At 44.0% G+C, this 53,364-nt stretch overlaps 1 protein-coding gene across 1 annotated transcript; it reads right to left on the reverse strand.

Annotated features, from left to right (window-relative positions):
* Nucleotides 1-15,442: 15,442 nt before the first annotated feature.
* On the reverse strand, nucleotides 15,443-52,876 carry LOC132780005 (actin-related protein 2/3 complex subunit 1A). The gene is made up of 10 exons (XM_067461982.1): nucleotides 52,768-52,876; nucleotides 51,010-51,114; nucleotides 48,784-48,888; nucleotides 43,736-43,958; nucleotides 41,728-41,835; nucleotides 29,097-29,309; nucleotides 26,033-26,108; nucleotides 24,821-25,014; nucleotides 20,107-20,197; nucleotides 15,443-15,835 (listed from the first exon to the last, which is right to left on the reverse strand). Exons 2-10 carry the CDS (start codon nucleotides 51,071-51,073, stop codon nucleotides 15,797-15,799), a joined length of 1,113 nt encoding a protein of 370 aa, XP_067318083.1. The 5' UTR covers nucleotides 51,074-51,114; nucleotides 52,768-52,876; the 3' UTR covers nucleotides 15,443-15,796.
* Between the last annotated feature and the right edge of the window lie 488 nt (nucleotides 52,877-53,364).

Consider the following 53,364-nt stretch of genomic DNA (forward strand, 5'->3'; position numbering starts at 1 on the left):
AGAGTGGGAAGGGAAGGAAAGAGGGAAGGGACTGGAAGATGGAAGGGAAGGAAAGAAGAGAGGGAAGAGAAGATGGAAGGAAAGGAAGGGAAGAAAAGAGAGAAGGGAGATGGAAGGGAAGAGAAGGAAAGAAGAGAGGAAAGGAAAGAGGGAAGGGAATGGAAGATGGAAGGGAAGGAAGGAAGAGAGGGAAGGGAAGAGGGAAGGGAAGCAGGGAGGGAAGAGAAGGAAAGATAAAAGCAAAGGGATGAAGGGAAGGGAGGAAAAGGATGGGAAGGGAAGAGAAAAGTGAAGCAAAGAGGGAAGAGAAGAGGGAAGGGGAGGAAAGAGAAAAGGGAATGAAAGAAGGGGGAAAGAAAAAGGGAATGGAAGGAAAGAGAAGAGAGAAGGGAATGGGAGATGGAAGGGCAGGGAAGAAGAGAGAAAAGGAAAGAGGGAAGGGAATGGAAGATGGAAGGGAAGGAAAGAAGAGAGGGAAGAGAAGATGGAAGGGAAGGGAAGAAAAGAGGGAAGAGAATGGGAGATGGAAGGGAAGGAAAGAAGAGAGGAAAAGAAAGAGGGAAGGGAATGGAAGATGGAAGGGAAGGGAAGAAGAGAGGGAAGGGAAGCAGGGAGGGAAGGGAAGAGAAAAGCGAAGGGATGAAGAGGAGGAAAGAAGGATGGGAAGGGAAGAGAAAAGTGAAGGAAAGAAGAGGGAAGGGGAGGAAAGAGAAAAGGGAAGGAAAGAAAGAAGGGAAGAGAAGAGGGAAGGAAGGAAAGAAGGGAGGGAAGGGAAGCAGGGAGGGAAGGGAAGAGAAGGAAAAAGGAAAGAGAAAAGCGAAGGGAAGAAGGGAGGGGAGGTAAAGACAGCAGGGAGGGAAAAGGGAAGGAAATGGGGATGGGAAGAGAAGGGAAGAGAAAAAGGAGGGGGAGGAAAGAGAAAAGAAAACGAAAGAAGGGAGGGAAGAGGGAAAGGTAGGAAAGTAAAGAGAAGAGGGAAGGGAAAAGAAGGAAAGAAGGGGGGGGGAAGAGGGAATGGTAGGTAAGAGGGAAGTGAGAAAGAAATGAAAGGAGAGAGAGAAGGGAAGGAAAAAGTGAAGACAGAAGGGAAGGGAAGAGGGAAGGGAAGGATAGAGAAAAGGGAAAGCAAGAGAAGGGAATGAAAGTAGAGAGTATAGGGAAGGAAAAAGGGAAGGGAAGAGAAGGAAGAGAAGGGAAGAAGAGGGAAGGGTAGGGAAGAAAAAAGGGAATGAAAGCAGAGAGTGAAGGGAAGAGAAGGAAAGAAGGAAGGGAAGGGAAGAGAAAAGGGAAGAGGTGTGAAGTGTGAATGTTGCAATTAGCAAGTTTGAATAGCTCTGAGTAGCTATGAAGCTGCAAAGTCAATCAGTGTGGGAATCTGCATAGAGGTAGCCTGGCCTTTGTTGCCTGGAGGCATCCTCTATTTGGGCGGTGTTAACTGGCATCTGGTTGTTTGCTGTCTGGAGTTCCCCTGTTTCTGAGTGGTGTCCTTTATTTACTATCTGCAGCTGCAAGGCTACTCAATGCTGTTTCAGCTTGCTAGTTGCAACCTTCACACTTGCTTCCAACAGATGAGGGTTCTTTCTCCCATCCAGGACATTATTCCACAGGTGTAGGTATCTATATACACATACACACACACACTCCACTTGCCTTGCTTCCAACAGACCTCTGAAGATGCCATTAGGCATAGATACAGGCAAAATGTCAGGAGAGAATGCTGCTGGAATAGGGCCATATAGTCCGAAAAACTCACAGCAACCCAGCTACTATATTCACAATTCATTACAGGCTTGCATAATGTTTATTTATGCTGCCCTTTGCACCAAAGGGTGTGGAACATCAATGTATGCAATCAGAGACAAGGGCAATAATACAGAAGGCTATGGGACCGAGTTTTCTCTCTCTCGGCCTCTTCGTTAGAGCATTGGACTTCCTGGGTTCTCTCCAAAAGCATACTGAAAGGGGCAAGGAGATAGGGGAACTGGCAATGGAACTGGCAACGTGTTCCTGTCAATGGCGTGGGAAGGAAAGAGGCATGAAATGGGTCGCGAAACAACGCCCAACACGGAAAGGAACATACGTATATGCATGTATGGATTTGAGAGCTGGCCAATGTAAAGCATTCCGGAGACATTCCTGTGACCATATGTACTTCTCCGGCAAGCTGGAACAGAGGCAGGCATGCACCTTAAAGCGGCCTGTGTTGACTTTGGGCAACCCCGTGCATTTCATAGGGTGTCGTTAAGCAAGACATCTGGTGAACTTTTGGATAAGAGGAAGTGTTGAGGAGAGGAGCGCCCTGGCTGTTTACATTTCCTCCCTGAATCCGCCTGCTTCTTGGTGGCTCCAGATCACAATGTTGGCAAAGGCAGGAAAAGCGATTGCACCTAATCAGGAGGAACTTCCTGACATTAGGAACTGTGTGACGAAAGAATATGCTGCCTCGCAATATGGTGGGGTCTCCTCTAAGAGTTTTCTGAGCCATCTGGATGGCCATCTGTCAGGAGGGCTTTATTGATTTATGTACAACATTTCTACCCGGCCCTTCTCAACCCACCGAGAGGGGACTCAGAGCATCTAACACTGGCAACCATTCGATGCCGCAACATCACAATATAAACAATATAAAACCATAAATATGCAGTAGATTAAAAACAATAACATTAATTATGCGGTCATGTAGCTGTTTCCTGTTGTAGTGGAGTCTGTTGGCAACACTACAACTGGTAGTAGGAGTGGTAGAGGAAGGAAACGAGGCGCCCAGGTGTTAGATGAGGAATAGCAAAGGAAGAGGATCCAGGAGATACTTATGTCACCCACTGATGAAGAATCCTTTGAAGGTTTCTCCGAGAGTGAAATGGATTTCCCCTCTCCACAATGGATAAGTACAACACACAAGAACAACCGGTTCCCCTTCCTTGGAGCTGCCCAGTTTGACATTTCATAGCAATCGGGAGCCGGAAGAGCCTGCAAGGGCCACCCAGTCCATGCAGGGAAAGACGGTGGTCCATACTCTGGCTACATCCTGGATAGATTACTGCAACACACTCTCCATGGGGTGGCCTTTGGAGACTGTTCAGAAACTTCAACTAGCCTCAATTGAAAGGAAAGTGGCCATCTCTCACCATTACCACTCAAGCAGGGAGCTTTGAGATGGTAGAACAGAAGCTCTCCGAAGCTCTAGGTGCTCTTACCGCCTACTACAGGGAAAACCAGCTGATTCCTAATCCATCTAAAACACAGACATGCGCTTTTCATCTCAAGAACAGACAAGCATCCCGAGCTCTGAGGATTACCTGGGAAGTAATCCCACTGGAGCATTGCAATGCACCCAAATACCTGGGAGTCACATTGGACCGTGCTCTGACCTACAAGAAGCACTGCCTGAACATCAAGCAAAAAGTGGGTGCTAGAAACAACATCATACCAAATCTGACTGGCACAACCTGAGGATCACAACCAGACACAGTGAAGACATCTGCCCTTGCGCTATGCTACTCTGCTGCTGAGTATGCATGCCCGGTGTGGAACACATCTCACCACGCTGAAACAGGCAGGCAGGCACTTTCGAGCGACCTGTGTTGACTTCGGGCAACCCCGTGCATTTCATAGGGTGACGTTAGGCAAGACATCGGGTGAACTTTTGGATAAGAGGAAGTGTTGAGGAGAGGAGCACCCTGGCTGTTTACATTTCCTCCCTGAATCAGCCTCCTTCTTGGTGGCTCCAGATCACAATGTTGGCAAAGGCAGGAAAAGCGATTCCACCTAAACAGGAGGAACTTCCTGACATTAGGAACTGAGTGACGAAAGAATATGCTGCCTCGCAATATGGTGGGGTCTCCTCTAAGGGTTTTCTGAGCAGGGGCCGGATGGCCATCTGTCGAGAGGGCTTAATTGATTTATGTACAACATTTCTGCCCGGCCCTTCTCAACCCACCAAGAGGGGATCAGAGCATCTAACACTGGCAACAATTCGATGCCACATCACAATATAAACAATATAAAACCATTAATATGAAATAGATTAAAAACAATAACATTAATTATGCGGTCATGTAGCTGTTTCCTGTTGTAGTAGAGGCTGTTGGCAACGCTGCAACTGGTAGTAGGAGTGGTAGAGCAGTGGTTCTCAACCTTCCTAATGCCGTGACCCCTTAATCCAGTCCCGCATGTGGTGGTGACCCCCAACCATAACATTGTTTTCGTTGCGACTTCATAACAGTCATTTTACTACTGTTATAAATCATAATGTAAATATCAGATATGCAAGATGTATTTTCATTCACTGGACCAAACTGGGCACAAATACCCAATGCACCAACATGTAAATGCTAGTGGGGTTGGGGGAGGATTGATTTAGTCATTTGGGAGTTGTAGTTGCTGGGATTTATAGTTCACCTATAATCAAAGAGCATTCTGAACTCCACCAGCGATGGATTTGAACCTAATTTGCCACACAGAACTCCCATGACCAACGGAAAACACTGGAAGGGTTTGGTGGGCATTGACCTTGAGTTTGGGAGTTGTAGTTCACCTATATCCAGAGAGCACTGTGGAGTCACGCAATGGTGGATCTGGACCAAACTTGGCACAAATACTCAATATGTGCAAATGTGAACACTGGTGGAGTCTGGGGAAAATAGACCTTGACTTTTGGGAGTTGTAGTTGCTGGGATTTATAGTTCACTACAATCAAAGAACATTCTGAACTCCACCAATGATAGAATTGGCTCAAACTTCCCACATGGAATCCCCATGACCATCAGAAAATACTGTGTTTTCAGATGGTCTTTGGCGACCCCTCTGACACCCCTTCGCGACCCCCTCAGGGGTCCCGACCCCAAGGTTGAGAAACACCAAGGGTCCCGACCCCCAGGAAGGAAACGAGGCGCCCAGGTGTTAGATGAGGAATAGCAAAGGAAGAGGATCCAGGAGATACTTATGTCACCCACTGATGAAGAATCCTTTGAAGGTTTCTCCGAGAGTGAAATGGATTTCCCCTCTCCACAATGGATAAGTACAACACACAAGAACAACCGGTTCCCCTTCCTTGGAGCTGCCCAGTTTGACATTTCATAGCAATCGGGAGCCGGAAGAGCCTGCAAGGACCACCCAGTCCATGCAGGGAAAGACGGTGGTCCATACTCTGGCTACATCCTGGATAGATTACTGCAACACACTCTCCATGGGGTGGCCTTTGGAGACTGTTCAGAAACTTCAACTAGCCTCAATTGAAAGGAAAGTGGCCATCTCTCACCATTACCACCCAAGCAGGGAGATTTGAGATGGTTGAACAGAAGCTCTCTGAAGCTCTAGGTGCTCTTACCGCCTACTACAGGAACAACCAGCTGATTCCTAATCCATCTAAAACACAGACATGCGCTTTTCATCTCAAGAACAGACAAGCATCCCGAGCTCTCAGGATTATTACTTGGGAAGGGATCCCACTGGAGCATTGCAGCGCACCCAAATACCTGGGAGTCACTCTGGACCGTGCTCTGACCTACAAGAAGCACTGCCTGAACATCAAGCAAAAAGTGGGTGCTAGAAACAACATCATACCAAAGCTGACTGGCACAACCTGAGGATCACAACCAGACACAGTGAAGACATCTGCCCCTGTGCTATGCTACTCTACATCTTACCACACTAAAACAGTAGATGTGGCTCTTAATGAGACATGCCGCATTATCACGGGGTGTCTGCACCCTACACCACTGGAGAAATTACACTGCTTAGCCGGTATTGCACCACCTGACATCAGCCAATAGTGAAAGGACCAAGGCAGAGACATCTCCAGCTCATCCCCTGTTTGGGTATCAGCCAGCACGTCAACGACTTAAATCAAGAAATAGTTTTCTTAGATTTACAGAGACACTCGCTGGAACCCCTCAGCAAGCGAGAGTCCAAAAGTGGCAGGCCCAAACCCAGCACCTCAATCCATGGGTGATACCAGATGAGAGACTCCCCCCTGGGCACACAGACGACTGGGCGACTTGGAAGGCAGTGAACAGACTGCGCTCTGGCACCACGAGATGCAGAGCCAATCTTAAGAAATGGGGCTACAGGGTGGAATCCTCGGCATGCGAGTGCGGAGAAGAGCAAACCACTGACCACCTGCTGCAATGCACCCTGAGCCCTGCCACATGCACAAGGGAGGACCTCCTTGCGGCAACACCAGAGGCACTCCAAGGGGCCAGATTCTGCTCAAAGGACATTTAATCAACTACCAAGTTTGCAAAATCTGTTTTTTTTCTCCTGTTTTCTTTTTAATCTGTGTGTTTGTTTTGTTCTGTTAGAATTGTAACACAATGGTATGGTTGCTGATGACACGATAAATAAATAAATGTAACCTTGAGAGAAGTGAGATAATGTTTCCTCTTGCTGGCAACAGAAGGGAGTGATCCACCCCAGCCAGAGAGAAGAGAGATAAGCAGATGTGCAGAGACTTTCGTTTTGACTAGTTCCTGATTGTAGCTCACTGTAGTAAGACGTGTAGTTTGAATGTGCTTAGTAAACTTAAGTTTCTTTTGTAACTGAAAGCTTGCAGAGTCCTTATTTTACAACACAGTGCCTGCTGATCTAGCAATCCTTCTGCTGCGCACCCCCAAACTCTGACTGTTCGGTTATAGGGAAGAGCATACTGACGAACCGACAAAATATTTTTCTTTCATGTCAGTGGTTCTAAACCAGTTATAGACAAAACCAGGCCTGGGGGCCAAATGTGGCCCCTTGGGCTCTTTTCTCAGGCCCTCCTCTCTCACCATCCTATCCTTCCTTATGTCTTTCCTTCCTCCTTTCTTCCCACTTTCTCCTTCCCTTCCACCCCTATGTCTTTCCTTCCTTCTCTCTTTCCTTCCTTCTCTCTTTCCGTCCTTCTCTCTTTCCTTCCTTCTCTCCTTCCTTCCTTCTCTCCTTCCTTCCATCCATCCATCCATCCTTCCCTTCCACCCTTTCATCCTTCCCTTTTGTCTTTCCTTCCTTCTCTCTTTCCTTCCACCTTTCTTCCCTCTTTCTCCTTCCCTTCCACCCTTTTGTCTTTCCTTCCTTCTCTCTTTCCTTCCTTCCTTCCATCCTTCCCTTCCACCCTTTCGTCCTTCCCTTTTGTCTTTCCTTCCTCCTTTCTTCCCTCTTTCTCCTTCCCTTCCACCCTTTTGTCTTTCCTTCCTTCTCTTTCTTTCCTTCCTTCCTTCCTTCCATCCTTCCCTTCCACTCTTTTGTCCTTTCCTTTTCTTTCTTTCCTTCCTTTTCTATTTCCTTCCTCCTTTCTTCCCGCTTTCTCCTTCCCTTCCACCCTTTTGTCTTTCCTTCCTTCCTTCCTTCCTTCCTTCCTTCCTTCCTTCCCTTTCACCCTTTCGTCCTTCCCTTTTGTCTTTCCTTCCTTCTCTTTCCTTCCTCCTGACCTCCCTCCCTTTCCTCCCTCTTTCTCCTTCCATCCTTCCCTTTCACCCTTTCGTCCTTCCTTCCCCTTTCCTCCATATCTCCTTCCTTCCCTCCCTTTTTCTCTTTCCTTCTTTTCTTTATCCTTCCCTTTCTTCCTGCCATCCTTCAGTACATCCCTTTCTTCCTTCTTTTTCTTTCTCCTTCCCCTCCTTCCTCCCTTTCCATCCTTCCCTTTTGTCTTTCCTTCCTTCCCCCTTTCTTCCCTCCTTCCCTCTCTCCCTCTTTCTCCTTCTATCCTTCCCTTCCACCTTTCATCCTTCCTTCTCTCTTTCCTTCCTTCCTCACTCTCTCCCTTTCTCCTTCTATCCTACCCTTCCACCCTTCATCCTTCTTTCCTTCTTTCCTCACTTTCTCCCTCTTTCTCTTTCCCTTTAGTCTTTCCTTCTCTTTCCTTTATTCTTTCCTTCCTTTTATCCTTCTCTTCATCCCTTTCTTCCTTTCTTCTCCTTTTTCATCCATCCTTCCCTTCCACCCTTCCTTCCTTCCCTTTTCTGTTTCCTTCCCTTCCTCTTCCCTCCCTCCTTCCCTCTCACTTTCTCCTTCCATCCTTCCCTTCCTCCCTTTCATCCTTCTCTCTTTCCTCCCTCCCTCCCTCCCTCCCTCCCTCCCATCCATCCATCCATCCATCCATCCATCCATCCTTCCCTTCCACCCTTTCGTCCTTCCCTTTTGTCTTTCCTTCCTTCTCTCTTTCCTTCCTCCTTACCTCCCTCCCTCCCTTTCCTTCCTCTTTCTCCTTCCATCCTTCCCTTTCACCCTTTCATCCTTCTTTCCTTCCCCTTTCCTCCATATCTCTCCTTCCTTCCTCCCTCCCTCCCCTTCCTTCCCTCCCTTTTTCTTTTTTTCCTTCTCTTTCCTTTATCCTCCCCTTTCTTCCTGACATCCTTCAATTCATCCCTTCCTTCCTTCTTTTTCTCTCCTTCCCTTCCTTCCTCCCCTTCCACCCTTTCATCCTTCCTTCCTTCCGTTTTGACTTTCCTTCCTTCCCCCTTTCCTCCCTCCTTCCCTCCCTCTTTCTCCCATCTTTCCCTTCCACCCCTCATCCTTCCTTCCTTCTTTCCTCACTCTCTCCCTCTTTCTCCTTTTTTCCCTTTAGTCTTTCCTTCCTTTCATCCTTCTCTTCATCCCTTTCTTCCTTTCTTCTCCTTTCCCATCCATCCTTCCTTTCCACCCTTCCGTTTTCTGTTTCCTTCCTTCCCTCTTCTCTCCCTCCTTCCCTCTCCCACTCTTTCTCCTTCCATCCTTCTCTTCCTCCCTTTCATCCTTCTGTCTTTCCTCCCTCCTTCCCTTCCTCCTTTCCATCACTGGGCAACCAGTCCTCCTTGCAGGGAGTGCCATCATGCAACCCGCAAGTTAGAAATTTTCCCCTTGCTTCTCTAGATGTTTTGGACTTCATTTCCCAGAATTCTTGGTCAATGGTTGAACTGGATTGGCCTGCTGGGAATTGGTCCACCACATCTGCTTTAAGGGATGGAAAGGAAGGGATGGGGATCAGATTCCTGGTCTGCTGGGAGTTGCAGTCCAACAACATCTGGAAGGAAACCCATGCCATCCCCAGCTTTGCCCTGTTGTTGTTCATTCGTTCAGTCGTCTCCGACTCTTCGTGACTTCATGGACCAGCCCACACCAGAGCTCCCTGTCGGCCGTCACCACCCCCAGCTCCTTCAAGGTCAGTCCAGTCACGTCAAGGATGCCATCCATCCATCTTGCCCTTGGTCGGCCCCTCTTCCTTTTGCCTTCCACCTTCCCCAGCATAATTGTCTTCTGCCCTAACCATATTGAATCCAGAAATTCCAATTCCGCTCACTGGGGTTTGCTTCCAAATCAACAACCATCAGACCACCGTGCAGAACTTATTACATTTGCCCCGGAGGTAAACACAGAGGCAGCTGCATTTGGGGCCGAAGGGATTTCTCTCCAGATCTGCTCCAAAGAGAGCTCAACAAACAAGAGATCTTTTGCTTTGAGCTGCTGCGGTTTGCCTCGTTTCCTGCTTCAGTCTGGCAAGAAAGGCAGGGCTTGGTGCAACTTCCTCTCCAGAGAGGCATTTGAGCAACTGGAACATTAATTCGAAGCAGCTCCAGGCAATGGGGAGAGAAGTCTTGCCCGGGGAGGGACTGAGATGAAAACATGGCTGGATCCAAGAGCCTCGCTTTTTGGCAGCACTGCTTTTGCTCTTGTCTCCGGGAGCAAAGCAAAAGCAGGGAAGGGTTAATACAGGCTTGTTGGAGTCCAGTTTGTTTTGGACTCCAACAAGCCAACCGAGAATGATTGAACGGCGCAAGTACAACGCAGGACATTGATAAGGCTATTCAGAATTTAAAAATAGATAGATCTCCAGGTCCAGATGGTTACATGCTTGAGACTGCATCCTCCTCCCCTAATGGGCCTGATCTAGGGAATGCTGGGTACTGTCGTTTTCGCACATGCGCTGCATCATCATTTATCTTTTTTGGGACAGGTTTGTGAGTGATGGTCACTCGTTGATATGTTAGGGGTGTAGTGTCCAAATGCTGTGTCAATTTGTCCAGAGGTTTTTGAGTTATGTTAACTCCACAAACGAACATTACATTTTTATTTATATAGACTAGCTGTACCTGCCACGCGTTGCAGTGGCCAACCTCCCTCCCCTTCTCTCCTTCTTTCCCTCCTTCCTTTGCTCCCTTTTTCCTTCCTTCCCTTTTCTTCTTTCCATCTCCTTCCTCTCTTCTTTCCTTTCCCCCTTTCTTTTCCTTCTCTCTTTCTTCCTTCTCTACCTCTTTCTTTCCTTCCTTCGCTTTTTGCTTCCATCCTTCCTTCCTTCCCTTTTCTTCTTTCCTTCTCCTTCCTTTGCTCCCTCTTTCCTTTTCTTCTTTCCTTCTCCTTCCTTCCTTCTCTACCTTTCCTTCCCTCCTTTTCTTTTTCTTCTTCCTCTCCTTTCTTCCTTCTCTACCTCTTTCCTTCCTTCCATCGCTTTTTTGCTTCCATCCTTCCTTCTCTCCTTCTTTCCCTCCCCTTTCTTTTTCCCTCTTTCCTTTGCTCTTTCCTTTTTTTCCTTCTTCCTTCTCTACCTTTTTCCTTCCCATTTTCTTTCCCTTTCTCTTTCTACCTTCTCTACCTTTCCTTCCTTCCTTTGCTTTTTGCTTCCATCCTTTCTTCTCTCTTTCCTTCCCTCCTGCTTTCTCTCCTTTCCCTCCTTCCTTTGCTCCGTCTTTCCATCCTTTCCTTTTTTCTTTCATTCCCTCCTTCCTTCCTTCCTTCCTTTTCTTTCCTTCCCCCATTTTCTTTCCCTCCCTTTCTCTCCTTTCTTCCTTCTCTACCTTTCCTTCCTTCCTTTGCTTTTTGCTTCCATCCTTTCTTCTCTTTCCTTCCCTCCTGCTTTCTCTCCTTTCCCTCCTTCCTTTGCTCCGTCTTTCCATCCTTTCCTTTTTTCTTTCATTCCCTCCTTCCTTCCTTCTTTCTTCCCTTCCCCCATTTTCTTTCCCTCCCTTTCCCTCCTTTCTTCCTTCTCTACCTCTTTCCTTCCTTTCTTTGCTTTTTGCTTCCATCCTTTCTTTTCTTTCCTTCCCTCCTGCTTTCTCTTTCCCTCCTTCCTTTGCTCCGTCTTTCCATCCTTTCCTTCCCTCCTTCCTTCTTTCTCTACCTCTTTCTTTCCTTCCATTTTCTTTCCCTCCTTCCTTCACTCCGTCTTTCCATCCTTTCCTTTTTTTCTTTCCTTCTCTCCTTCCTTCCTTCTCTACCTCTTTCTTTCCCTCCCCCATTTTCTTTCCCTCCCTTTCTCTTCCTTCTCTACCTCTTTCCTTCCTTCCTTCCTTCCTTCTCTCTTTCCTTCATTCTTTCCCTCCCTCTTTCTCTCCTTTCTTTGTCTCTCCCCTTCTTTCCCTCCCTCTTTCTTCCCTTTTTTCTGTATCATCATTTAGCTTTTCATCATTTAGGGTTTTTTTGGGGTTTTAAGTCATTTCCACTGTTTTCAGGGGGACTTTATGTGTGATGGTCACTCGTTGGTCTGTTAGGGGTACAGTGTCCAAATTTTATGTCAATTTGTCCAGGGGTTTTTGAGTTATGTTAATCCCACAAACAAAGATTACATTTTTATTTATATAGACTAGCTGTCCCCTGCCACGCGTTGCTGTGGCTCACATGGGGGGTTCTGTGAGGGAGGTTTGGCCCAATTCTATCGTTGGTGGGGTTCAGAATGCTCTGTGATTGTAGGTGAACTATAAATTCCAGCAACTACAACTCCCAAATGTCAAAATTCTATTTTTCCCAAAACCCAGCAGTGTTCACATTTGGGCATATTTAGTATTTGTGTAGAGTTTGGTCCAGATCCATCATTGTTTGAGTCCACAGTGCTCTCTGGATGAAAGTGAACTACAACTCCTAAACCAAAGGACATTCTCCTCCAAACCCTTCCAGTATTTACTGTTGGTCATGGGAGAACTGTGTCCCAAGATTGGCTCAATTCCATCATTGGTGGAGTTCAGAATGCTCTTTGATTTTAGGTGAACTATAAATCCCAGCAACTGCAACTCCCAAATGACAAAATCATTTTTTTGAGTGAAGGACATAGATTGGGTTGTTAGGTGTCTTGTGTCCAAATTTGGTGTCAATTCATCCAGTGGTTTTTGAGTTTTGTTAATCCCACAAATGAACATGACATTTTTATTTATATAGATTGGTTGTTCTCCAGATGTCAAGGGCTTACTTTCCTAAATCTCTCTCCTTTCTATGAGTTAGGAATCCAAAATATCTGAAGGACCAAATGCTGCTTATTCCTTTCATGCCTTTGCCAACCAAGCAGAATACCACACAGAACTCTTCCTCTCTTCCAGAAGTCCCAGAATCCATTTGGCCATGATGGAGGGAACTGGGGGGTTATGGGAGTTGCCGTTCAAACAAAGGGACATTTCTAATCTCTACCCCCAGATTGCTAATCTCCGGATTCTAGAGAATGGAGAAAGGCAGGGAGTTTCAGAAAAACATCTATTTCTGCTTCATTGACTCTTCTAAAGCCTTTGACTGTGTGGATCATAATAAATGGTGGCAAGTTCTTGGTGGGATGGGCATACCAAGCCCCCTTCCCTCTCTCCTGAGGAATCTGTACAAGGACCAAGGAGCCACAGTCAGAACTGACCACGGAACAGGAGACTGGTTCAAGATTGGGAAAGGCGTCCGGCAAGGCTGCATACTCTCACCCAACCTTTTTAACTTGTATGCAGAATTTATTTATTTATTTATTTGGGGTTCTTGTACCCCGCCCTTCTCACCCCGAAGGGGACCCAGGGCGGCTTACAACTGCAAGGCACACTTAGATGCCTGCCACACAAAACAATCATCACAAAAGTACAACAATTCAAGTTCCCCCAATTCAGGCCATTATCCCAATAAAAACAATAAAATGATAAAATCAATAAAACAATACAAACCTAATTCTTCCTCCTACCCATCAGTGTACACTAACTCAAAGATCTGTTTTTGATTCCACTTCGACAATCCTGCTGATCTTACACATCTGATTGTCTTATTTAGTTGTCTTATTTAATTGCCTGGTTGCCCAAAGGCCTGGTTCCACAACCATGTCTTCACCCTCCTCCTGAAGGAGAGGAGGGATGGTGATGTTCTGATTTCCTCCGGGAGTGAGTTCCACAGGTGAGGGGCCACCACTGAGAAGGCCCTGCTTCTCATCCCCACCAGCCTCAATTGTGACAGTGGTGGGGTCGAGAGCAGGGCCTCCCCAGATGATCTCAAACTTCGAGGTGGGACGTAAAGGGAGATACGTTCGGACAGATACACTGGACCAGAACCGTACAGGGTTTTGTAGGTTAAAACCAGCACCTTGAATTGTGTTCGGAATTGAACCGGCAGCCAGTGGAGCTGGCATAGCAGGGGGGTGGTGTGCTCCCTGCATGTCGCTCCAGTGAGCAATCTGGCTGCCGCTCGCTGGACTAGTTGAAGTTTCCGAACAGTCTTCAAGGGCAACCCCACGTAGAGCACGTTGCAGTAGTCTATTCGGGATGTAACAAGAGCATGGACCACCAAGGCCAGATCAGACTTCCCAAGGTACGGGCGCAACTGGTGCACAAGTTTTAATTGCGCAAAAGCTCTCCCGGCCACCGCCGAGACCTGGGGTTCCAGGCTCAGCGGCGAGTCCAGGATCACTCCCAAGCTGCGAACCTGCGTCTTCAGGGGGAGTGTAACCCCGTCTAACACAGGCTGTAACCCTATACCCTGTTCGGCCTTACGACTGACCAGTAGGACCTCTGTCTTGTCTGGATTCAATTTCAATTTGTTAGCTCTCATCCAGTCCGACACAGCAGCTAGACACCGATTCAAGGTCTGGACAGCCTCCTGCGAGGATGTTTGGGGCTTGATGAATCATGCGAGGATGCATCATGCGAGGATGTTTGGGGCTTGATGAATCATGCGAGGATGCATCATGCGAGGATGTTTGGGGCTTGATGAATGCAAAGCTGGGGTGAAAATGGCTGGAAGAAACATTCACAACCTCAGATATGCAGATGACACCACTCTGATGGCCGAAAGCGAGGAGGAGCTGAGGAGCCTTCTCATCAAGGTGAAAGAAGAAAGCGCAAAAGCTGGGTTGCAGCTAAACATAAAAAAAACCAAGATTATGGCAACAAGAATGATTGACAACTGGGAAATAGAGGGAGAAACCGTGGAGGCCGTGACAGACTTTGTATTTCTAGGTGCAAAGATTACTGCAGATGCAGACTGTGGCCAGGAAATCAGAAGACGCTTCCTTCTTGGGAGGAGAGCAATGTCCAATCTCGATAAAATAGTAGAGACATCACACTGGCAACAAAGATCCGCCTAGTCAAAGCCATTGTTGGGGTTCAGCCTGATCCTGATCTGTGTGAACCGGATTCTCTGATAGTTTTTCCAACTGAGCAAGCTCTCCCTGACAGTGTGGAATCTGTTGTTGATGCTGAGGTCAGCAGCGATGAAAATGAAACTCAACAGCTGGAGGAAAATGTTTTGGAAGCTAGCCGTGATATCTCTCCACCTGGGTTTTTTAATGAGGACTGAAGAGAACAGATAGTTAGACACAGAAATGTTTCCCAGTTTCTACGAAGGTCACATCGTTTACAGGAGAGACAGGCCCAGGCTTCAAAGTCAAGGGGCGTTTCAAAGAATATCTTCTTTGGTTTAAGGGGCCTCCTGCCGGGTGTCTCTTTAGATCAAGCAACGTTTGGGACTGTGGCTGTGCCTTGGCAGAATTCCTGTGTTCCATGGCCGGTAATCCCAGAGGCTTCTAGTAATCAAGTTCATGGTTAGTAAAAGGCTAACAGGTTCCTGGTTCTTGTATTGTGGCTTTTGAAACTTTGCTCAAGTTCAGAGATTCTACTGACTGCTGTGTTTTTCTGTGGCTTTTTGACTTTGCATTTACCTTTCTGTTGTAACCATTTTTTCATCAATAAACAAGGATTGCTTTTCCTACAGTCCAGTGTGATGGATTTAATCTTATGGTCTCATTTCTTGAACTGGGATGCAACAGCCATGGTATTCCCTGTAGTAACCTACGGATGTGAGAGCTGGACCTTCGGGAAGGCTGAGCGAAGGAAGAGAGATGCTTTTGAACTGTGGTGTTGGAGGAAAGTTCTGAGAGTGCCTTGGACTGCGAGAAGATCCAACCAGTCCATCCTCCAGGAAAGAAAGCTCAACTGCTCATTGGAGGGAAGGAGACTAGAGACAAAGTTGAAGTCCTTTGGCCACATCATGAGGAGACAGCAAAGCCTAGAGAAGGGAATGATGCTGGGGAAAGTGGAAGGCAAAAGGAAGAGGGGCTGACCAAGGGCAAGATGGATGAAGTGACTGGACTGACCTTGAAGGAGCTGGGGGTGGTGACGGCTGACAGGGAGCTCTGGCGTGGGCTGGTCCAGGAGGTCACAAAGAGTCGGAGACGACTGAATGAATGAACAACAACAACAATCTCTGCCCACTTCTCCTCCAGGTAAAAAAAAAAGGAAATTCTGCTGAGGAAGCATGCCAAGAACACCGCTTTCTTCTGTCGCTTTTATTTTCTAGCAGACACGTTTTACATAAAATCCCCCTTTTAAGTTAGCGATTCCCACTTCCTGCCACAAACTAGTATTTTAAAGAGCAGCTTTGGCAAAGGAATGGAATGAAACAACCCACAGGATAGTAGTAGTAATAATAATAATAACAACAATAAAAATAACCCCAAATATATACCACAATCACAGCTGATTTGCACATTTCACCAAAACTACGGGGGATAGGAAGGAAAGAGAAAATCCACCAAGGCCTCGTGTTCTCAGTGCTTCGGGGAGTGAGTGGCCCTCTTCACCATCTCCGTTCAAGTCTGTGCGGGATTTCTAGTAGAGGACAGGCTTCACATGATCTGTAGGCCCTGGATGGAGGACTCCAGGGTCTATGGGGAAGAGCCAAGGGAGGAAGCACACAGAAACATTAATTAATTAATGTAAAACATATATATTCCGCTCTTCTCACCCTGCAGGGGACTCAGGGCAGAGCACAACATATATACCAGTGTTTCTCAACCTGGGGGTCGGGACCCCTGAGGGGGTCGCCAAAGACCACCAGAAAACACAGTATTTTCTGATGTTCATGGGGATTCCATGTGGGAAGTTTGAGCCAATTCTATCGTTGGTGGAATTCAGAATGTTCTTTGACTGTAATGAACTATAAATCCCAGCAACGACAACTCCCAAAAGTCAAGGTCTATTTTCCCCAGGCTCCACCAGTGTTCACATTTGCGCATATTGAGTATTTGTGCCAAGTTTGGTCCAGATGCATCACAGTGCTCTCTGGATATAGGTGAACTACAACTCCCAAACTCAAGATCAATACCCACCAAACCCTTCCAGTGTTTTCCATTGGTCATGGGAGTTCTGTGTGGCAAATTAGGTTCACATCCATTGCTGGTGCAGTACAGAATGCTCTTTGATTATATAGGTGAACTATAAATCCCAGCAACTACAACTCCCAAATGACAAAATCAATCCTCCCCCAACCCCACTAGCATTGACATGTGGTTGCATTGGGTATTTGTGCCCAGTTTGGTCCAGTGAATGAAAATGTCTCCTGCATATCAGATATTTACATTATGATTTATAACAGTAGTAAAATGACTGCTATGAAGTAGCAACAAAAAGAATGTTACGATTGGGGGTCACCACCACATAAGGGACTTCATTAAGGGGTCACGGCATTAGGAAGGTTGAGAACCACTGATATATACCTTATTTAATTATGTGACGCTAATGAGATGTTTTATTGATTTATATTGACCGTATACTACTGTTTTAATTGTTTTTAACTGTTTTATGATGTTTTTGAACATTTAATTTTGCTATTGTTAACCGCTCTGAGTCGCCCGACGGCTGAGAAGAGCAGTATAAAAATATAGTAAATAAATAAATAAATAAATATACGTCAAACATTCAATGCCGGGACATAAAACCATAAATATATACAAACATTAAGATCACTTATATTCGATCTCATGACACCATTTTGCCTCACTGCACTACCCCAAAGGCTTGGTCCCACAGCCAGGTCTTCATCCTTCTGAAGGACAGGAGGGAGGGGCTGATCTCATATTGCCAGGAAGGGAGTTCCATAGCTAAGGGGCAATCACTGAGAAGGCCCTGTCTCTCTCTCGTCCCGCCAAACGCGCCTGTGATGGTGGCAGGACCGAAAGCAGGGCCTCCCCAGAAGATCTTAGTTTCTGTGGTGGTTTGTAAAGGGAGAAGTGTTCGGACAGGTAAACTGGGTCAGGGCCGTTTAGGGCTTGATAGGCCAAAGCCAGCACTTTGAATTGTGCCCAGTAAAAAACTGGCGGCCAGTGGAGTTGGCATAACATGGGAGTTGTGTTCACCCTGTATGCTGCCCTAGTTATTAACCTGGCTGCCTCTCGTTGGACTATTTGAAGCTACCGAGCAGTCTTCAAAGGCAACTCCACGTAGAGTGTGTTGCAGTAGTCTATCCTGGATGTAACGAGAGCGTGGACCACTGTGGCCAAGTCTGACTTCCCAAGGTACGGGTGCAACTGGCGCACAAGTTTTAATTGTGCAAAAGCTCCCCTGGCCACCGCCGTAACCTGGGATTCCAAGCTCAGCAATGAGTCCAAGAGGACTCCCAAGGTGTGAACCTGTGCCTTCAAGGGGAATGTAACCTCATCCAGTATACACTGTAACCCTATGCCCTGTTTGGCCTTGAAACTGACCAGGAGGACCTCTGCCTTGTCAGGATTCAACTTCAGTTTATTTGCCCTCACCCAGACTGTCACAGTGGCCAGGCACTTGTTCATGACCTGGACAGCCTCTTTAGCATCTGGTGGAAAGGAGTGATAGAGTTGGACGTCATCTGCGTACAGATGGCATCGAACTCCAAAACTCCGGATAATCTCCGAGAAGCTTCATGTAGATGTTAAACAACATGGGGGACGATACTGAGCCCTGCAGGACCCCACAGGACAATGGCTGTGGGGCTGAACAGGAGTCCCGCAACAACACCTTCTCGGTATGATCCTCAAGGAAGGACTGGAGCCACTGTAGAACAGGCCCATCCTTGCAAGGCGTCCCAGAAGGATACCATCCTAACTAAGCATTAACCATCCTAACCGAAGACAGGCTGCTGATCTAGGTGAGCATGGAATATGATACTGGCCACAACATCTGAATGGGAACCAAAGCTTTTGTTAAAAGCCTGAAGGCGAAGGTCCGCAGCTTGAGGGTTCTCCTGGACTCAGCTCTGATACTTGATGCTCAGGTGTTGGCGGTGGCCGGGAGGGGCCTTTGCACAATTAAAACTCGTGTGCCAACTGCGACTATACGTTGTGAAGTCTGACTTGGCCACGGTGGTCCACGCCTTAGTTACATCTAGATTGGACTATTGCAGTGCACTCTACATGGGGCTTCCCTTGAAGACGGCCTGGAAACTTCAATTGGTCCAACGCTCGGCAGCCAGATTAATAACTGGGGCAACTTACAGGGAGCGGTCAACCCCCCTGTTTAAGGAGCTCCATTGGCTGCCGTTCATCATCTGGTCCCAATTCAAGGTGCAGGTTATGACCTACAAAGGCCGGAACGGTTTGGGACCCACCTACCTACTCTACGTGGGGTTGCCTTTGAAGACGGCTCGGAAGCTCCAATTAGTCCAACGCTCGGCAGCCATGATACTAACAGGAGTGGAGCGCAGGGAGCATACAACTCCTCTGCTGCACCAGCTCCACTGGCTGCCGATTTGCTACCGGGCTCAATTCAAAGTGCTGGCGTTGGCCTTTAAAGCCCTAAACGGTTCTGGCCCAACCTACCTATCCGAATGTATCTCGGCCTATCAGCCCACCAGGACCCTAAGATCTTCTGGGGAGACCCTGCTCTCTATCCCGCCTGCTTCACAGGTGCGGCTGGCGGGGACGAGAGACAGGGCATTTTCTGTGGTGGCCCCTCGACTATGGAACGCCCTTCCCATGGAGGTAAGATCAGCCCCCTCGCTGATGGTGTTCCGAAGAAGATTAAAAACCTGCATGTTCGGACAGGCATTTGGTTAATTCGGTGCAATGAATGTGATGATTAAAGGATTGGTAATATGGACGACGAAACTGGATCACGATTTTAGTCAGGAGATGCATTGGATTGTTATTGATGTACCAATATTGTGTATTATGTTTTTATGGTTTTAAATTGTATACTGTTGACTATTGTATTTGGTATTTTGTTGTAAACCGTGTTGAGTCGCCAGCTAGGCTGAGAAACAGTGGTATACAGGTACAGTAAATAAATAAATAAATAAATAAATACCTTTGTGACTGCATCTCCTACCACAAATCTCTTCGTTTGGAAAGGCCCTTCTCTCACCCCTTCCTCTTTCACAGGCTCATCTTGTGGGAATGAGGGATAGGGCCTTCTCCACTGTGGCCCCCCGCCTCTGGAACTCGCTACCTAGGGAGATCAGGCAAGCCCCCACCCTAGCTGCTTTTAAGAAAGATCTAAAAACGTGTCTCTTCCAATGTGCCTTTGGAGAGTGACCACTCAACCCATCTGGTTGTTTTCACCTATAGCTGCCCTCAAAATAAAGCACCTTCCCTGTCCCCTATCTTGCCCAAATCCCATTGCTCCCCTCTCTTATAAATGCACTTTTATCCCTATTTTGCCCAGGGTTTGAACGTTTTAACCTTTTAACGTTTTTCTCATACATTTGGCCAACCCTCTGGGTCTGATTTTATGTTATTTCATATTGTTGATTTCAAGTGTTATTTCATATTTGTGTTATGATGTATTTTTTGTTTTGTGTTTTAACTGTGTTGTATTATTTTGGACTTGGCCTCATGTTAGCCACCCCGAGTCCCCTCTGGGGAGATGGTGGCGGGTTATAAATTATTATTATTATTATTATTATTATTATTATTATTATTAGGAGGAGGAGGAGGAGGAGGGCAACCAATCTCCTCCTCATGAATAACAAAAAAAGGCTTGGAAGCATGAGCTTAATACAGGCATGGGTAAACTCCAGGTATTTTGGGCTTCCATGTCTACAATTCCTAACAGCCGGTAAGCTATGTTAGAGCTTGGAAATTTAAATTAAGTCTTTAAGGCCTTTAGGATGCTGGTGCTTCTGAGAACAGCCAAGCAGCGTGCAAGATTCATTAAATATACAAGCAAAGCCCACACATCCTACCTTGAAGTCCCAGATGGTCATTGCTCCATCAATGCCAGTGGTGCAAAACTTGCGACAATCTCGTTTGTCCACCTCATAAATAGACACTTGGCTGCATTAAAAAAAAATCATATAGCACAGATTTAGCCACATAATGAACAGAATGTGTGTGTGTATGTCTATAGCGTTCTCTCTCTCTCTCTCTATATATATAATAATATTTATTTATTTGATCAGTCATATGACCATTTCAAAATAGAACAAGAGTAAAAACTCTCTCTCTATATATAAAGCTATATCTCAAGGACAAAGAGAACAATCTTCTTGACTTGACTACTATATTACGCAACCAACCTGGTCATTTCTGTACCATGGTAGTGCTCATGCAGTCCAGGTTGTTGTAGGTTTTTTGGCCTGTAGGATCATGTTCTAGAAGCATTCTTTCCTGATGTTTCGTCAGGAGAGAATGCTGCTTGAAAATGGCCATACAGCCCAAAAAAACCTACAACAACCCAGTGATTCTAGCCATGAAAGACTTCAACAATACATTGCTCATGCAGTCTGTTTGAAACCCATGCAGGTGGTCATTTTCCTTCTCCACATGTGAAATTTGGAATTATTCATTTTAAGTTATTGTATCTTACTATTCTAGACAACACAAACAGCTGACAGAATCAACAAACATCCTAGTTTTGAAAAATATCTACAAAAACAAAAGAGAATCAGGAACAGCATCAGTTAACTGCCATATAATCCAGATTATCCACATTACCTGCTTTATAAGAGTCTAAAGATAAAGGTAAAGGTTGTCCTCTGACATTAAGTCCAGTCATGACTGACTCTGGGGTGTGGTGCTCATCTCCATTTCTAAGCTGAAGAGCCAGCGTTGTCCATAAACACCTCCAAGGTCATGTGGCTGGCATGACTGCATGGAGCGCTGTTACCTTCCTTCCTACTCACATTTGCATGTTTTCGAACTGCTAGGTTGGCAGAAGCCAGGGCTGACAGTGGAAGCTCACGCTGCTCCCCGGAATCGAACCTGTGACCTTTCGGTCAACAAGCTCAGCAGCTCAGTGCTTTAACCCACTGCGCCACCGGGGGCTCCTTATAAGAGTCTACACTACATATAATCCAGTTCAATGCAGATAATCTGGATTTTATATGGCACTATAGATGGGACCTTAGATTACTCTTCTCCAACTTGCTGCTCCAAAGTGTGAGGGTCATAATTCCCAACCGCCAAAGTGGTCAGGAGCGATGGAAGCCGGATGATGCCAGGTTGGGGGTCACATTTGCTCTTTATGGCTTGTAGACAACCTATTTCACTCTCTATTCTACGCCACGCAACACAGTAGGCACAGAATAATAATAATAATAATAATAATAATAATAATAATAATAAACCTTTATTTATACCCTGCTACCATCTCCCAGAGGACTCGGTGCGGCTTACAAGAGGCCGAGCCCACATACATCAGTAAAAACAACAACAACAACAATACAACAACAATGAACTCAAAACAAAGCAAAAAACATTAACAACATACCACGACACATTAAATCTATGGCAGGGCCAAATGTAATAATTAAAATTAAAAAATATTGCTGGGCATGAAGAGAATGAAAGGGAATTTCCTTCATTAGTCACTAAATGGAACCTCAGTGTCAAGAGGCAGTATATCTCAGAGGATCTGATATCTGTATAAATATGTGAGAGGAAGCCACAGGGAGGAGGGAGCAAGGTTGTTTTCTGCTTCCTTGGAGACTAGGACGCAATGGAACAATGGCTTCAAACTACAAGAGAGGAGATTCCATCTGAACATTAGGAAGAACTTCCTGACTGTGAGAGCCGTTCAGCAGTGGAACTCTCTGCCCCGGAGGGAGTGTGGTGGAGGCTCCTTCTTTGGAAGCTTTTAAACAGAGGCTGGATGGCCATCTGTCAGGGGTGATTTGAATGCAATATTCCTGCTTGGACTGGATGGCCCATGAGGTCTCTTCCAACTCTTTGATTCTATGATTCTATGAAGACAATGTTAAAAATACCCAAAAATATTACAACTGGCTGCACTTGGAGGAAGGTTGCTGGACTAAATAGGTTTCCCATCTGAGCCAGCAAGGCATCTCTGTGTTGCCAATGTTCGGCTGCAGTTCTAAGCCTGATCTCCACCCTGCTTTAGCCTGACAGCATACAAACCCTTTTGAGTCAGTGAACAATTCAGCAGGAAAAAATAGCAAAATATATTAGTGGCCCCTTGAGTTAGTTGAATACACAAGGATGACTATGAGTCAGTTGTGCAAATATTGCCCTCTGCTGGAAAAGAGCTTCAAATACCGTATGTACTCGAGGATAAGCCGACCCGAATATAAGCTGAGGCACCTAATTTTATCACCAAAAAACTGGGAAAACGTATTGACTTGAGTATAAGCCGAGGATGGGAAATGCAGCATCTACTGGTAAATTTCAAAATAAAAATAGATACCAATAAAATTATATTAATTGAGGCAACAGTAGATTAAATATTTACATAAAACTGTAATTTAAGATTAAACCATTATTCTAACCTTCTTCAGTGTCAATGTGCTTACGTATCCTTCCAATAATAATAAAGAGAGTAAAATAATGGGAAGACAAGCGGACAAACGTCAGCATGCTGGAAGAAGAAGCAAAGACCACCAGCATTGAAACGATGGTCCTCCGCCACCAACTCCGCTGGACCGGCCACGTTGTCCAGATGCCCGACCACCGTCTCCCAAAGCAGTTGCTCTACTCCAAACTCAAGAACGGAAAACGGAACATTGGTGGGCAGGAAAAGAGATTGAAAGATGGGCTCAAAGCCAACCTTAAAACTCTGGCATAGACACTGAGAACTGGGAAGCCCTGGCCCTTGACCGTTCCAGCTGGAGGTCAGCTGTGACCAGCAGTGCTGCAGAATTTGTGGAGGCACAAATGGAGGGCGAAAGGGAGAAGCGCTCCAAGAGGAAGGCGCGTCAAGCCAACCCCGTCCGAGACTGCCTTCCACCTGGAAACCAATGGCCTCACTGCGGAAGAAGATGCAGAACAAGAATAGGGCTCCACAGCCACATACGGACCCACAAGAATATTGGAAGACCATCATCCTCGGAAAGCGAGGGATCGCCTAAGTAAGTAACTAAGTAAAATAATAATAATAATAATAATAATAATAATGTAATGACCTGGGAAGGATCCCCACTGGAGCATTGCAGTACACCCAAATACCTGGGAGTCACTCTGGACCATGCTCTGACATACAAGAAGCACTGATTGGATATCAAGAAAAAAGTGCGCACTAAAAATAACATCCTACGAAAACCGACTGGCATAACCTGGGGATCACAACCAGAGTCAGTGAAGACATCTGCCTGTGCGCTTTGTTACCCTGCTGCTGAGTACGCATGCCCAGTGTGGAATACATATAAACACAGTAAAACACTTGACGTGTCTCTTAATGAGACATGTAGCATTATCATAGGATGCCTATGCCCTACACCACTGCAGAAATTAGACTGTTTAGCCAGTTTTGCACCATCTGATACCCATTAGGACGTGGCAGGCAATGATGAAAGGACCAAGGCAGTGACATCTCTGGGCCATCCTCTGTTCAAATATCAGCCAGCACACCAACGCCTTAAATCAAGAAATAGCTTCCTAAGATCTACAGAGATACTTGTAGGAACACCTCAGCAAACCAGATTCCAAAAGTGGCAGGCTAAAACCCAGAACCTCAATTCCGTGGCTGATACCAGATGAGAAACTTCCTCCTGGGCACACAGACGACTGGGCGACCTGGAAGGCGCTGAAGAGACTGCACTCTGGCAACACGAGATGCAGAGCCAACCTTCAGGAATGGGGCCACGACGTTGAGTCCATGACATGCGGGTGTAGAGGAGATCAAACCACAGAACAGTGACTACAATGCAAGCTGAGTCCTGCCACATACACAATGGAGGCCCTTCTCACAGCGGCATCAGAGGCACTCCAAGTGGCCAGCTTCTGTTCAAAGGACATTTAGCATCATGCCAAGTTTTACACTTTGTTTGTGGTTTTTTAAATTCATTGTAATTGTATTCTCAATTTGCTTTTGATGCAATAAATAAAAGTTATTTCCCAGGACGACATACCACAACATTTAGCATCATGCCAAGTTTTAAACTTTGTGGTTTTTCTATACATTATAACTGTATTCTCAATTCGCTTCTGATAAAAAAATCACCTCCCAGAAAAACATATTTCGACTGATGACGAATACAGTGAACTTTGTATTGTCGAAGGCTTTCATGGCCAGAATCACTGGGTTGTTGTAGGTTTTTTCGGGCTATATGGCCATGTTCTAGAGGCATTCTCTCCTGACGTTTCGCCTGCATCTATGGCAAGCAACAGACCTCACTACCTCTGAGGATGCTTGCAATAGATGCAGGCAAAACGTCAGGAGAGAATGCCTCGAGAACATGGCCATATAGCCCGAAAAAACCTACAACAACCACAGTGAATTTTCCTAAATTACACCTATTTTCGAAGCCAGAGGTTACTGTATGACAGAGTGAGCTCAGATGTGCAGCTTTGGCTGAGTGCCATTTCCTCAAGGAATTGTGCTAACCCAAACAGGAGAAATTGCTGCATCGACCCTTCTGGCACTTGGTGGCACAAGCCAGTGTGGCAATGCCATTCCTGTGGTGCCTCTCTGCTTTCACATGGCTCAGCCCTAGTGACACATACGTGATGCTGTTCTGGTGCAGGGTGTCCAGAGCAGTGTTGCGATCCTCGATAGTGGCTCTTTTGTCCATGTTACGGAAGCGTTCCATGGCCGAAATATTGCGCTGGATGCTCTGCTTGGGGATGTCCAACTTCGAGACGAAGGTGAGGGCGCCGCGGTCGTCACAGTTGAAGAGCATCGGGCAGCAATCATGGCCCTGGGGGTGGAAGAAACACAGTGAATGTTTCACACTGAGTTCTTATCTGCTTGAGTCTTTAGATCAGTCATCGACTCTCCTGCAAGTTGTGAAACTAAGCGGTGACTATACTCCTATTGATGCAGGCCAAAATCCCATTGGCAAAAAAAGCCAATGGGATTTTCGTCTGCATCAATAGGAGTATAGTGTCTAGGTCCAGGGAAGTAATGCTACCCCTCTATACTGCTCTGGTTAGACCACACCTGGAATATTGTGTCCAATTCTGGGCACCACAATTCAAGAGAGATATTGACAAGCTGGAATGTGTCCAGAGGAGGGCGACTAAAATGATCAAGGGTCTGGAGAACAAGCCCTATGAGGAGCGGCTTAAGGAGCTGGGCATGTTTAGCCTGCAGAAGAGAAGGCTGAGAGGAGATATGATAGCCATGTATAAATATGTGAGAGGAAGCCACAGGGAGGAGGGAGCAAGCTTGTTTTCTGCTTCCCTGGAGACTAGGACGCAAGGGAACAATGGCTTCAAACTACAAGAGAGGAGCTTCCATCTGAACATGAGGAAGAACTTCCTGACTGTGAGAGCCGTTCAGCAGTGGAACTCTCTGCCCCAGAGTGTGGTGGAGGCTCCTTCTTTGGAAGCTTTTAAACAGAATGCTTGAGGGTAAAGAAGGTAGGGAAAACCGTATCTTGGGCCTTGGAAGGGCCATGGAGCAGAACTGGAATAATGATCAACAAAATTGCCCTCTTATAGATAGGAAGAGACTGGGAATCTACAACTGGCCACAACTACAGGGGAATGTATCAGAAACACATAATTGTTGAGGAGACCCATGTTTACACAAGTTCTATATATTTCCCTCTGTATGCCATGCAGTGGGAAATCTCAAGTGAGTCTAGGTTTTGGGAGTCTTGTGAGTACAACAATCGTGGTCTAATGAGGAGACGAAAGCTATGGGCTGCCCTACTGTCTCTCTGCGCGGTGCCTCCTAAATCTGCTACAAGTCAAAGAAGGGAAGACACTTACAGCAGCCACCACGCTGTTCTCCGAGACGAACGACACGCTCAGCAGAGGGAGGAACTCCGTTTTCAGCTGCGAGACCCTACGTCGCCCACAAAAAAGTGTCAGTGATGCATTGCATTAAAATCTTTCGTCACAGTGCGTTGCAAAGAGCTTGTTGGGACAAAAGCTGGCATGTCAGATGTGCCTTAGCTCACTTGGTCCAGTGTTCAAGTTCACTTTATTACGACCAGTGACCAGTTTGAGAGAAGAGGGACACAGTCCAGCAATAGTGGAACCAGGCAGTAGGCAGACTGAATTGGATAATGCACAATGTTGGATGAGTCAAGGTTGGATAAGCAAGACTCTACCGTACATTAAAAACATGAATTTGAAATCATATAAAGATTAAAACACATTATTAAAACCATGCAAAATGAAGTGTCTGTCGCAACCATGACTTCAGGACAATGAAACCAAACCTAAAAATGGTGCATCTGCTCAGAGGACTGTGGGTTGTGCAAATAGAGTTATTTGCCTTTCAAAACATATCAATCAATTTAATCAACACACTCATGTCCATGCATTTGATGCCTGTTGTAACATCCTCAATCGTCTGGGGAGGCCCTGCTCTTGGTCCCAGCAAACGTGCTTGGCGGGGACGAGAGACAGGGCCTCCTCGGTGGTGGCCCTCCCTCTCCAGTGAAATTAGGTTGGTGCCGTCTCTCCTTTCCTTCAGGAAAAAGCTCAAATTGTGGCTTAGGGACCAGGCATTTGGACAGTGGGCTTAGCAGCAATCGTAACTGATGTATGTGAACTGATAATAAACAGGCTTGGACTAAATCCCTGAATGTTGAATCGAACTTGGATGCGGCCATATTATTGTTAATAATGTTTTAATGGTTTCCTTATATTTAATGTTTTAATCAATGTTTTAATTGTGTTCTATTGCTATGTTGTGTGTTGGCATCGAATTGTTGCCTGAGTCCCCCCCTCAGGGGTTGAGAAGGACGGAGTACAAATGTTTGAAAAAACAAAATAATAAAATAACCAATAGTTGGTATTATTATTATTATTATTATTATTATTATTATTATCTTTATTTGTATCCCGCTAGCATCTCCCGAAGGACTCGATGCACCTTACAAAGGCCAAGGCCTCAAAACACAATATAACAATACAAAATCTAAAGCAAATTAAAAACAATTAAAGCAATATTAAACAACAAGCAATAAACAATACACCAAGACACAATTGAACCGGGCCAGTTGGTAGTTCTTAATTTTGCAGTAATAATATTCTGAAAGGAGGTGGGACTAACACAGAACAGTCTGCAGCAGAGCTTTATGTTGTGACCCATTCATGTGTCAGCTGCACTGTATAGGTGTATCTACTCATTGCAGCCGACACACAAATGGGTCACGACACAAAAAGTTAGAGGAGAGGAAAAACTCATCCTCACCAGAAAAGGGCCAGGGTCTAACACAGCTGGTAAATCATCAGCAATGATAAGATCTACCAACCGAAAGGTTTCTAGTTCAAAGCCCCAGATCGGCATGAGCTGCGGACTGTCAAGCCCAGCTTACTGTTGACCTAAACAGTTTGAAAAAAGCTTGTGCAGTAATTAGAGAAATTAGGTACAGTTAAAACAAGCGGGGGAGGTATTTTATGACACCATAAAGAAAAAAAGATCAGAAAATGCCAGGCGACCAAAAGGAAGGAGGAAGTCCTGATGGCTCTTCGTCATAGAGGATGGAGCGACAGCACCCCCTTGTGACTGGATTTCAAGTACAACGTCCAAGGTGCCAAAAAGCTGGACGTTGGCACAACATAACTCCTTCTGTTCTCTCTGTCTCTATCTATCCAAAACGGCACTGAATGTTTGCCATGTATGTGTACTGTGATCCGCTCTGAGTCCCCTTGGGGAGATAGGGCGGAATATAAACAAAGTATTATTATTATTATTATTATTATTATTATTATTATTAAGATGCCTCTACAACAATGGTTCTCAACCTGTGGATCCACAGATGTTTTGACCTACATCCGTAGGGACATCCGTAGGGATACCAAGGTGCTTGTTTATAAAGCTATTGACCTCCCAACCCTGCTATACGGCTGCGAAACGTGGACTGTCTACAGACGTCACACAAAACTCCTGGAACATTTCCATCAGCACTGCCTCCGGAAAATCCTGCAAATCTCTTGGGAAGACAGGCAGACAAATGTCAGTGTGCTGGAAGAAGCAAAGACCACCAGCATGGAAGCGATGGTCCTCCGCCATCAACTCCCCTGGACCGGCCACGTTGTCCAGATGCCCGACCACCATCTCCCAAAGCAGTTGCTCTACTCCGAACTCAAGAACGGAAAACAGAATGTTGGTGGGCAGGAAAATAGATTGAAAGATGGGCTCAAAGCCAACCTTAAAAACTCTGGCATAGACCCTGAGAACTGGGAAGCCCTGGCCTGTGAGTGTTCCAGCTGGAGGTCAGCTGTGACCAGCAGTGCTGCAGAATTTGAAGAGGCACGAATGGAGGGTGAAAGAGAGAAACATGCCAAGAGGAAGGCGCGCCAAGCCAACCCCAACTGAGACCTCCTTCTGTTTGGAAACCAATGCACTCACTGCGGGAGATGATGCAGATCAAGAATAGGGCTCCACAGTCACCTACGGACCCACCAGAATACTGATCTTGGAAGACTATCCTATTTGGCCTACGAGGGATCGCCTAAGTAAGTAAGCGACCTACAACTCCCAGAAATCCCAGCCAGTTCCTGTGAGTTGAAGGCCAAAACATCTGGGGACCCCAGGTTGAGATTTATGAGGACATCATAGTGAAAGTAAGCATGATGTGTCACTTGCATAACTATGCACAAAGGCTTTAATGTAAGGCACTGAAGACTTTCTGAGCCCACAAATCATAAGTAGGCTATATCATTTCATCCCAATCCCAGTATGCCTTGCATTGTAACTTGGATGCAGACTTCCAACACAGAACATTAAATAAGCATGCCACACAAAGGTCAGTACACGGCCTAACTTGAGGCAGCTGGGCAGCCTGACTGTTATGAATATGTATGCTCCGTTACTTACATCATGTTTTTGGAGGCATCTGCAACTGACACAGTGCTGTCGTGGCTGACCCAGGCGAGGCGGTTGCCACTGGCAGAAAAACTGACGCTGTGGACCCAGCCTCCACTCCCTGCACCGCCAAATTCAGCCATCAGCTGCCCAAAAGGCATTTTGGAGCCCCAAGGCGTGCTAGCCGGTTTCTCATCCACTTCCTTAATGTAGGCAGAAAACACCCTGTGACAAAGAAGAGGGACAATGAAAGAGAACCCCAGGAAAAATTGCAGCCATTTCCCCCACCCACAAATATTGACACTGCACAAACTTTCATGTCAGTGTTAGAAAAGTTTCAAAATTGGATAAGTATGCTCCTGGTTCAGTAATTTATTCTTGAAAACAAGAAGTATGTCTGATTTTTATTTATTTCATGTCAAAAGCATTGCATACATAAAGAAGTTTAAAACAGATGAAATAAAGGGAGGACAAGCAGCTAAATCGTTTTAGACCAAAAACGGGCAACAGTGACTGCATTGTCTGTAGCTATTTATTTATTTACTTACTTCATTTGTATACCGCTTTTCTCAGCCCTTAAACGACTCAAAGCGGTTAAGAATAGCAAAAACTCAATGCTAAACATCATAAAAACAGTTAAGGGACAATTAAAACAATAACACAGTAAACAATTAACCATCAATATAACATCTTCATTAGCGTCTCATTAGTAGAATCAAGATCCAATCTCATCATCCGTTATTCCGTATTCCTATATTCATTACACTGCCTATTCAAATGCCTGCTCGAACAACCAGGTCTTCACTTTCCTCCGAAATGCCAAGAGGGAGGGGGCCGATCTAATATCTGTAGGAAGGGCATTCCACAGCCGAGGGGACACCACTGAGAAGGCCCTGTCTCTCGTCCCCGCCAGGCGTGCCTGTGTTGCAGGCGGGCTGAGAGCAAGGCCTCCCCAGGTGATCTTAATGTCCTAGCTGGTTCATAGGAGGAGATGCGTTCGGACAGGTAATATCAGCAGTCACCAACCGATCCCTCTCCAATGCCAGAGATACAGCTTAATGGTATAACATTAGAAAATGTTGACCATTTCCGTTCCCTTGGCAGCCACCTCTCCACCAAAGTCAACATTGACACCGAAATACAACACCACCTGAGCTCTGCGAGTGCAGCATTTTTCCAAATGAAGCAGAGAGTGTTTCAGGACTGGGATATCCGTAGGGAGACCAAGGTGCTTGTTTATAAAGCCATTGTCCTCCCAATCCTGCTATACGCCTGAGAGACGTGGACTGTCTATAGATGTCACATGCAACTCCTGGAATGATTCCATCAGCGTTGCATCCAAAAAATCCTGCAAATCTCTTCGGAAGACAAGCGGATAAATGTCAGTGTGCTGGAAGAAGAAGCAAAGACCACCAGCATTGAAGCGATCCTCCTCCGCCATCAACTCTGCTGGACCGGCCACGTTGTCCAGATGCCCGAACACCGTCTCCCAAAGCAGTTGCTCTACTCCAAACTCAAGAATGGAAAACGGAATGTTAGTGGGCAGGAAAAGAGATTGAAAGATGGGCTCAAAGCCAACCTTAAAAACTCTGGCATAGACACTGAGAACTGGGAAGCCCTGGCCCTTGAGCACTCCAGTTGGAGGTCAGCTGTGACCAGCAGTGCTGTAGAATTTGAAGAGGCACAAATGGAGGGCGAAAGAGAGAAACGTGCCAAGAGGAAGGCGCGTTAAGCCAACCCCGACTGAGACCGCCTTCCTTCTGGAAATTGATGCCCTCACTGCGGGAGAAGATGCAGGTTAAGAATAGGGCTCCACAGTCACCTACGGACCCACCGCCAGGACACCCATCTTGGAAGACAATCCTACTCGGACAACAAGGGATTGCCTAAGTAAATAAGTAAGTCAGTCATTCAGTCAGTAACATCCCAGCTCAAAGCAGATAAGGTGGGATTTTTTGCCTTGATATTCTGGGATATAGGGCTGTATGGAAGGGCCCTAAGATGTCTTTGCAACACACATGGGTTTTGTGTTTAGACCGGGCTCCCAACTCCAAAGTGTCTCCCTATGCTTACCTACTTCCTTAGGTGATCCCTCATAGCTCGAGGATGATGGTCCTACAAGTGTAGTGTCTTGGCGGTGGGTCCACAGGTGACTGTGGCGCCCTATTCTTGACCTGCCTCTTCTCCCGCAGTGAGGACATCCGTTTCCACACAGAAGATGGTCCTGGTCAGGGTTGGCTTGATGTCCCTTCCTCTTGGCACTTTTCTCCCTTTCGCCCTCCATTCATGCCTCTTCGAATTCCACAGCACTGCTGGTCACAGCTGACCTCCAGTTAGAGCGCTCAAGGGCCAAGGTATCCCAGTTCCCCCTCGGTGTCTATGCCACAGTTTTTAAGGTTGGCTTTAAGCCCATCTTTCGATCTCTTTTCCTGTCCACCAACATTATGTTTCCCGTTCTTGAGTTGGGAGTAAAGTCACTCCTTGGGGAGACGATATCTTTGGGCATTCAGTCCAGAGCAGTTGATGGCGTAGGAGCATCACTTCAATGCTTCTTCCAGCATGTTGACGTTTGTCTCCCAACATGCAGATCAAGAAGAGGGCTCCAGAGTCACCTATGGACCCACCGCCAGTACACCGATCTTGGAAGATAATCCTACTCGGACAACGAGGGATCGCCTAAGCAAGTAAGCTTTAACAGTTCTTCCTCTGTGCATGAGGCAGGGCATAGTGGGCAAGCATACAGATACGGAGTTGTTTGTTCTGTTCCACAGTCGCGAAAGGTGGAGGATTCTTTGAGGTCGTGCCATTTAGCCAGGTTGTCTTTTGATCTGCCAGCTCCATTTCTGAGTCTATTCAGGGACTATTCAAGTTGCCCATCCTTATTTATTTATTTATGACATTTCTATGCCGCCCTTCTCACCCCAAAGGGGACTCAGAGCAGCTTACAAGGTATATATACATACAATATATCATACCATTAGCACAGCACAACATCAGCATTAAACATTACTATATTGTACCATACCACCACACGGCAACAGTATTAGTAAGATTACATGTAATATACAATATGTAATTATAATATCATATTATTAGGAGTATGGTATTACATTATAATATTATAAATATTAGATGTATATACAATATATTGTCATATATTACATTATATTAATTTTAAAAGGGGATCAAAAGTGCGATTATTATGCGATGAAATACGGGTAAGTTATAACGTAGTGCTTAATACGGTATACCATCCTTGGTTTGCCCCTGGAGGTAGACCCTAATGGGGGCCATACAGTTGGGATTGCCTGATTTTGCTGCCTACATAAAGATTCTTGCTGTTGCTGGAGGAACATTTAGAGGAGTGGTGGTTCTCATGAAACGTTCCCTTGATTTGAGTCTACTGGGAGGAGGCCGATAGTCATACAATGGGTGGTTTTCAGTGTTCGACCTTATTTCTCTCTTAATTGGCAGCAACTTCCCATTGCACGCCAGGGGGCAATGCCAGCTAACTCATAAAGTCTATCAGCAGGTGTAGGTTTAAAGCATCCTGTGATTATTCTATGTGTCTCATTCACCTGATTTGCGTGGGCATTCTAGAACATGGTCATAGAGCCCGAAAAACCTGCAACAACCCAGTGATTCCAGCCATGAAAGCCTTCGACAATACATCCCCCAAACTTGTTTGGAAATGGCTCAGTCTCATTTTGCCTCTTGCCTTTTCTCAACGTTTAGATCTTTTCTAATTCACAGAAAGGAGACCCATCAGGTTCAACAAAAAATAACACTAGCGGCCTTCGGGGAAGACTTGCCACATAGATCTGTCCCTCCTGGGACTCCTGTACATCACTCGTGGGAATCGACACACTAAGAAGTGAATTTTCAGAGTGTTCATCCAGGAAACCGGCCAGCTGTACTACCTCAAATGAACTGAGAAAGACCTTGAATATACCCAATACACCCCCCCCCCCCCCCCCCGCTGCAGTCACACATTATAGTGTTGGGGGGAAAAAAGGATTTCAATCTCCTCTCAGAAACTCTGGATAAGCTGCCAATGAATCCTGGAACACACTCTGAAAAACCAGCGCTCTGCATTGTACGTGACTGTGCCCGCGGAAGGCAGACCCTGTGTCACAAATGCTCAATTAGACCAACTGGTTAATACACCAGGCCAGGAGAAGCAATCCAGTGAAGGACAGCTGTTAGCCCATCTGCATTGTTATTAAATGGTTGAGTAGAAAGGGATTACTTATTTTTACTCAGTCAGAAGTTAACAGGGCCAGCAGGGTGGTTTAACTTGAGGTGGGAAAGCAAATTATTATTATTATTATTATTATTATTATTATTATTATTATTATAATTATTACTTTATTTGTACCCCGCTAGCATCTCCCGAGGGACTCAATGCGGCTTACAACAGGCCGAAGCCCAACACAATACAACAATACAACAATACAATACCTAGCAAAATAAAACAGATTAAGCAAAAACAATAACAATAGCAGTACAACAAGACATTATTAAAACTGAGCCGGCCGGAGTAGGGGTACAGGGTTAAAAGTGCTGATGTGTCGGAGGGATATGGGATTATAATATATAAGTGCGGTGAGCAGTGTGCTGTAATCTAGGTTCTACTAAAGTGCTTCTGGGATTTGGTAGTGGGGGTTCCTAGTCTTATGAAAAGGCACATTGGAACAGCCAGGTTTTCAAATTCTTTCTGAAGACTGCCAATGTAGGGGCTTGTCTGAGGTCTTTCGGGAGGGCATTCCAGAGGCGGAGGGCCACCACAGAAAAGGCCCTGTCCCGCGTCCCCACCAAGCGCGCTTGTGACGCGGGCGGGATCACGAGCAGGGCCTCTCCAGATGACCGGAGTGAGCGTGTGGGTTCATAGACAACGATACGGTCACGCAGGTAGGGTGGTCCCAAACCGTTCAGGGCTTTGTAGGTAAGCACCTGCACCTTACATTGGGCTCGGAAAATAAACTGCAGCCAGTGGAGCTCCTTAAACAGGACGGTTGACCTTTCTCTGTAAGGGGCCCCAGTTAACATCCTGGCTGCTGCCCGTTGGACCAGTTGGAATTTCCGAGCCGTTTTTAAGGGCAGCCCCATGTAGAGCGCATTGCAGTAATCCAGTCTAGAGGTGACTAAGGCATGGACCACCCCGGCCAGATCAGCCTTAGCGAGGTACGGGCGCAGCTGGCGCACGAGTCTCAGTTGTGCAAAAGCCCTCCCGGACACCGCCAACGCCTGAGCCTCAAGCGTGAGAGATGAATCCAAGAGTACTCCCAAGCTACGGACCTGTGGCTTCAGGGGGAGTGTAACCCCGTCCAACACAGGTTGCCACCCTATACCCCGATCCGGTTTACGATCGACCAGGAGGACCTCTGTCTTGTCGGGACTGATCTTCAGCTTGTTCGTCCTCATCCAGATAGACACAGCAGCCAGGCACTCGTCTAGCACCCGAGAGGCCTCCTTGGAATTAGGTGGAAAAGAGTAGTAGAGTTGCCCCCGAGACCCATCCCAGAGAGGCGACCCAGAAGGATACCATGATCGATGGTATCGAAAGCCGCTGAGATGTCCAGGAGGACCAGTAGGGTCACACTCCCTCTGTCCAGTCCTCTACGGAGGTCATCCACCAAGGCGACCAAGGCTGTCTCGGTGCCGTGACCAGGCCTAAAACCAGACTGTGCCTGATCTAGGTAATTGATGTCATCTAGGAAGCCCTGGAGCTGGAGGGCGACCACCCGCTCCAGCACCTTACCCAGAAAAGGGAGGTTAGAGATCGGCCTGTAATTGTTCAGCACCATTCTGAACAATTCCATTCGATGAAACCTTTAGCTAGTCAAAAGAAGACAACATATTTTAGTAATATTAATTATATTTTTATTTGGCTACTGTTTGTCTCATATATATGTCTGTTATCTTCCCTGTCAGTGTGGAACACATCTCACCATGCAAAAACAGAGGATGTGGCTTCTAATGAGACATGTTGCATTATTACAGGATGCCTACGCTCTACCCCACTGGCAAAATTATACTGTTTAGTCGGCATCGCATCACCTGACATCCACAGGGAAGTAGCAACCAGTAATGAAAAGATCAAGGCAGTGACATCTCCATCCCATCATCTGTTCGGATATCATCCAGCACAGCAATGTCTTAAATAGTTTTCTAAGATCTAACCTCATTGTTATAAAAGCTCTAAATAAATAAATAAATAAGTAAATAAAACCCTCTGATGACAAACACTATTGTAACACAAAAGGGTGTTACTAAGTATCCTCTCCACACATATAACTCAGCCTGAATACTAAGCAATAAGGTGGCAGCGTATCCCAATTGAAAAAACAATTAGAAAACCTCTTAATTCAGACGTCATTCAAATATAGGTATACACAGTTATATCTTTCCCTGTCTGATAAATTCAAAAATTATTTTAAAATCTTCTCTACTTCTTTAGTATTCGGCCTTCCTCTCCTGATAAACTTTATAGAGGCCCATTTGTAAAAGCCTAGGCAGACAAATTCTATTAATATATGGAAATAGGGCATGGTAGTTAGAGGCAGAAAATGCTTTTATACCAGACACGAATAACTCATTACGGACTAGAAGAGAAACGGCAGGTAACCATGACTATGAAAGAAGAACCCTTTGATTTAATAATGTTGCTTTTTTAGGATTCAAGGGTAGGTTTCTTTCTTCCTACCTAGCCTTCTCTTCTCTGCTTAGGGCTTCCAAGCTCAAAAGGAGCGGGAGAGCAGCTTGAACCTCTCTCTCAGTGGCAGAGATTCGAAGGCAGTATCAAACACTCCTAACTCACGCTGAGAGAGAAAGGATGAAAGATACACCGAAGAAAGCTACAAGGCACCGTCAAGAGCAGCCTCTTGAAAATCCCAGGAAATCCCAGGTTGCACACCTCTAATTAAGTCAAGAATTTCAGCATCTCCTCAGGAAGAAAGCAAGCCGTCGACTTCACAGAAAGGATGCCGCTGCAGAGCCAGCAAAAGCTTCCGTCAAGTGCGGCCCTGCTTTATTTATACCCGCCTCTCTCGGTTTGGTGCCCTCCAGGTCTTTCAGATTCTTGTCATCCCCCGTCAGTGTGGCTAACCTTGGCCAAGACTGATTTCCATTTATAGACTGATTTCAGAGCAGAGCTCTTCGAGCAGGGAACAGAATAGATGATTCAGTCCAAGGCATCGTCTCACCTGGTTGCATCAGTATTAGCTAGGTTTGGAGGCTTATTCCAGAGTTATCTGGGACACAGAATCATTGATGGCCTGTGCATTTATTATCTATTTCTTCTTGCTTCTGCTTTCATAAAGCTGTTTCTTCACTTCATTGAGAGCAACTCAATTGTATTCCTGTTTTAAATTGTTATTTTATGATGTTTTATACTTATTATCGATGTATTTGGATTGTGTTGTTGAAGGCTTTCATGGCTGGAATCACTGGGTTGTTGTAGGTTTTTCCGGGCTATATGGCCATGTTCTAGTGGCATTTTCTCCTGACGTTTCGCCTGCATCTATGGCAAGCATCCTCAGAGGTAGTGAGGTCTGTTGGAACTAGGAAAAAGGGTTTATATATCTGTGGAATGACCAGGGTGAGACAAAGGACTTTTGTCTGCTGGAGCTAGGTGTGAATGTTTCAACTGACCACCTTGATTAGCATTTAATGTCTTGGAAGTGCCTGGGGGGAATCTTTTGTTGAGAGTGATTTGATGTGTCTGACTGTTTACTCTCTGTTGTTATACTGTTGTAATTTTTGAGTTTTTTAATACTGGTAGCCAGATTTGGTACATTTTCATGGTTTCCTCCTTTCCGTTGAAATTGTCCACATGCTTGTGGATTTCAATGGCTTCTCTGTGTAGTCTGACATGGTGGTTGTTGGAGTGGTCCAGCATTTCTGTGTTCTCAAATCATATGCTGTGTCCAGGCTGGTTCCTCAGGTGCTCTGCTATGGCTGACTTCTCTGGTTGAAGTAGTCTGAAGTGCCTTTCATGTTCCTTGATTCATGTTTGGGCAACACTGCATTTGGTGGTCCCTATGTTGACTTGTCCACAGTATTAAAAAACTCAAAAATTACAACAGCATAACAACAGAGAGTAAACAGTCAGGCAGTTTGGTTCAATTCTATCATTGGTGGAGTTCAGAATGCTCTTTGATTGTAGGTGAATTATTATTATTATTAACTTTATTTGTACCCCGCTAGCATCTCCCAAAGAACTCGATGTGGCTTACATAGGCCAAGGCCTCAAAACACAACACAACAATACAACACCTAAAGCGAATTAAAAACAGTTAAAGCAATATTAACAACAAGCAATAAACAATACAACAAGACACTATAAAACTGGGCCGGGCCAGAGTAGTGGGTACAAGATTAAAAGTGCTGATGTGGCAGGAGGTATATAGGTATTATAAATCTCAGCAACTTCAACTCCTAAGTATCAAGGAGTATTCCCCCCAAACTTCATCTGTCTTCATATTTGGGCATATGGAATATTCATGCCAAGTTTGTCCAGATCCATCATTGTTTGAGTCCACAGTGCTCTCTGGATGTAGGTGAACTATAAATCTCAGCAACTTCAACTCCCAAGTGTCAAGGAGTATTCCCCCCAAACTCCATCTGTGTTCATATTTGGGCATATGGTCCAGATCCATAATTGTTTGGGTCCACAGTGCTCTCTGGATGTAGGTGAACTACAACTCCCAAACTCAAGGTCAATGCCCACCAAACCCTTCTAGTGTTTTCTATTGGCCATGGGAGTCCTGTGTACATTTGGTTCAATTCCATAATTGGTGGTGTTCAGAATGCTCATTGATTGTAGGTGTACTATAAATCCCAGCAACTACAACTCCTAAATGTCAAGGTCTATTTTCCCCAAACTCCACCAGTGTTCACATTTGGGCATATTGAGTATCCTTGCCAAGTTTGGTCCAGATCCATCATTGTTTGAGTCCACATTGCTCTCTGGATGTAGGTGAACTACAACTCCCAAACTCAAGGTCAATACCCACCTAACCCTTCTAGTGTTTTCTATTGGGAGTCCTGTGTACCACATTTGGTTCAATTCCATAATTGGTGGAGTTCAGAATGCTCTTTGATTGTAGGTGTACTATAAATCCCAGCAACTACAACTCCGAAATGCCAAATTCAATTTTTTTTTTAGTGATGGTCGCTCCTTGGGTTAGTAGGTGTCTTGTGGCCAAATTTATCGGCAATTCGTCCAGTGGTTATTGAGTTATGTTAATCCCACAAACGAAAATTACATTTTTATTTATATTGATTCCTACCAAGATGATTGCCTAGATCCTTGACAACTACTCCTGATTGCACGGCTCAGTGGTTTAGAGATGACCTGGTTGGTTCTGCAAGTGCAAAGAGATTCCCAGCCAGCAGCATTGTCTCCTTCAAGCTCAGCCAAGACCAATTAAAACAGCAGAGGCAGAGAAAATGCTGGTGCTACTGCAGCCTGGGGATTTTTTTTGACAAACCACTCCACAAAAATCCAACTGCAGAAAAGAAGACCACAGCAAAGACATCCAGTCACTTGGATTGTCTGATCAGGGCTAATTATACAAAACAAGCTATTCCGTCCCAAAGTCTCAAGGGTATAAGGACAGGAATGAGGAAAAAGTCAAGTCAGAACTTCATCAAAAGAGCAACTGAGCGAGGAGGGCAGTTACAAAAAAGAAAAAAAGCAAGCCAGGATAACTGACAATAATGATATACCAAGATGTCATGCAATAAGCTGCAGGACAAGCCGTGTCCCACATCCAATTAAAGATGACAGAATCCAGTGGGGATTTAAACAAGCTGGAATTTGTCCAGAATACTAAGCGGCAACTCATGGTTCAGATAAAAAGTGTAATGAAACATGAGAGAAATGTAGAACTAGTACAAAATCAAAATGCACCCATGCATTTGAAGAGCATTTATTTTACGTTTGAAATCACCAGTGAGATTTTTGGGGTTATCAAACCAGCAATACGCTGGTCTATCTCAAGGGATGACAGAGACAACCAGCCAAACCTAAAGGTATCCAAAGATTTTATCCTTTGAGACAGGCACTGCAGATTTGCGCTCTCAGGGCCCATCCAGACAGGGCACAAAATGCGCACCATATTGTCAAAGGCTTCCATGGCTGGAATCATTGGGTTGTTGTAGGTTTTTCAGGCTATATGGTCATGTTCTAGAGGCATTCTCTCCTGATGTTTCACCTGCATCTATGGCAGGCATCCTCAGAGGTTGTGAGGTCAGACCTCACACTCTCTGAGGATGCCTGCTAAAGATGCAGGAAAACCCTGCTTTTTCCCAAGGTAATTTGATAGTGAGTTAGAACCCACTATAGCCGCTGTCTGGACTTCCCCCTCAGAAGTCCTAATTCAGCCCGGAAAACCATGAGGGCTCCAACCCCCTCCCCACTCCACCCCCACCAAAAAGCTTTTAAATTTTAATTATTACATTTGGCCCAGCCATAGATTTTTAAACGCCATTGTGTTACTGTTAATGTTTATTGCTTATTTTCTGTCATGAGTTTTATTTTTATTGTTTTGTATTACTAGTTGTTATTGTTTTTATTATTGGTGTATTGTGGGCTCGGCCTCATGCAAGCCGCACCGAGTCCCTTGGGGAGATGGTAGCGGGGTATAAATAGAGTTATTATTATTATTATTATTATTATTATTATTATAAGAAAAAAATAAGTTACTGGCTTGTCCCTCCTGCCGGCCTTTTCCTGGCATATAGCAATGACGCGCCAGGAAAAGGGGGGAGCAGGACTTATTTCCCCCTGCCCTCCTCTCCTGGCGCATCATTCCTATGCAATAGGAGAGCTCTGGCAGCAATTTCATGGTAGCTGGGTAACTTATTTTACTTTCCCCCCTGTTTTTAAGCCTCAATCAATGGCTGATACTAAATGAGAGACTCCCCCCTGGGCACACAGAGGTCTGGGCAACTTGGAAGGCGCTGAACAGACTGCGCTCTGGCACCACGAGATGCTGAGCCAACCTTCAGAAATGGGGCCACAAAGTGAAATCCACAACATGTGAGTGTGGAGAAGAGCAAACTACGGACCACCTTCTGCAATGCAACCTGAGCCCTGCCACATGCACAAGGGAGGACCTCCTTGCGGCAACACCAGAAGCACTCCAAGTGGCCAGATACTGCTCAAAGGACATTTAATCAGTTACCAAGCTTGCAAACTCTGTGTCTTTTGTATGTTTGTTCTGTCAAAAATGTAATACAACTGTTCAGTTGCCTGACAAGATAAATAAATAAGGGGTTTTGGAGGGGTGGGGGCTGTCTCCCTATCCTCTCGAAAGGAGGGCATCTGGGACACCTCCAACCCGGACAGAAGTGTGTTTTTAAAATGTGATTGCTCCCGGACAAAGGGCTATCTGGAACAGCCCTCAGAAATAAAAGGACAAAAAAAAAAAGCTAGGGTGAGTATCCATTCTCCAATTACTAAAAATGACACACCAAGTCATCACTTGGAAGTCCCTGAACAGACTCAGAAGTGGAGTGGGCAGATCAAAAGACAACCTGGCAAAATGGAACTACCTAGAAGAAACCTCCACTTTGTGCGACTCCGCATCTATATGCTTGTCCGCAATGACCTGCCTCATGTACAGTGGAAGAATTGTTGGAGGCTACAGACAATGCAGTCGCTGATCAAAAGATATTTAGCCGCTTGTGCTCCTTCTATTTTTATGAGTTTTATATTCATTTATGCAATGCTTTTGATACAAAATAAATCAATAAATAAAATGATCTGTCTCAATAAGCCAAAATGACTTAAATAAATTGTAGACAACACATGCCATTTTGCAGAATAAACTAAAGAAAAGATGTTTCTTTTAAGCAGGAGAAAATAACGTTATGTAACAAAATTTGAAAGAAATTCTGTTCCTTGTTTGAAAGTGTTATTTCCTGTTTAATTGTGTGGTCCTTACTTTGAAAGTAGTTGTTCTACTCCAGAAACTTTTCTGGCTGTCACAAACTATGTTGAATTGGTTGAGACCCTATGATGTACTCATTGAAAAACAAGTGCAAAATGTGCTGCAGGATGTCACGACTGCAAAGACAATGTTTTTCCAGTTTCATAAACTTTTTCTATGTTTTTATGATAGAACCAATTAGGAAATTGCATTTATAACCCAGGAGCAAAAATCGTGTTACATACTGTGTAATCAATTCAGACCATTTCCCACAACATAGAACTTTCCAAATGTGTTGTGAACTACAGCTACCTCTATGCCCAGTTGAAATTTATGGGTGCCAAGGTTTAGGAAGACTAATGAAGACGGTTGATATCAAAGGAAAAGAAGGGATGTCAGTTGAAGAACAGCAGCAGAAGAGAGAGCCATTTGTGTATTAACTTCTGAATGACCCCAAAGTGCTGTATGCTCCTCAAGATTCACCCCATTTTAAACAACACAGGGCCACTCTCCACATCATCAGAGCAGTATTTGCTAAAGGAAATTATTCTGGCAGCTATCACGCTGGCATATTCTTGAAACATTACTTGAATACCAATGTTACAAACATCTCCAAATTTGGGTGACCCTTGCTGACAGATAGTTGTATTTGCAATGCATCAATGCCTTTATTGATTTGAAAAGTATACTTTGGTTTCTCTTACCTGCATTTGAAATCACAGGATCCAGCTGCCAGCAAGACATTATTGGGGTGCCAATCCAGACTAAGGACAGTGGAGCGAATGGGTTTCTTAATGTGCTTGCTTACCCACCTAGAGACCAGAAAAAGCAGTAAGAGACTTTCTATTGTTGCCATTTAAGTAATATATATGGTGGACCATATATATTATGGTATTAGACATGGGCAAACTTTGGCCTTCCAGGTGTTTTGGACTTTGGCTCACACAAAGGCTGTTGGGAATTGTGGGAGTTGAGGTCCTGGGCACCTGGGGGTGCCAAAGTTTGCTCATGCCTGAATATACAAACATATGGAATACATACACATATATATTCATATTATATTACCTAATGCGTTTTAACTTTTGTGTTATGTATTCAGTATGTGTATGTTTTAATATATGCTTGTATGTTTGCAATTAAACTAGGAGAGGAGGGTAAGAAATAGATTACTACTACTACTACTACACACATTTATGCATTAATACATAGTAAAAATTGTTAATTTCCCATTTGCCGGGGTTCAGGTTCCTATTTTTGTTTGTAATTTTCTTGATTTTATATGCTGTACGGCGCTTTGAATCCTACTGTGGGAGAAAAACAGACTAAAAATAAATAAACAAATTTTAAAAAATGGGGTTGGCACTACACCACAAGAGTCACACAAATATTTATTTATTATTTATTTATTTCGGGCACTTCTACCCCGCCCTTCTCAACCCCCAGGGGGGACTCAGGGCGGCTTACATCGGCACAATTCGATGCCAACAATTCAACAAATAAATTACATAACACCACGAACCACAGTAGTTAAAACAATCAATTAAAACAATAACAATTAAGCAATTAAAAGCCAATCTAGAAACAATATTCTGTTTCTGCCACATAGTAAACCTCAGGGGAACAAGCGAACTGGTTAAATCCATAAAAGACTGGTTTACTTGTAAAAGTATTTATAGGCTTGAGTATCTGAAACTTCAAAACCTCAATTTTTTGCTTTTTGTACGTTTATTGTGTGTACATCACCTTTGTTTCATGCACAAATTTATTAAAAGCTACTGAGTATCAAATTACCATCAGGCTGTTTGTATAAACTTTATATGCAATATAAATGAATTTTGTGCTTAGATCAGGGATCCATCTCAATAAAATCTCATTAAGTATAAGAAATATTCTCCAAAAAATCCAATACCCAGAACACTTTTGTTCCCAAGCATTTCAAATAAGAGATACTCAAGTTGAATAATAAGAATATTATAAGAATATCTTATCCAAAGAGATGGAATGGAAGTCACCTTTTTCTTCTTTTTTTTTTTGTGTGTGTGTGGATGTATTTTTGTAGTTTATATATATATTTTTAAATCTTTTTTTTTAGGGTTTATTTAGGATGTCCCTTTTACTTTACTGGCCTTTCCCTTTCTCTTTTTTCTTCTTCACTTTTCCATACCTTATTGTTCTCACTCTTTCGTTGTATTCTATATAAAAATTTAATAAAATTTATTTAAAAAAAAGAAGAGATACTCAAGTTGTTCTACATATGCAACCTGAAACCCTGTTTGGATACAGAGGCAACCTAACTTCTCAAGCAAATTAAGGAAGACTGAAGGATTTTTGAATCAGATGGAGATATTCTATGATTTTGAGGGGTAATAAACAGATTTAAGAGAAGTCATGATAACTCAGACTCCACAGATTTCCTGGAAATAATGTAAATAATTTTTTTTAATACTAAACATGATCAATTTATAGCTCACTGATAACCAGCACCATACATTTCAAATTTCCAGTTGTCCATTGTTTGTATTTGGTCAAACTGTGTGTTATTTTGATGATATGCAATTCTGTTTTATGTGAGGCACCTTGAGTGCTTTGTAAGCCAGCACAAGGAGATGGTGGCAGGGTATTATTATTATTAGTAGTAGTAGTAGTAGTAGTAGTAGTGTTACAGAAGTTGAGAAATATTCTTAGGGAAGCAACCAGCATTTGACTTCTCACCAGTCATTTTCAGACTCAAAGTAGCACACAGATATGAGTCGGGCTCCGCTTCCAACAGCAAATTTGTTCTCCAAGGGGGACCACTTCACAAAGGTGGCTGCACGGTTGATCCTCAGAATGACCAGAGTTGGCTTCCACACACCATCCTTCTGACTCCAGACATAAGCGTTACGATCAGCGCCGCAGGTGACAATACGGTCACTCTTGGGGGCCCAATCAATGCCTGCAAATTTGACAAAATATTATCATCATAGAATCAAAGAGTTGGAAGAGACCTCTTGAGCCATCCAGTCCAACCCCATTCTGCCAAGAAGCAGGTATGTTGCATTCAAATCACCCCTGACAGATGGCCATCCAGCCTCTGTTTAAAAGCTTCCAAAGATGGAGCCTCCACCACACTCTGGGGCAGAGAGTTCCACTGCTGAATGGCTCTCACAGTCAGGAAGTTCTTCCTCATGTTCAGATGGAATCTCCTCTCTTGTCGTTTGAAGCCATTGTTCCGCGTCCTAGTCTCCAAGGAAGCAGAAAACAAGCTTGGCTCCCTCCACCATCATGTATTCACTGTATATGGCACTTCCCAAGCAAAGAACAACAAACAGTTCTCTGTCCCCATTAAGACAGGGCAGAAAAGGAAAAGGGAATGATAGTGTGGGGAGATATTAAACTCAGCAGATATTGCCTCTTCTTCTACCCCACTGCACACCCTCAACGCCAAGGCAGAGGCAGCTGGGATGGAGGAAGGGTCTTCCATCTGCTTCTTGGCTTAGACCAGTGTTTCTCAACCTGGGGGCCGGGACCCCTGTGGAGGTCATGAGGTGTCCATCCAGCCTCTGTTTAAAAGCTTCCAAAGAAGGAGCCTCCACCACACTCTGGGGCAGAGAGTTCCACTGCTGAACGGCTCTCACAGTCAGGAAGTTCTTCCTCATGTTCAGATGGAATCTCCTCTCTTGTAGTTTGAAGCCATTGCTCCATTGCGTCCTAGTCTCCAGGGAAGCAGAAAACAAGCTTGCTCCCTCCTCCTCCCTGTGGCTTCCTCTCACATATTTATACATGTGAAGATTGTTTTGAATTCTGCTCTTGTCTTTTGGAGTATGAGCTCTCCCTCCCAAACATCTACAAACTTGATGATCCTGACTTCTAATCTTATTATTTATTTATCTACTATTTATTGAGGGCTTTTATTTGCTGGGGAAAGTGGAAGATAAAAGGAAGAGGGGCCGACCAAGGGCAAGATGGATGGATGGCATCCTTGAAGTGACTGGACTGACCTTGAAGGAGCTGGGGGTGGTGATGGCCGACAGGGAGCTCTGGCGTGGGCTGGTCCATGAAGTCACGAAGAGTCGGAGACGACTGAACGAATGAACAACAACATATCCTGTCCTTTCTCAACCTCCGCAAAGGGACCAAGGATGGCTAACAAAATGGCACCCCATGCCGCCCACATCAAAACATAAATATACAATTAACAGTAATGTAATAATAACAATATATAACAGTATAAACAGTATAAAATCAGACAACAAATAGTCAGTGGTCACCGATTTAAATCATTATTCAAGGGCAGTCCATCAGTTCTAAATAAGTCAACACGTCAGTAGGTCAGCCTATTCTCCAAAGGCCTGATCCCATAGCCAATATTTTACTTGTTTCTGGAAGGTCAAGAGGGATGCAGCAGATCTAATTTCACTCGGGAGGGAGTTCCACAGCTGGGGGGGGGGGGCACCACAGAAAAGGTCCTGTCCCTTGTCCACGCCAGACGTGATTGTGACAATGGGGGGACAATGAGCAGGGTCTCCTCAGATCAGGCATGGGGAACCTTCGGCTCTCCAGGTGTGGTGGACTTCAACTCCCACAATTCCTTGAGGCCAAGGTAAGCCTTTGGGGTGAATGCCGAGCCTCAAGGAATTGTGGGAGTTGATGTCCACCACAACTGGAGAGCCGAAGGTTCCTGACCCCTGCCTCAGATGATCTTAGGGCCATAGGTGGATCGTAGCGGGAGATACGTTCGGACAAGTAAACTGGGCCAGAACCATTAAGGGCTTTATAGACCAAGGCCAGCACTTTGAATTGTGCTCGGAAGCTGATAGGCAGCCAGTGGAGCTGGCGTAACAAGGGCGTTGTGCGCTCCCTGTACCCAGCCCCAGCGAGCAGCCTGGCTACTGAACATTGGACTAGTTGAAGCTTCCGGGCAGTCTTCAGAGGCAACTCCACGTAGAGTGCATTGCAGTAGTCTATTCAGGATGTAACAAGAGCGTGGACCACCGTGGCCAAGTCAGGCTTCCCAAGGTATGGGCGCAGCTGGTGCACAAGTCTAAATCATGAATAAAGATGTTGAGCAGAACCGGGCCCAGGACAGAACCCTCCTTATGGCACTCAACTCGTCATTTATTTCCGTAAATGTTTCTGCGATATGAAGAAGCAGCATACTGCACCTTATTTATTTATTTCAAACATATTACTTAAGCTGCAATCCACTCAGTAATTATGGCCAGTAAAAACCAGCTTATTTTAATTGCAAGCTCTCATTGACACGACTTTAGAATGATAACCTAAAATTAAGGATTCAGTCCAAAGTAGAGCATCACGCCACCCAAGCGATGTACTGTTACTTTTCTTAGATTTTAATTGGCACCCCACAGATTATGTTCCCTTAAGCTTCTGTGACAAGCAAGATGACAAGGATTTTGATAAGTCCACATATGTGGGATTTCTCCCTTCCTCCTGTGCTTTACAGGCTAAGCTTTCTATTTAAAAAAAATCTAGTTCTTGATTAGAAAGAAATCCCCAGAAAAGAAGTTAAATATAGCGAGTACACAGGTGCTCCGGATACAAATCCGCCTGTTTCTCAAAGATGCTACTTCTGACCTCAAGATGGCAATTTAAATGGGATATGGTAAAGCATCTTTCTGGGATTTTAATGCAATGTAGTCTTCCCTTGATACTTAAGCTCCAACTTGTCCCTCCTAATGCATTTCTGAAATGCAGTTTTCTCACCAATACTACACTGATATCAATTTCTCTGCTTTTATGCAGAATTCATCATTCAAGTTGCATAGGATAGACTACATCTCCTCAAATCAACTCTTCATTTACAACAGGGGTCCCCAAACTACGGCCCGCGGGCCACTTCCAGCCCGCAAAGGAGGAGCGCCCCCCCCCACACACAGTGCCCCTCCCTTGGCTGGCTCATGCTGTCCATCGGGCCTGACAGATAGCATGAGCCAGCCAAGGGCAGCTGCTCCACGTGGCCTACTCACGCGTAAAACACCTCACGAGGTGCTTTACGCGCGAGTAGGCCGCGCGGGGCTGCTCCTCCCTTGACAGGCTCACGCTATCCGTCAGGCCCGATGGGCAGTGTGAGCCAGCCAAGGGAGGCTGCCCCGGCGCTCCATGCAGTCAGGCTGGCCAGATGACCTTGGAGGTGTCTACGGACAACGCCGGCTCTTCTTACAAATGCAGATGAGCACCACAGCCCAGAGTCAGACACGGCTGGCCTTCATGTCAGAGGAAAACCTCTAACTAGGAAAATTGTGGAAGATCCAGGGTGGGAGAAAGAACTCTTGTCTGTTGGAGGCAGGTATGAATGTTTCAATTGGCCACCTTGATTGCCATTTCATAGCCTGACAGTTTTTAGGGAGAATCCGTTGTTGAGAGGTGATTAGCTGGCCCTGATTGTTTCTTGTCTGGAGTTCCCCTGCGTTGGAGTGTTGTTCTTTATTTACAGTTATAATTTTAGAGTTTTTTTCAATACTGGTAGCCAGATTTTGTTCAGACTAGAAATAGGAAGATTTCCCATTCTCTGCTCCTGGAATTACTGCCTAAAGAGGGCTAGAAAGAACCTCCTCCCTCTAAGGGCCCTTCCACACAGCAAAATAAGATATGTGCAATCTGCATAGGAATTTTTTTATTGATTTTTTTTAAAAAAACCTATAGTTTGGCCCATCAACGGTCTGAGGGACAGTGAATTGGCCCCGGTTTAAAAAGTTTGAGGACCCCTGATTTACAATATAAAACAGTGTTGAAATACCACTTTTCTAAAAGATAACAAATTCATATGCACAGCTGTCTGAGTGTCAGCTGCATTAAGATCACTTCTGACCACAAGATCATGAGTTCAAAGCCAGCCTGGGTCGGAGTGAGCTTCCGACCAATTGTGTAGCTTGTTGTCGACCTTTGCAACCTGAAAGACAGTTGCATCTGTCAAGTAGGAAAATTAGGTACCACCTATGTGTGGGGAGACTAATTTAACAAAATTTACGAGGCCATAAAAAAGACTCCAGCAAAAGCACTGCAGCAAAAGCATGCGGGGAATGTGGAAATACTTCGTCAGTGTAGCAGATGAATGATGAAAGCGACAGTTCACCTGACGGCCAGAAAAAAGTTAAATAGCCCCTGACTGTTTGTCTATATCTGTTGTGTGTCTTTGGCATTGAATGTCTGCCATATATGTGTACATTGTAATCCGCCCTGAGTCCCCTGCGGGGTGAGAGGGGCGGAATATAAATACTGTAAATAAATAAATAAATAAATAAATATGAATACAGCTAATGCAAAAAATTATATCGAGTGTGAAGCATCAACCAAATGAATAAAAAATTCACCAGTACAGGAACGGAGGATTTTGTGTGTGTGTGTCAGGAGCAACTTGAGAAACTGCAAGCTTCTGATGTGAGAGAATGAGCCGCTGCAAGGACGTTGCTCAGGGGACGCCTAGATATTTGATGTTTTAGCATCCTTGTTGGAGGCTTCTCTCAGGTCCCCGCATGGGGAGCTAGAGCTGACAGAGGGAGCTCATCTATGCTCTCCCTGGATTCGAACCTGCTGGCACAAGGGTTTAACCCACTCCGCCACCGAAGGCTTCTAACCGAGGAATGATTTTAACAGATATTCCTGAAAAGGAACAGATCAACTCTATTATTTCATTCAGAACCTGAACAAACAATATATTACATTTTATACTTGGAGATGTGAAATGCCATTGCTACTATAAGCAAAATGTGTCATTTCTTATTAATGCACAAGATGGAATCAGCTGATGTGTCCCTTACCTGTGATGTGTCCATTGTGTTCTTTCAGTTCATGAGCTTTCACCCACTGGTTACTATTCTTCTTATAGATATGGACTTCATGGTTATTAGGGCTAATGGCAATCTCTGTCAAGAGCACAAACAGATTAGAGTAAATCATGCTTTAAAAAACACATAACCAATATATTTATTTATTTACTGTATTTGTATCCCGCTCTTCTCAGCCCTCAGGGCGACTCAGAGCGGTTAACAAAGCAAATACAATACTTAAACATGATAAAAACAGTTAAAAACAAGTTAAAAGAATAACATTATAACAATCAATAAACATCATAACATCTCATCTCGTGTCATAGTTAAAATCAAGATTCAGTCTCATCATCCAAATGTTCCATATTTCTATATTAGTTACAATGCCTATTCAAATGCCTGCTCAAACAACCAGGTCTTTACTTTCCTCCGAAATGTGAACAGGGAGGGGGCCGATCTAATTTCTGTGGGAAGGACGTTCCACAGCCGAGGAGCCACCACTGAGAAGGCCCTGTCTCTCGTCCCCGCCAACCGTACTACATTGACATACTTTATTCATTGTATCCAACTAAAAGAATGACTTAATAGAGGATGCATAAAGGAATTCTTTGTCAGAGATTTTGGTAACTAAAGGATGCCTGCAGTAATAAAAAGGGATACGGGCAGTCCCTGAGTTACAAACATCTGACTTACATCTGATTCATAGCGAAGAACAGGGCTGAGACAACAGGAAGTGAGAGGAATCTGCCCCTTAGAAGGGAAATTCATTCCTGAAAGAGTTATCATGGGGAAAAGGTGTCTCCACTGAAGCTTTATGACCAATTCTTGATTCCACAACAAGTCAATTTTTTAAAAAACACAATTGTCAAAGGGACAGACAGTGAGGTGAAATCTCCTGAACAGGGACACAGGCATCAAAACAAATGCCAAAACAGTGTTAACCCTTCCCTGTGCTATCCACAACTAACATTATACAAACACACACACACATATCTATATAAATAAAAATGTAATGTTCATTTGTGGTATTCACAGAACTAAAAAACCACTGGGGGAATTGACACCAAATATGGAAACAATACACCTAACAACCCAATTTATGTCCTTCACTCAAAAAAAATTGATTTTGTCATTTGGGAGTTGTAGTTGCTGGGATTTATAGTTCACCTACAATCAAAAACCATTCTGAACTCCACCAACGATGGAAACTTGGCACACTGTTCTCCCATGACCAACATAAAATACTGGAAGAGTTTGGTGGGCAGTGTCCTTTGGTTTTGGAGTTGTAGTTCACCTACATCCAGAGATCACTGTACACTCAAATAATGATGGGACTGGACCAAATCTACACGAATACTCAATATGCCCAAATGTGAACACTGGTGGAGTTTGGGGGAAATAGAATCTTGACATTTGGGAGTTGTAGTTGCTGGGATGTATAGTTCACCTACAATTACAGAACATTCTGAACCCCACCAATGCTAGAATTGGGCCAAACATCCCACACAGAACCCCATGTGGACCACAGCAATGCATGGCAGGGGACGGCTAGTATATATATATGGCTGGAGTTACACTGAAAAAAATGTTCCTGTTCCAATTTACATACAAATCCGACTTAAAAACAAAATTACAGAATCTATCTTGTTTGTAACTTGGGGACTCCCTGTATATTATTTATTTAATTGCCATATTTATATCCTGCCCTTCTGAACCCTGAAGGGGACTCAGAGCAGCACGCAAAGGAACAATTCAATGCCATACATTACAAACAATACATATAAAAACATACACATTAAGACACCCACTAAATACATATCAACATTACAATGATTAAAATCACATAATCCAAATAATAGTCCAGGCTGCTCCAATTATTGCACCATTCCATGTTCACATATTGCACTTCATCCAAATACTTGGTCCACATCCAAATTTTCATCCCCCCCCCCCCCAAAGGTCAGGAGGGAGGGGGCTAATCTTAGTAATGGACTTTTTAGTCCTTATACTACTTTTTCAGAATATTTCAAGGAAATAATAGTAATAATAATAATAATAATAATAATAATAAAACTTTATTTGTAGCCCGCTACCATCTCCCCAAGGGAAATACCTACTTAATTATGTGAATTCTGCAGCCATGTTCGTTTTATAAGATCTTATGTAGGATCTATAATTCCATGATTTAAAATGGGTAGCAATTAAGACAACACTCACGGGTTCGGTCTCTGTTCCAAGCATGACAAGTAATTGGCTCTAGTAGGAACTGATGTAGAGACATTCTGAGTGATGAATGAATTGAAGATTCCAAGCAGGGCAAAGCTGAAATTAATAAGGAGCAATTAGTTACATTTTTCTTACATTCTAAGTCAATCTGATAAAATCAGAACAAATTAAATAACAGATGCTCAAGAGGATTGTTTAAATTTTGAACATTGAGAAAATCAAAGTGCTCTTCCAGCAGTCACCAGTCAATCCCTCTGCAATGCCAGAAATACAGCTTAATAGTGTAACTTTAGAAAATGTTCACAATTTCTGCTCCCTTGGCAGCCCTCTCCACAAAACTCAACATTAGAAATACAACACCGCTTGAGCTCTGCAAGTGAAGCATTCTTCCAAATGAAGCAAAGAGTGTTTGAGGACCGGGACATCCATAGAGATACCAAGGGGCTTGTTTATAAAACCATTGTCCTCCCAATCCTGTTATATGCCTATGAAACATGGACTGTCTACAGATGTCACACTCAACTCCTGGAACGATTCCATCAGTGTTGCCTCCAAATAAATAAATATATTTATAATATACTCAATATTATAAATATATTTATTTATTTATTATATTATATATTACTTATATTATAATATATTATATTTAAATATATTTATTTAATTTATTTATAAATAAAATAAACATATTTAAATATAATATATATTATATAAATAATATATAATACAATAAATAAATATATTTATAATATACTCTATATTATAAATATATCTATTTATTAATTATATTATATATTACTTATAATATATTATATTTAAATATATTTTATTTATAAATAAAATAAATATAATATAATATATATTATATTATAAATAATATATAACATAACAAATAAATATATTTATAATATACTCTGTTATATTATAAATACATAATATGTTATATTATAAATATATTTATTTATTTATTATATATTATTTATATTATAATATATTATATTTAAATATATTTTATTTACTTATTTATAAATAAAATAAATATATTTCAGTATAATATATATTATTATATAAATAATATATAATATAATAAATATATTTATAATATAATATATATTATATATTTATAATATAATATACACACTTAACATAATAATATATATTATATTTAAATATATTTATTTATTTTATTTATAAATAAAATAAATATATTTAAGTATAATATATATTATATAAATAATATATAATATAATATACACACTTTTAACATAATATGATATAATATATATGATATAATATGATATAATATATAATGATATAATATATATGATAATAAATTATATTATATTATAAATGTTATATGTGTGTGTTATATTATATATTTATAATATAATATACACACTTTTAACATAATAATATATATTATATGTAAATATATAATATAATATATATTTATAATAAATTATATTATATTATATTATAAATGTTATATATGTGTGTGTATGAAAATATTCCAAAATAATATTAAAAATACACTTCTGGAATCAAGAATTTCGGATTATATTCCACCTCCTTGAAAAGATGTCATTTCTGTCAGAGGAATGAAGGAAGAGCAGGCTTTGGGGGGGAAAGTAGGCCCATTCTGCTCCTCAGTCCCATTATTTCGTTAAACTATTGCTTTATTTAAAAAAGGATTAAAATATGTATGTTTCCTAGTCAGTTATTACGAGGAAAAGCCTTCCTTCCACTCACCTTTTCCGGGGCTCGCGGACTCTGGTCAGTCAACGCGACGCCGGGGATTCTACTGCAGCCGGCAAAGTAGGCCCGGTTCTTGTACTGCGCCTGCGCGGTCTCCAAGTATCGCACTGCGCCTGCGCGGAGTCTCCAAGTATCGCACTACGCCTGCGCGTAGCCGCCGACAGCCTTCCCTCAAGCGCCTTGACCGGTTTAGTGGAAGTTCCCACATTCCCACATTCACTGCGCATGCGCCGCTTGCTGGGTTTCGGTTATTAAAAAAAGGCTAGGGAGGCTTCTCCCTTTACTGCGCGTGCGCAAAGCGATACGCGTGGGGGAAGCAGAATTGCAGCCAAGCTAAGTTTCTCGCACCGCGCGTGCGCAGATGAGAGGGAAGTTTTTCTTGGAAGCTTCAAAGAAAGGTGAGGATGTTTGGTGAAAGGGATGTCATATGCATGTATGTGGAAAGGAATCTCAGCTATGGACACACATATATACACATACACACATACATATTACAAATGTGTGTATATATATATACATATATACACACAAACACATAAATAAATACATATATACACACATAGACACATATACACACAAACACAAATATAT

This window comes from Anolis sagrei, chromosome Y (genome assembly GCF_037176765.1).
Source record: "Anolis sagrei isolate rAnoSag1 chromosome Y, rAnoSag1.mat, whole genome shotgun sequence".
Lineage (NCBI taxonomy): Eukaryota > Metazoa > Chordata > Lepidosauria > Squamata > Dactyloidae > Anolis > Anolis sagrei.

What these genes read in the sequence shown, in the direction of transcription:
- LOC132780005 (XM_067461982.1), bottom strand. Translation starts at nt 51,073, where the DNA reads ATGTCTCTACATCAGTTCCTACTAGAGCCAATTACTTGTCATGCTTGG. An exon ending in ACACAATGGACACATCACAG is followed by an intron (nt 43,959 to 48,783) that starts GTAAGGGACACA and finishes TCAAATTTGCAG; the next exon opens with GCATTGATTGGGCCCCCAAG. An exon ending in TGACCATCTGGGACTTCAAG is followed by an intron (nt 15,836 to 20,106) that starts GTAGGATGTGTG and finishes TCTTCCCCATAG; the next exon opens with ACCCTGGAGTCCTCCATCCA.